Source organism: Cornus florida, unplaced genomic scaffold (assembly GCF_030987335.1).
Source record: "Cornus florida cultivar Cherokee Brave unplaced genomic scaffold, ASM3098733v1 CherokeeBrave_3.0.0_Hap2_Chr10, whole genome shotgun sequence".
Taxonomy (NCBI): domain Eukaryota; kingdom Viridiplantae; phylum Streptophyta; class Magnoliopsida; order Cornales; family Cornaceae; genus Cornus; species Cornus florida.
The window spans coordinates 101843705-101914164 of NW_026775580.1; the positions used below are offsets into that span (position 1 = coordinate 101843705).

The 70460-nt window shown below is 36.1% G+C and overlaps 8 protein-coding genes across 11 annotated transcripts; 5 read left to right on the forward strand and 3 right to left on the reverse strand.

The window, feature by feature from the left end:
• The first annotated feature begins 1542 nt into the window (after positions 1-1542).
• Positions 1543-10532, forward strand: LOC132276465 (uncharacterized). Of its 2 annotated transcripts, none has more exons than XM_059777896.1 (14): positions 1543-1758; positions 2467-2565; positions 2649-2830; positions 3535-3607; positions 4015-4089; positions 4179-4289; positions 4464-4506; positions 6766-6862; positions 7499-7601; positions 7679-7774; positions 7920-7952; positions 9128-9227; positions 9910-9994; positions 10094-10532. In XM_059777896.1, exons 1-14 carry the CDS (start codon positions 1756-1758, stop codon positions 10218-10220), a joined length of 1227 nt encoding a protein of 408 aa, XP_059633879.1. In that variant the 5' UTR covers positions 1543-1755; the 3' UTR covers positions 10221-10532. The 2 variants fall into 2 exon arrangements, with proteins under 2 accessions (XP_059633879.1, XP_059633880.1); XM_059777897.1 differs by lacking the exon at positions 1543-1758 and adding an exon at positions 1759-1841.
• A 1467-nt stretch (positions 10533-11999) lies between these two features.
• LOC132276464 (KH domain-containing protein At4g18375-like) lies at positions 12000-28266 on the reverse strand. The gene is made up of 9 exons (XM_059777895.1): positions 27896-28266; positions 25651-25752; positions 24406-24627; positions 22107-22165; positions 21907-21998; positions 21672-21784; positions 20278-20340; positions 19802-19878; positions 12000-12347 (listed from the first exon to the last, which is right to left on the reverse strand). Exons 1-9 carry the CDS (start codon positions 28160-28162, stop codon positions 12101-12103), a joined length of 1242 nt encoding a protein of 413 aa, XP_059633878.1. The 5' UTR covers positions 28163-28266; the 3' UTR covers positions 12000-12100.
• On the forward strand, positions 16447-18339 carry LOC132276463 (uncharacterized). Its single transcript, XM_059777894.1, has 3 exons — positions 16447-17315; positions 17434-17552; positions 17652-18339. The coding sequence occupies exons 1-3, from the start codon at positions 16511-16513 to the stop codon at positions 18105-18107; spliced, it is 1380 nt and encodes a 459-aa protein (XP_059633877.1). The 5' UTR covers positions 16447-16510; the 3' UTR covers positions 18108-18339.
• A 1531-nt stretch (positions 28267-29797) lies between the features above and the next one.
• Positions 29798-36048, forward strand: LOC132276466 (transcription termination factor MTEF18, mitochondrial). 3 transcript variants are annotated; one of them, XM_059777899.1, is made up of 5 exons: positions 29798-32196; positions 32366-32487; positions 34603-34857; positions 35107-35570; positions 35873-36048. In XM_059777899.1, exon 1 carries the CDS (start codon positions 30264-30266, stop codon positions 31962-31964), a length of 1701 nt encoding a protein of 566 aa, XP_059633882.1. In that variant the 5' UTR covers positions 29798-30263; the 3' UTR covers positions 31965-32196; positions 32366-32487; positions 34603-34857; positions 35107-35570; positions 35873-36048. The 3 variants fall into 3 exon arrangements, with proteins under 3 accessions (XP_059633882.1, XP_059633881.1, XP_059633883.1); XM_059777898.1 differs by lacking the exons at positions 35107-35570; positions 35873-36048 and having other exon boundaries at positions 34603-35099; XM_059777900.1 differs by lacking the exons at positions 35107-35570; positions 35873-36048 and having other exon boundaries at positions 32366-32469; positions 34603-35099.
• A 1719-nt stretch (positions 36049-37767) lies between these two features.
• Positions 37768-42728, forward strand: LOC132278269 (uncharacterized). Its single transcript, XM_059780071.1, has 5 exons — positions 37768-37927; positions 38165-38346; positions 40822-42091; positions 42171-42254; positions 42359-42728. Exons 1-3 carry the CDS (start codon positions 37768-37770, stop codon positions 41188-41190), a joined length of 711 nt encoding a protein of 236 aa, XP_059636054.1. The 3' UTR covers positions 41191-42091; positions 42171-42254; positions 42359-42728.
• Positions 42729-45397: 2669 nt separating this feature from the next.
• On the reverse strand, positions 45398-52046 carry LOC132276468 (probable mitochondrial import inner membrane translocase subunit TIM21). Its single transcript, XM_059777902.1, has 7 exons — positions 51660-52046; positions 50754-50772; positions 49604-49764; positions 48231-48409; positions 48066-48114; positions 45996-46115; positions 45398-45810 (listed from the first exon to the last, which is right to left on the reverse strand). Exons 1-7 carry the CDS (start codon positions 51840-51842, stop codon positions 45652-45654), a joined length of 870 nt encoding a protein of 289 aa, XP_059633885.1. The 5' UTR covers positions 51843-52046; the 3' UTR covers positions 45398-45651.
• A 238-nt stretch (positions 52047-52284) lies between these two features.
• Positions 52285-54565, forward strand: LOC132276469 (transcription factor DUO1). Its single transcript, XM_059777903.1, has 3 exons — positions 52285-52623; positions 53057-53294; positions 53903-54565. The coding sequence occupies exons 1-3, from the start codon at positions 52397-52399 to the stop codon at positions 54413-54415; spliced, it is 978 nt and encodes a 325-aa protein (XP_059633886.1). The 5' UTR covers positions 52285-52396; the 3' UTR covers positions 54416-54565.
• Positions 54566-54879: 314 nt separating this feature from the next.
• Positions 54880-56577, reverse strand: LOC132276467 (hydroquinone glucosyltransferase-like). The gene has a single exon (XM_059777901.1). The coding sequence runs from the start codon at positions 56486-56488 to the stop codon at positions 55073-55075; it is 1416 nt and encodes a 471-aa protein (XP_059633884.1). The 5' UTR covers positions 56489-56577; the 3' UTR covers positions 54880-55072.
• Positions 56578-70460: the final 13883 nt, after the last annotated feature.

Here is a 70460-nt window from a genome sequence, read left to right on the forward strand (position 1 = left end):
CTTTATAATAGTGTTATGTGAACGGACTCTTGGATAACAATTTTTAACCACTTGGATAACACGGTACTTGTGATTAATATTGATTAATGAAGACAATTTTTATCTACATAACGTGTGTGCGCGCGCGCGCGCAATGTGCACCATTATCCATATGATCTAGGGTTATAATTGAACAAAACTTTCAACAAACAACTCGAACTCGGCTCGATAAAAGCTCGACTCGTATTTGTTTGATTAGTAATCGAACCAATCTCAAATAGATTTTTTAAACTCATTTCGTAAATAAACTAATCTCAAACAACTATGAACTCGGCTCGAATATGTTCGCGAACAAGCTTCTTTAAAATGTGAATAATAATATTATAGTTAAGTTGGCTTTTTTATTTTGTGAATCAATTTAACATTACATGTAATACAAAAAAATATATTTCAGCCCAAGACAACCTAAACCCAAAAATATAAAATAAACCATTTAGAAAATAAAAGACCTAACCCAAACAAATTTAAAAGTCAAATCTAAAGCCCATATTTTTTAAGCCCACCTATATAAACACATTAACTATCAAACCACTCCTTTCCGCCAAATTGGCAAGCACCCAAGCACTTATCAGCAAAAGTATCCAGCTCTCCTTCACTGTTATCTCTCTCCCTCTCTCTCTCTCATATGGTCTGCACACCGAGGGATAGATAGGTTGTATGTATACACATAGATTCATATATGAAGATGGATAGATCGGTGGTATGTATACACACTTAGCGATATCAGATTCCTACTTCCCGAAGAGAGGTCAGGAGTTCAGGTCTCGTGAGTTCGATTCCCGCTATCCGCCCAGGATCAAGTAATTTATTTAATATGATAAATGATTCGGTATAGTTGGTGTGATAGTGACGTAGTTCTATCCCCCCTTCCTTCCCTCCCACCCCAAAATAAAAAGTGGTAATTAATTACTAGTTAACAGAGTCAAACCTCAATTTTTTTTGTAAAAAAATGTTGCGGAGACAGGATTTGAACGATAAGAAAAAATATATATATATGGTTTTTTTTTTTGAAAATGAATTGAATAATTTTGTTTTTGTATGTGTGTTTACAAATATTCATATATGCAGATTTACTATTAAGTTTTTATTTTTTGAAATAGTTGGTTGAATTTTATGAATTTATTTATTTTAATAACTAACGAGTACTCGAGCTCGGCCAAGCATTGCCGTGCAGAGCCGAGCTTGATGGGGCAGCCAAAGCTCGAGCATGCCTTTTTCTGTGATGAGCCGAATCCGAACACTCCAAAGCTCGGCTCGGCTTGGCTCAGCTCATTTACAGCCTATCCATTTCCATAGACAAGGTTTTTTAACCCCTTCTTGGGTCCATAATCCAAATCAGGCCCAACAATTACAGATGGTGTGGGCCAGGTGCAACATTTAGCCTACTCTCATATTCCGTGCATCAAATGTAGGGAGCCCAGCCCATATAGGACAAGTCCATCAATTAAATATCGGGCCGAGATTGGACCGCCTCAGCTTTTAAAAGTTGCAACCCAGTGTTCTGTGTCGCGTTGATGAACAAAAGCTAAACAAACCCTAGAGTAGACTGTAGAGTAATGAGTCTCTCTTCTCTCTCTATCTCGTGTTGCAGCCAAACAAACCCTAGTAGGGTCACTTCAGTAATATCACCCCAGTTGGCATTAAGCGTTCTCTAGTTCTACTGTTCTACATAATATGTTCGACATAGCAGAAGAGGAGAGACTTTCCTAGAAAATAATGGTAATTTTCATTCATTTTTTGTTTTTGGGTTTCATGCTAAATGTTTATTGATACTTTGTCTTGAAACACTTGCGTTTTACATGGTACTCTCTTTTTCCTAATTTTTTAGTCTCTTTTCACATATTTGGTTGAAATTTCTTTCGTTTTTGTTCAAAGCCTTTTTGATTGCTTCCCACTCGTCGTGGGTTTGAGCAACAGAGACTTGAATGTATCCAAGTATGGCCGTTCACACAGCCGTGGCCATCTCTCTTTAGTCTGTTTGTCTCTCTCTCCCTCTTTATGACCGTCGAATTTTGCCGAATGTGTTGATGAATTTTGTTTCTGCTTTAATTTCAGTAGTTCATGAATTTTGGTTCTTTATCTGATTTGTGGTGAAACATGCACTAATTTAGCTGCAAAAATTATGGGGGAGAGCTACGTCTTTATGTTTAAAAGCTTTTGCTTCTTCTTTGAATTTTAAGCAAATTATTGTGCATTCAATCCATTAGAACCCCAGAAATTGTGTTTCAGTGTCACAAGAATTTGAATAAATAATAATTGTACCATGGTTAATTAGAATGGGTGTTTGTAGTTATAGTAGGTTGTTGATGAGTTGCCACTTATATATTGAATAATTGATAAATTTTAGTGTTTTATTAGTAATTATCAATATGGGTTTCGCTGATTGCATACGTTGATGAAGAAATATGATTAATGCTTGGATTATAGGCATTCAAAATGGCGAAATCTTCAAAGTGGGCACGAGAAGTACAAGAAAGTGATACTGGTTCCGAAGGTGAAAGTGATATGGAAAACGAGATGCTAAATGTTAGTCAAAATTTGAGTTTTTCAATTTAGTCTCTGTTAGTGTTTCCTTGTGTGTTTCTTAGTTGTGGTTTTTTATGATTTAGGTGGCGAATGAGGAGGATGATGACGGGTATGATAATGTTGATGAGAGTGATGATTCTGACGAAGAGAGTGTGGAAGAAGATGAGGAGGAAGATGATGACGACGACGAGCAGAATGATGATCAAAAAGGTGCTGAGATGGAAGAACTCGAGAAAGAGTTAACAGATCTCCGTCACAAAGAGCTGTAAGACTCTTTTACAAATAATAGTACTCACTCCGGAGTAAATTTTACATGGACGTTGTTGCTAAGATGAATCTGAGGTTAATACCTAGGATTGACTTCATGTGAATGGTGCATGCTTGTAGTTTTTCCATTGTACTGTTTAAACGTGAATTTTTTACAAAAACAGTAAGCGCATGGCATGGCACAACGGTATTTTCATCCATACTAGCTTCAAGTAGCGACTATGAGAAGAATAGGAGAACAACCATCACAAACATGCTAGATAATCTTACCCTCGTCATATCTTTGTAGTGATATTGTAATTGGTGAAACTTACTTTTGTTATTATCTTATATAGTAATTCAAGATTGTTAAGGTGCTATTGTAGAACTTGGACGGCTAATTATTCTGACATCCCAGTGTGTCACCGACAACACATACATGCATTTTGTGAGCAACACTAATTATTAATGCACATAAAAAGAAAAAAGAGAAAAACAAAAAGTTCATGTGTAGGTTTCATATGTTAGTATGCTAGTAATTACACACATGACAATTTTTGTTGCATGTGCTATTTGTCGCCTGATGCTTGTTTTTTTTTTTTTGTTTTTTTTTTCCTGACATATATTTTGAAGAATATGAAGAAGGATCATAAGATTAAATCTTGTATGCATATGCATCCACTGTTGTATATATAGTTTGACCTTTTCCCCATTTTTGTTCAGAGATCTTTTAAGGAATTTAAATCGTCACAAGGATGAGGATCTTCTAAAAGGTCAAGCAGTCAAAAATCAGAAGGTATGATTTTTGTGATCTTGTACTTGATGGCTTCTCATGCAAAATCCTGTTCCAGTCTCCATCTGAATGGCAGAAATTTTAGTAGTGATAATGTTTCTTTTATTTAATTTCTTGGTTTCTCTGATAGAGGTTATAAATGTGTTTTTTATATTCACCAATCACCATCACTTGCTATTTGTTGGTTGTGTCATTTTTTGTCATGAACTTAATGTGAAAGTGCCTAGATGCTTGACCATTACCATCATTATCAATAAGAGTAACAGAATTTATTCTTTAATCGATACCAATTTATATCTTGATTGTTTCTTTTTGTTATTGTAGCTTTCTGATATCTTTTGCTAAAGCATTTTTGAAATCTTTTCTTTTATGTTTTAATTTTTTTTTTTTCTTTCTCTTTTCCCTTGAAGGCTCTCTGGGACAAGACTCTTGAGTTCAGATTCTTACTGCAAAAAGCATTCTCTAGTTCAAATAGACTTCCTCAGGTGTTTTGGTTATTAATTTTTACTACTATCTATTCTAGATTTATATAATTTTGCAACTTTGTAGTTGAAATATGATAAATATTCTACAGGAGCCATTTAGGTCTTTGTTTTGTGATTGCAATAATGGTGTCAAAGAAGCATATTCAGATTTGATCACCTCATCTAATAAGACTTTGGATTCACTACTGGAATTACAGGAGGTACGGTTGTAAGAAATCATATTCCCCGCCTCAATTTAGTTTTTTGTTTTCTTAAATGGATTCTAATAATGTAAGTTGTAACAGGCTGTTGATGCATTTATATGGCTGTTTAATAATATGTACCTGTTACTCTTTGTTTCCAACGTTTACATGATGTTATATTTGTTTTGACAGGCATTATTTGAGAAGAATCCATCTATTGCACAAGCTACAGATGGTATGGCATGTAGTTTTATATCATTCTCATTCTGAAATTTGAGTGGAGTTTTAGGTAGTTAGTTCTTTGCAAATCAAGCAATAAAATTTTGAAATCTTTGTTCTTTTCACTCACTCATTGTTTATGTTGAATGTCTTATTGGGAATTCTTCTTTTAAGTTTATCATGAAGCTTGGGAATTTATTTTATGTTTTTCCTATAAACCTTGGGAAAATATTTGTACGCCAGTTGTACTGATCTTTTTTCCTCTATTGGGGAAAAAAAGAAAAAAAGAAAAAGAAAAAAAAAAGAGAGGAATGGGAATAAGAAGAAGCTAGCATTGAAAATTTGAAGGAAACAAGTAACTAAACTACAATCTTTCGTTCATTTTTCATTCATTTTCGTTATTTGCTTTCTTTTTCGTTTGGATCAATTGATTTAGGGTTTCAAAATAGGGATTTACGTACACATTTTCTAGAAAAGTTATACCATTCAACATGCCCTATAACTTGCAGAGAACATAATTTCGTTGAAAATAATTTTTATGAAAGTAACCAAAACAAAAACTATTTTGTTTTGGCATTTTACTCTATTAACTAGAATGAAAATGATCACACTTTGATTCTGCTGGACTCAATCCGTGAAGCTGTGTATAATATTTATTTTCCATTTCTGACTACTAATATGGGTATGACCAAGGAATGAAAACGGGCATTACTTTGTCTTGACATCGGTTTAGATCTTGTTTGGTTTTATTACAACTGTGCGGTCAGATAGTCAGTCTTGACATTACTTTCATTGTTTGGTTTTATTACACTTGTGTGGTCAGATAGTCATTGTTTTAATGTCCCTAAATATGTGCCCCTTTTTTGTATAATAAGTAATAACTATATCAGTGCCCTCAACATCCATTTCTGGTTGTGAAATCTAATGCACAATCTTATATTTTTTGACTGCAAGAGCATTGAATTCTTTTGCGTGCTGACTTATAATTGATTATTAGGTATTATTGTTTTCAATTTTCAGGTCATGTTGACATTTTGTAATGCACCTTTTCTCGTGCACATTTCTTTTCCAGTAATTTAAGAACTCAAAATTTAATCATCGAAACACGTCTTCTATTCCTTTTTTAATGGCCAGTTGGTAACTTCACTGATGAAAAGATGTGCATATTGTTTATAGATATTGAGTATTTTTTTTAATTATCATTTGAATTAATTTGTGAAAGAACAACTGTTTAAAATGAAATTCTTTGAAACCAATAGAACATCTTTTAAAGCATAAAACATATGTAGAATCATTTTACACAATCAATTTTGGGTGGAAACTCCACATAGGGCAGCATTGTGTTTTTATAGAATTTTGATCGTATTTCCTTAAATTTCAAAATTTTTGCGATATGGGTCATAGTGGTAATTAGATGGTTAGAAATTCCATCCTTTGTAATTCAATCATATATGCTTTAATCTGTTACTGTTAAGTTTAGGATTAATTTAAGGAAAACTGAGACACAGAGGAGCCCTGTTTCCATTTATTTATACCACGAGCGTTGCTTTAGTGCGGCAATTAATTATTGTTAACAACCATCTAATCTAAAAGCTTAAGCTATTAGAGAGGGTGTAACTTTAATATTTAAAACCTTCAACACGCCCCTCCTCACGTGTTGGACCAAAAAGAAGGCCACACGTGGGGTCGAGTTGAAAGTTTTAAATATTAAAGTTACACCCTCTCTAATAGCTTAAGCTTTTAGGGTAGATGGTTGTTAACATGATTTTAGAGCAGGCAGGGGGGCACGTTGAAACCCTGATAATTAAAATTGAAACACGTGTTGGACCGAAAGAATTGAAACACGTGTTGGACCAAAAGAAGGCCACACGTGAGGGGGTGTGTTGAAGGATTTAAATATTAAAGTCACACCCTCTCCAACATCTTAAGCTTTTGGAGTAGATGGTTGTTAATACCTAATAACATGATTAGATTTTTTTCTCCTATTTTCAGCTGGCCTACAATCCTTTATCTCTAAAACCTCAAACAGTGTTGAATTTTTTTAAATAATGGTAGATCTATTTGAAGCATTAGTCCTATCCTGGCTTTTGTAATTCAGGGGTTTATAAAATTATGGAATTTTTGGTATTAAAGTGCTCAACTTTCAAACCAATTTATAGTATCATTTTTCTTTGTTTACTTAGATAATTATGACGACGAAGATGATTCTGTATTTTATACATATGTTTCAATGAATGTTGATTTAGCATATGCTTATTTGGACATTTTTCTCAAGGTAATTCTGGGAAATCTTCCAAGCATTCCGAAGCTTCTATGAATTCAAATGTGGAAGGTGATGAAGAATGGTCACAGATTTCCCAAATGCAGTTGAGGTATTTAAACGTTCCACTTGATACTGATTGCTTCTTTTTTTAATCACATTCTGCTTACAATCAATCATGGATGAAACCTTTTAGAATCATGGGAGCTACTAGTGGTAAAATGCCCATCGAACTTGACTTTTCCACGTAGAATTAGCGACATGTTGTTTTTTACATGCTTCCCATTATGCCAGTAAAAAAGACATTTGAAGGGACAGGCAATCAGCTTCAATTTTCACTCTGACCCCAGAAAAGAGAGAGGGGTGATAGGGTGGATGGTGTTCAGTTGACTTGTCATAGTGGGTTCTAGCCTCACCATCTAAGATCAATTGGTGATTATATTATGAGATTTGTCCTGTTCCTTTTTTCTTCTCATGCTGTATAATCCGGTTGAAGACTTCTCTTCACATATCTTTTAACTAAAATGGGGTGGCAGAAAATTATTGATTGTCTTGTTACATCTTATTTGAGATATTTACATTTAGAACATGCTACTGCTTCTCATGCTTTGACATATTAGATTGCATTTTGTTTTTTCTAAATTTTTATCAATTTTATGTGTGCATTGCTACATATTTTGTGCAATTTATGCTCTGTAATTCTGGTAGTTTTGAGTCAAATCAGACTGTTAACACTCCTATGTTATAGGATAGCTTCTTTTAGAGACAAATCGGTAGATAAATGGCAGAGAAAGACACAGGTGACAACTGGTGCTGCAGCTATTAAAGGCAAATTACAAGCTTTCAATCAGGTTTGCTTCTAGGATCAAATGACATGCTTTGCACTGTTACTGCAATGAGACTCACCTATTTGTATATTGTCCTACAGAATATTAGTGAACAAGTGGCTGCTTACATGAGGGATCCAAGCAGAATGATTAAAGGGATGCAACAGAGAAGATCAGCTGCTGCTGTATTTGGGACTGTAAGTTCACGAGTCTCCTAACTTTCCCTCTTTCCTTGATTTTGCAATAAAAGAAGTTCCTTGTAATCTGATTATTTTGCATTTTAAGCTTTGCTTTTTTCAAGTTTTATCTTTGTGTTGATTACAATCTATTGTTAATGGGCAGGTGCCGGACGCAGTTGGCAATGCTAAGGAAGAGGTTTTAATATATTCTGCTCTGTTGACTTTAATTAGTCAATCTCCTCCAAAAGAAGAATACATGCACTTATACACACACACACACACGTACGTACCAAAAATAAAAATAAATAAGATTCATTTTGTCCGGACTATTATATGAGAGGTTCATTTTGCTGGGCATCAAATTCATCAGAAAAGTTCTAACTGAGAATGTTCTGCAAATGGAATCCTTCTTTAGGGCATCTTTGGTCATCCCAAAAGATTGGCTTGTTTCGAATAAGAACTGAAAGCATATATTTAATTTTTAAGGAGGACTGATTACAGAAATCAGAACTCTCAGCATAGATGGTGGTAGAAAAAGATCATATTAAGGGTTTCCTGAAACTACATTTTGTCGACTTTTTACCTTAATTTGTGTTGTTAGCTCCATTTTCTGCAATGTCTATTCTAGTGGAATGATTCATACCTTTTTTGGCTGTATGAAACATGCAGTACAACAATTCAATTTCCTCGGGATGTGTGAAGATCTCCTACCAAAGAGTTGCTTTGGTTAAAATATGGATAGAAACACTAAAAACAAATACTGTTTCATGATCTATTTGGGGCATAGAGTAGCTTTCTTAGGTGAACAAATTAAGGTTAACTTTGTTGTGTACACTTGTTAAAATGGAGGCAGTCTGGAAAATTTATGATAATTGAGAGTTTATATAGGTTGACGGTGACTGTTTGGAATTGAGGAACCCTATGAAACCTTAAATTAATTGTATACAATAAATTTTGGTTATTGCTTTCCTTTCTTTTAATTCCCCTGGCGGGGCGGGCGTGATCTGGAATGTTTAGTTTCTTTGATGGCTCTAGTGAAGCAAATTGACTTCCATGGGTCGTCCAAACAGCCCAAGGCTCATGGTAGAATGTGTTAGTCATCATATGTCACTAAATTCAGAACAGGAGATATAATTTTCTTTCGTGGGAATAACTTTTTTAACTAAATATTATGTCAAGCTGATTCTCTCTTCCAACTCCTGTATGCTTTTGGTATTTATTTATCTCGAAAAAGAGAGAAAAGATTCTATTAGGTGACTAAATGTTTGTTTTCTTTGTGAAATATGATGGCTGTCATCAATTGTTGGATATGGTATCAGCATTGTTATTCTATGTACCAAAAGAGACATTAATTCCTTTAATTCTGATCAGGACTTGCAAGCAGATGGTGACCCTGAACTTCTGGATGACTCTGAATTTTATCAGCAATTACTGAAGGAATTTTTTGAGACATTTGACCCAACTTCATCTGGTAAACTTCTCCAGCATTTCACAATTCACACATTAGACACTACAATTTAGAGAAATAAAACACGTGGGACATGCAAAACGTGACATTTTTATTGGTTTTTTAATTGCAGTTCTTACACGGTTTGCATTACTTAACTCTCTATTTATTTTAAGATTTTTAACGTATCATTGTGTTATGCTGTCTGCCTCTGTTCGGCTGCATTATTACCGTAGCAAGTTGCATTTGTCTGACACAGAGTAGTGTTTTCCATTTGTACTCTAGACTCATGTTACACTAATCACTTGTAATACAAATTTTAATGTTCATTAGAAAGGAAAACAACTCACATTCTGCATGATCTTTCTTTTTTTGTTTGTTTGGGGGCAGGCACCTGTAAATACAAATACCCAGGCATAGTTATTTCATATAAACTGGCAGATTTTAGTGAGACTTTTTTTTTTAGCTTCTTATAGGCACAACTTATCCCAGAAGTTGTAGGAACGATAAGACTATAAAAGTACATTATGAGCATATCCTCCTAAAAATGGCCAAGTATCAATGCAAGCTCATTCCATTTCCTAATGCCCTATACCAGCGGTTCCAAGTATTGGTCCTTTGCAAGTTTAAGACTGTTCCTCAAGGGTCGATCTGGTTATCAAACTGGTAACACTGATTAGGTTTTTCATTGTTTGATCATCCACAGAGACTGCCTTTTATGCTCTGAAGAGATTGCAAACTAGGAAAAGAAAGATCGTTGACAGACGTGCCTCTAAGAGTCGCAAGATCAGGTAAAATGTCAATGGAGCTACCCCACTAAATTGTGTAATTTCAAGCTTTCGTATTTTTTAATTTAGTTTATTCACTTTTTCTTCTGGATGATTTTGTAGGTATAATGTTCACGAAAAGATTGTCAACTTTATGGCTCCTCAGCCCATGGACCTTCCTCCCATGGCTCCAAAATTATTTGAAAATTTGTTTGGCCTCAAAACCCAGCAAACTTTCACCGCTGTGTAGCAAATTTAGAGGCAATCAAACTATATGAAAGTCTTGTAAATCACAGGGGTTTGAAATTTTGTTATATTAGTTAGACATGGTTTCTCATGTTCGTTCTGTCCAGTGACTGAACTGTTGTAGAAGGAGAAAAACAATATAAAAGTACCCTGTCAATGGGTCAGGGTACAAATTCGCGTACAAATTGTATAACGAGATCTAGTTTCGAGTCCAATAGATTCAATTCTGTATTAGAAGAATCATTAACATACGGAGTCTCTGAAAAAGAGAAATTGATCTGTAGATTTATATGTATTGTGTGAAAATTTCAGATTATCTTGAAAAAGTATTTTTACATATTGTACTTGGATGGAAATCAGATTTCAGAATTTACATAAATTCAACCATAGAGACGACTTCAAACGTTCGATTTAAAGCAGTTTGCTTCAAACTTCCAAATGAATATCCAAGCCATTTCACGTTGATAACCAAAACAGGCCTTGTTGTCTTAAAAAAGAAGAAGAAAAAAAAAAAAAAAAAAGAAATTTTGTTTTTAGAGAAGTACACAACCAAATGGATTTTCAAAGTAATTTTGCCTTTTTAATTGTCAATGGTTAAAATTCATTCTCTTAATATATAAACACCTTTCCCAACAAAGATTTTGAATCAAAATTGTCAATATTCTTGATGACCTTTTAGAGAGTAGCATAACCTCCTTAGCTCCCTGGTCAAAATGGATTATTAGGGGCCAAATTGCACCAAAGCAAATAGCAAGGGGTTTTGTGCACCAAACAAAACAATAGGGAGTTTTTTTGCACCATTTGAATCGAAGGGGGTGTTTTTTGCACTTTGCTCTTCTATTATTAATATTATTTATCATTTTCAGTCTTCTTTATCCTTTCCAGCCTCCATTGTGCTTTTCCCGCAATCTACACCGAGTAATGTAGGTACTAGGTTAGCCCTTTTACCAGAGATGTAACTTACACACTTTGTCCTTACAGAGACTCGAACCCTTGAGATCTTTTATTTTAGAAGGTGGAGGAAATGTTACACTTAATTTAGTGGATTATGGTGGTAGGCTTTGAAAGGGAGTTTAACCTAAAAGTTTTGGTTCCTGAACCATCACCTCATACATGCTCATCTTCCTTTTCTTTACATGAAGGGGTATATCCCGAACGGTCGTCATTCCCCGATTCATATGCTTGACAATCAAGAGAAGAACAACACCAGGAATGCGTAGTTCTTTAGTCAAATCCTCTACCACCTCCTTATTGTCAGTCATTACCTTGTCCCCTTGCACCAAGTAGATATTAAAATTGGGCTCTTATCATGTCCTTTTACACCACCTTCCCACTCCTAAACTATATCAGTTGGGCACCACACCGACTGCAGACACCAAAAATGCATCACCACCCCCAATCCAACCTCACCACCACCACTTCGGAGTATTCAAAGAACACCTTGCAGAATTTTCAGTCCCATTCAATTTATTTAAAACACTCAAATTGAGTGGTTTGGAGTCTTAAAAACTGGAAACAAATAATATAGTTGTTTTCAATTTCAATCATTGGATGAAATCCAACGTCTGAAATAGATGTCGTGTATATTGCTCCTTGCACACCAAGGAGCAACTGAACGGGACTGTATATATATATATAAATCTCAAAGCCATAAAGTTCATTTTAGAACACTGCACCAAGTGTAATTCCTCTCCAAACATACCTTGGACTATTTTGATTGACACAAATATCCATTTGTCTTGAAAAGGAGGAACTCTTTCAAATATGCAACAAAGCCAAACACTACAAAAGAAAGTTACTGCACATACTTTCAAACAACATTATTCGCAATTTCTACAGTAGAGGTGTGATGAATGCCATAAAAAAATGGGGCCGTATTCAAACCTACATTGGTGGTGCATGGAAAGACAGGCCCTGACAAGCATGAACTTCTTGTGTTGGATAAGCTGGAAACTGTTGTGTGGGATAGGCAGGAAATTGTTGTGGGGGATAGACAGGAAATCGTTGTGATGGATAGGCAGGAACCTGTTCTCTGGGATAGGCAGGAACCTGTTGCCTTGGATAGGCAGGAACCTGTTGTGCAGCAGTAGATGTGAAGATAGGAGCAAGATCTGTTGTATCTTTACTATCACTGGAGAAAGAAAAAAAAAAAAAATCCTCATTAACTTATCCATCTTGAGTAAAGAACATAGGATATAAATTCAAAATAGATGAATACAGATTCACAATGTATACATATGCGCTACTATCTCAAACAATCAGCTTTTAAAAAGCGATCCTTGTAGCTGATTCACACTGCATGGCCAAGTAATTGTGAGGAGCACATGCTCCATCCAGTAAGCTAGTAAATATGAGGTATGTATAAGCAACATGGCTTTATCCTATTCAGATTCTGTGGATAAGCTGGTCAATTTTGTTTTCTCTAGCTAATACATGGCTTTATTAATTTTATTTTTATCGCTATCTTACAAGAAAAGGCTGGCTGTTGCGACGAGTTATAAAGAAATTCTTGCCCTCTGTAACCACACCCATAAAGCAACCAAGTATAACTTATCAAAAAATTAAAATAAAAATTGAAGCAACCAAGTATAATTAATTATAGAGTTAAGTGCATTACACCCCCCTCAACTATGACCAGATTGCACAAAACCCCCCTGAACTAAAAAATACCCCCTAAACTATAGGAGTGTTGCAATTTACCCCACACTGTCAAACAACCGTTAAATAAGAAATGAAATTACCATTCTGTCCATTAATTAAATTACTCGTTTCATTACTTTGAGTGTTGATGTGGCACTTGTAATCCCTATATCAAATCAAAATTTGAGTCATCCTATCTTAATCAATAATTTTGCTGACCCGACAAATAATAATTCCCTCCAATTAAAGGATGGCAACTCAATTACTAATTTAAATGTATTAAAAATACTTGTTTATATATATATATATTTTTGATAAGTAAAAATACTTGTTTATATATATATAAAACAAATTTTCTTCTTGTTTCTTCCCCATCCATGGACGCCATCACCGCCATCTCCCATGGCGACACTTAAATGAAATTTTTTTTTTTGATAAGTGACACTTAAATGAAAATTAAACACATTTATCAACAGATCCAACCCAATTGAAGAATACCCAGATCATTAACAACTTCAATCAACTCAAAAAATCAAGCTTTGTATTATTATAACATGATTGGAAAAGTAATTTAGGGAAGGGCATATTGAATACCAACCAAGATCAACCAAACTAGAGAGAGATCCCAGAAAGAGAGAGAGTAGAAAGAGAAAGTGGTTCAAATAAGCAATGACGAGGAACAAAGAAGACGAACAAAGAACGGAGATTTACAAGAAGAGTGAAGGTTTAAGAGAGGACTATATATGTATATTGTAGTAGCTCTCTGTGTACAATCATGTAAATTCAAATCAGAGACGATATTGCAAATTCACCGACTCCTCCACCTTCCTTGACACCATTGACGAATTGGTCGCCGTCATTCGTGACAGAACTCCCGTGGCCGCTGAGAAGCCCGTCGCCTGCTGCCTCGGCCGCGCCAATGATCTACTCTAACTAGCGATGTTTCAGCTTGAAGACGACTTTCAGATCATTGACTGATTTTTCACCTCTTCATCGTTCTTGTCATCGTCGGAGTTGGAGGTCAAAAAGTGAAATAAAAAAGAGGAGGTAGATTCGAGAGAGAGGGAGTGGCGGCAGCCATATATGGTGGAGCTGGAGGAGGTTCTGAGGGAAGAAGCATCTTTGTGGTGGTGTTGGCCATGGACAAATGATAAAGGTAGTTGGAGAGAGAGAGGACAGCGATATATATATATATATATATATATATATATATATATAAATAAATGGAAATGGAAGAGAGTAATGTATCATAGTTGTTAAAGGCGCCGAAGGCGCGCGCTTGAGGCGCCAGGCGCCTCCAGGCGCCACCTTGGCGCCTTGAAAGGCTTAGGGCGAGGACCTTGTAATAGGCGTGCGCTTTTGGGGCTTAGGCGCAGGGCTACAGGCGCGCCTGTTTGAAAAGTTTTTTTTTTTGATTTTTTTTTGATTATTTTGGTTGTAAGTCTTGTGAGTTGTGACTTGTGTGAGTGACAGACCCATGTGATATATTCAGATATGTTACAGTCACTTTTGTACTTTAAGCTTTTATCAGTTGTCAAAAAAAAAAAAAAAAGCCGGAAGCAAAAAGCAAAAGGAAAAGGGAAGAAGAGAGTAAGAGAGAGAGAAGTACAAGCCGGAAGCTCGTCGGATCTGCTGTCTGCGAAGCCCGGATCTGCAAAGCGCCGGTAAGTTCTTCTCCTTGCTTCTTCTTCTCTCCTTCTTGCTTCTTCTTCTCCTCTGTTTTTTTTTTTTTTTTCTTTTTTCTTTTTTTTTTTCTTCTTCTTCTTTTCTTCAGTTCTCTTCTCTAGGCTCTCCTCGACTCTAGAAGTCTAGAGTCTTGCTTTTTATTTTTTATTTTTTTATTTTATTTTTTTTCTTTGAGCCGAGTCTCGGCTCTTCTTTATTATTTTTTTTCTTCTCGGCTCTTTTTATTTATTTTTCCTTTCCTTTTCTTTTTTTTATTTTATTATTTTTATTTTTATTTTTTTCAGCTCTTTCATTCTTTTTTTTTTTTCTTTTTTTTTTAAAAATTTTTTTTTTTTCTATTCTTCTTCTTCTCGGCTCTCTCTGACCTTCTTTTTAAAATTTTTTTTTTCTTTCTATTCTTCTTCTCGGCTCTCTCTGCTTCTGCTCTTCAACCTCTTCTTTTATTTTTGTTTTTTATTTTTTTATAATCTGAGTTGCTGGAATAAATTGTAATTTACAACTTTCTGTGCTGGAATAAATTGTAGTTTACAACTTTTCAATTCTCTGCTGCTAGAATAAATTGTAGTTTACAACTTTACAATTCCGAGCTGGAATAAATTGTAGTTTACAACTTTACAATTCTGTGCTGCTGGAATAAATTGTAGTATACATATCAGTTGGTATATGCCTATATGGTATCATGCAGTCCATATATGCATATATATTACATCTCATATAGTTGATAAATCTCATATAGAATTTATCATGCAGTGTCCATATATGCCTTTGATTCTTTGAAGCTCTGTAATTTTTTTTTTTTTTTTTTTGTCAGAGTTGTTGTAGACACTGATTACATGATGCTAATCATGTTATTATTTTGTTATCTTGAATTTGATTGTAGTTTGTACTTTAAAAGATGCCTAGTGATGGTTCAAGAAAGGATCCGGCATGGAATTACTCACATTTGGAGAATCCGAAAGATACAAATTCCATCACTTGTAACTTTTGTGCAAAAGTTACAAAAGGAGGTATTTATCGGGCTAAGCAACACTTAGCTGGAGGGTATAGAAATGTGAGTGCATGCACAAGATGCCCATCTAATGTTAGAGAAGAAATCAAAGAGTACATGAGTAAGAAAAAGGAAGAAAAAGAGCAAATGAATTTATTACCTAGTGATGAAATTAATTTCCTTGATGGAGACGATGAGGATGATGTTATGGAAGCTAACAATCGGGGAAAAAGGGTAACTAGTGCAGGTAGTGGCAGTGCTAGTGTCAATTCCTCAAAGATGCAAAAGCAAAAAGGACCGATTGATTTATATTTCATTCCCAGACCGGAAATTGTGGTACAAAAAAGAAAGGAGGGAGGAAAACAGACAACCATTAATGATGCATGCAAGAAAGAGTTGAGAGGAAGAGCGTGTGCTGCTTTTGCAAGGTGGATGTATGATGCAGGAATTGCATTCAATGCTGTTAAGTATGATAGCTTTGCCGAGGTTGTTGAAGTAATTGGACAATATGGTCCTGGCATGAAACCACCTAGTTATCACGAGGTGAGAGTTCCTTTGCTTAGGAAGGAATTGGATAATACCAATGCTTTGATGAATGACCACAGAGAGGAGTGGTCAAAATTTGGATGCTCATTAATGGCAGATTTCCTAGTAAATAGTCCAAGGGGAACCATGTTTATTGAATCGATAGATACTTCTTCTTTTTCAAAGGATGGTGCAAAGATGTTTGACTTACTTAATAAATTTGTGAACCGCATTGGAGTAGCAAATGTCGTTTAAGTCGTCACAGATAGTGAATCAAGCAATAAGTCTGCCGGTAAGAATGTTCAATGTTTATAACTTCAAGAGTATGTAAATTCTTTACAAATATATAATTTTTTTTTTGATAAATATTTACAAATATATAATTTAAATCTTTTTTGATTAATATATAATTTATATCATTTTTTCTTTTTTCCGTTTGGTTTCAAATAGGGAGGATGTTAGAGAAAGAACACCCATATTTGTATTGGACACCATGTGCTGCTCATTGCTTAGACTTGATGTTAGAAGACATTGGGAAAATACCGTCCATCTCCAGAACAATGCAGAGGGCGGTGGAGTTGAATAGTTATATCTATATGCATCCAAAGTTGTTGAACATTATGAGGAACTTTACTCATAAAAAGGAGTTGCTTAGGCCCGCTAAGACTCGATTTGCTACATGTTTCATCACATTATCAAGTATTCACAAGCAAAAGAATAACTTGAGAAAGATGTTTACTTCAGAAGAATGGAATCGTAGTAAATGGACGAAAGAGGAAGCCGGTAAAAGAGTTGCTTCTTATGTTTTGATGCCTTCCTTTTGGAACAACATTGTCTTTAGCCTTAAGGTTTCCGGTCCTCTTATTCCGGTTTTGAGATTAGTTGATGGCGAGAAAAAGCCTCCCATGGGATACATTTATGCGGCTATGGATAGGGCTAAAGAAGCCATTGCAAAATCATTTGGGGAAGTAGAAGACAAATACAAGGATATCTTTGAAATAATTGATAAGAGGTGGAATGTTCAACTTCATTGCCCCTTGCATGCAGCAGGTTATTATTTGAACCCAGAATACTTTTATTCAAATCCGAAAATTGAAGAAGATGAAGAGATTGCAAAGGGTTTGTATGCATGCATTGCAAGGTTAATCCCAGATATCAAAGACCAAGACAAAATTACTGAGGAGCTGTCCTTATATTCTAAAGCTGAGGGCCTCTTTGGTAATCCCTTTGCTATTAGACAGAGAAATACACGAGGACCAGGTAAAGTGGTAAAGTATATTAAGTCAGTATAGCTAAGTGTTAAAATTATTTTGACAATAGAGTCGATAGAAAGATGAAGCTAAAGTTGCTAAACATCATTATTAATTTTTTTTAATAGCTAATTGGTGGGAAGCTTATGGCAAGTCAACAAAACTTCTCCAAAAGTTTGCTATAAAGGTTTTAAGCCTTACTTGCAGTTCTTCTGGTTGTGAACGAAATTGGAGCGTGTTTGAGCATGTAAGTATATACTATCTACTAACTAGCTTTGTAATTTAATTGTTGAAAGTTAAAATTTTAATTTTTTATACTTACTAGTTGAGGTTGAATTTATTGCAGCTTCATAACAAGAAAAGAAATAGGCTCGCTCAAACAACTTTGAATGATTTAGTGTTCATCAAATATAATAGAGCATTGAGGCGTCGATATAATATGCGTGACATTCTTGATCCCATTTTACTCAATGACATTGATGAGAGCAACGAGTGGTTAACGGGGAGGATGGATGATTCTGATGCAGAACATGATCTAGTCTATGAAGATGATTCCTTGACATGGGGTGATGTTGCTAATTTTGCTGGTATTGGAGAGGCTAGCAGGCCGCAACGGTCTACTAGATCAAAATCTAGTTCTAGTTCACGGTTACCAACAAAGGGAGCAGGAAGTTCTTCAGTTCGACTTGTGGATGAGGATGAGGATGATTCAGATGAGATAGAAGAGGATCCTGAGAATTATGAATCATTTAGTGACGATCAAAATGATGTTATGCTTATTGATGACGAGGATGATATTTAGATTCATTGGTGTTGTCTTCTTAGGAAGAAATGATGTTTATGTTTGTTTTAGTTTTATCTTATACTTCTCCTTAGTTGACTTTCGCATCTTTATGTTAATATGTTTGATTATTCACTGTTTTGAACTCAAGTACTTGATTTAATTGGTTTTGGCATCTTTATATTGAATATTTAACTTAAGTAATTCATTTAGTTGACTTTTACATCTTTGTATATACTATTGCATCTTTAATACTTTATTGGGTGAGTTTTGTTTTTTTTTTTTCCAACGTGCGCCTTGCTTCAGTCGGGCTCGCGCGCGCCTCGCCTTGCGCCTTGCGCCTCAGGCTCCAGGAGGCATTTGAGCTTTTGTGCGCCTTGAGCCTTTAACAACTATGTAATGTATATATACATTGTTTCTATATAATATTTATTTAATAGTCATAAGGTTATTTTTGCCATTCTAAAATTTTGCTTAATCACGTCTATCAGTCTATGTCACGTGCTTCCTAGGCGTTAAATTTTGGAAGGTAACTAATAGTTTGCAACTAATAGAATAGTTTGGGGGGTTAAGTGTCTTTTTGATAGTTCAGGGGGGTTTTCTGAGAGAGAAAAAAAAGTCTAGGAGGGTTTAATGCACTTAACCCTTAATTATATTGAAATTTCTGCATTCCAAGAATAAAGTACCCATAAACACAAAGACCAAGATCAGCGTATGAGTCCCATTTATAGGTCAATTGAGAGCAAAGTTGTGTCCATACCTCCACTCATCATCCTAGTAGATGATATCAAAATCCGTTTTATGGGAGGTTATTGATCTAATTTTAAGCATGTATGTGTCAAAGCAGTGTGCTCAATACTGATACTTCTCGGACACAAACATAGATATTTCACCTAGACTTGTGAATACAACAAACATACACATATTCATGTAAACACAGAACTAGAGTATGCTAATGCCCACCTTTGAGCTGAAAAAAATACCATCACCACCGGGCATTGATTATTATAAGCCACGTATCATGACTTTTCATCATCTTTTCTTTTCTCTAAATTGTATCTTGATACAACACACAATTCATCAAAAGGGGGCTCTCTTTCTCTCTCTCTCTCTCTCACACACACACACAAGCACACACAAAGGGGATAGCTCTTAAGCAAGGTACTAAAAACAACAAAAATTGCCTTTAATTTTCACCAAAGAAAATCAAAATTTTTGATCTGGACATTGTTTTGATGGCAAACTTGCACAAAGAACTAGAAGTTCGGGGGGGGGGGGGGGGGGGGGGGGGGGGGGATGAGGAAGAACGGTAGTATTCAAAATGTCAAGTAATTTAGAACGCCTGTTGATACAAACAAGTACATGGGAGGAAGAAAGGTAGTATTCAAAATGTCAAGTAATTTAGAACGCCTGTTGATACAAACAAGTACATGGGAAAAGTAATTTGGATATTCTTCTATTAGAATTTCTAATGCCACAAGTTTTTATTGTATTATTATGTAGAATGGTGAATCGATGTCTTGCAACATGGTAATTGACTAATGTTGGAATAAGAAATATGTATCCATTCTCACTTTTCATCCTAAAGCTTGGATTCAAATATTTCCATTAATTTTTTTAAACTTAGAAGGTTCCCTTTCCAAGAAAATATTACAAGCTAATAAACCTTCGCAACTACAAAAGGAAAATATGACATTCAAAGGCATAAAACTTACATCGACTGATGAGTACCAGCTTGTTGTACCAACTGGGAATGTATATATTCATCAATTCTCTGCTTTGCTAAAGAAACCTGTTAAGCATCCACAAATTTCAAAATATGTAGTCCTTAAGAAATAAAATCCAGATGTTCTTGCAAAACAAGTCAGCATCTAAATCTTTGAAGCAAAATCTTTAAGTGCTAGTAACCAGACTACTTTAAATTAACTTTCAGATCAATGATTAATTTCCTTTCAGCTGACGGATTTTACCATAAAGCTTAACTAACAACACTATAAAAACTTTTACTCTGAACTATTAGATTTCCAAATTTCAAGATTCTAACAAGTTTCTCATTTCCTTTTTTCACTTTCCTCAGGACCATTCCCCATAAGAACAGGGCAAGCTGTTATAATACCCAACCTACATCTCCACACTGTCCGTCGGGATGTCTTTGCCACCAGAACTAAGCAAATTACACTTGGTGGATTACCTGTTGAGCACTACCACCGAGATGGATTTGCCTTTCTTTTTGTTCACCCTTCCCACCATGAACCTGCACCCCAAAAATAAAAATATATAAAATAAAAAGGTGAACAAGTTTGAAGGACAACAGATTGTTTTTGTAGAGAAAAACATGTTGCAGACAAAAAGTGTGGAACTATACAGAAAATAACAGCACAATTAAGTATCAAGGCAAAATTTCAGCATAAGGAAAAATTTCAGAACCAGCCATATAACTTTTATGTTGAATCTTACATGATTCATTACACCAAGATCGCTGGTTAACTACTTCATGGAGTTGAATTGTCATCATGTGAGTCAAAACAACCTTCAGACTGCAATTTGCTTAAAAAGTTCCTTAAATCCCAATCTATTAACTTAAACAAGGTGATGTTTTGAAACTTCCACATCAAAACATTTGAAATCTAATATTTTAAAGTCTAAAATGAAATGACAAATAAGAACCAAAAGTTCGTAAGTGATTATTAAACCTCAATTGAATTGGAAACAATTGAAACTCGCTGAAACCCCCTTAAAGTTTACCAAAACTTTTGGAAAACTTGTTACTCACATTATATAATATCTTAGAACTATTGAGAAGAGATGAACTTCTATTGTACATCAATTTTTTCAATTTCATGCATACATCCAACAAACATGATCTTCATGATGACCACATTATAACCAACTAACCAAGTGTGAGAGAATACTATAAACAATCAACAATACAACATCAAATGCATTTGTGGCCATAAAATTAGTGAAAATTACAAAATTGTAAGCTTTTACTCTCCACAGCAACTTAAAATTTAATTTATAGGCCGTTATTCATGTCAAAACCTTAAATATTAAACAAAATCCATTAAACATTATGTAAAATATGTTTTTACTAGATTCAGGAATTAAAAACTTGTCTATCAGTTTGCTTAAACCAAGGTGTACGTAAAAAAAGATTGGCAACAAAACAGCAAATACTACTACACCCACGTCCATGACACCACAACTGCATCCGTGTAAGATGCCGCAAAACATTGAAATCTTAGATTTTGCGGAAGCAAAGTGTAAATACATAAAATTTGCACAATATTGTTGGCAGGAAAAGCAGTAGAATTCTAAATTTTATTATATTTCATACAGAAAAAGAAGTTATCCTTCTGCCAGCACAGTGCAATTTACAAATCCATGGCAGTCTAAACAATAGAGAGATGGTTGGGATGATCAATTCACACAATTCAATACTAGCCAACCCTCTGAGGTTTTACTTGCAGAATTGCAAGAAATATATAGCTATACAAGAACTACTTTTTTGTACGATAAGAATCCTTAATAAGAACAACTCTTAATTCGGCAAACTTGCAGCTTATAAATTAAAGCTCAGCATACCTTGATCGTAGCTCCAGACTCACTTCTGATCCTTGATATGTTGGAGCCACACCTCCCAATCAAGCCACCAACCAATGTTTCAGAAATCAACATCTCCAGAGTTACATAATCAGCTGCAAGATTGGTTGTCCTAAAGATGACGCCGTTATGAGAAAAAAAATATCAAAAATTTGCTACAACAGCAGATCGGCAATTTGAAAATTGAAACAATATGATCTGAAAAGCATTAAATAACCTGAATTCGGGTCTACATATTGTTGAGGGGGTCGATTGAAACCAAGATTATAAGTCGGGTTGATGGAAATTACTTGATTAGGTGGGTTATCTCTAGACAAATCGAATTGATAGTCAAATTAGTAAAGAAACTAAAATGGTAGATTAAAGAAAAAAGACATAAAAGTAGCAACTGGTGTCAATAAAAAAATTAACTTGGACCTTAGTTGATATCCAATCTCTGATAAAGCCTTCAGCACTGCAGGAACATCGCCTGATATCTGAGTTTAATACAAATTATAATCATTTCTCAGCATCAAAATAAGCAGACTACTAAAGTACAATAAAGAAAATAAAAAATACATTCAAAACAAATTCAAAAAATCAGTTATTAATCGAAATTTGACATTCAATTAATAATATACAGAGATTACCGGCAGAAACACCTCATCATTAATGCAATAATTAACTCACACCATTTTGCCACCCAGTATTCTCTAACTCCTAGACTATGCTACTCTTTATAATTCTACCTATTTTTTTCTGGTCATCTAAGGGGGTCCTTCAATAGTAGTTCATTCAAAGCTTCTAATTTAAGTTCAATCGCATCAACCGTTCAACATCCTTGTTCATCTAAACCTTCCTTAGACATCCTGCCACAAGCAATCAGCAAGCTCTTTTTCTCTTTTTGCAACTTAGTACCAATACATGAGGTATGATGCAACAGAAAGAGTCAAGGCTCAGGAAAGGCCTGACAACTCCACAAATTGCAACAAATAAAAAATTTCAAACGAGCATGGTTCTGGTTTGAATATTTCCATGGAACTACTAAAACTTTCAATTTTGCTGTAATTTTTATGATAAGGAATTTGTGGTAATTGAAAAGACAGTTTTATGTAATTTTGACTATATATTTCACCAGAACTCCTATCCTGTTATAACTCTTCAATACTCAGCGAGACCGATTGAAATATTTCAAAATCATCTGATTCAACTCTATAAGCATCTTCCCAACTATTTGGAATTGGCTACAAAAAATATGTATACTATTATTGTAAATTAAGAAGAAAAAAAAAAAGATGTACCGTGTTACTACAACATGAAATATTTAATAGTTTCACAACTTTCACTACTCATCTTACCTGTCTCTGACCATTTATTTTCTTTACACCATTCAAGCCAATTAATTATCTTTATAAAGTCATCAGCTTTCTTTATAAGGAGCGATGGATGAAATATTACTCTCTTTCCCCTCTTTTTTCTTCAAATGGGAAAAGCTGGTATAGAAGTTTCTTGGAGAAATAGAGGATCACAAGAGAAGGGGTTGACTAAATAAATAATAATAAAAATTCATACTCAACTGAACAAAGCCTTTTTTCAACTATCCAAGTTAAGCTACATGAATCCTTTTGCCATTCTACTCCATCTAGGGCCATAAAGTTAAACACATCGCGTGATATCATAACTTTCCTTGCTATCTCAACTTAGTTAATTTTGGAGTCTTTCCATTCTCTAGCACTTCACTCGACTAGATCAACAACAACTCAATGCACACCACATCATTCTTCCCCATTGGTTCAATTATTGGTTTTTGTTGCACATTGACAAACCATTTTAATTGATTTTCTCTGATTTTGTCTCCAATTGGAACTACTTCCATCATCCCACAAATGTGTTCATTTAATTCATCCCAACACTGGATTCAGCTACGCTCATCTGAACAACATTTGGTTTCTTAGTCGTCACATATTCTACCCCATAAACTATGGTTGGCAGCCTGGTATAATAGTCATTTCATACTAGTATACTTTACCTTTCAATTTTAGAGGTGCAAGTGAGTCACATAATATTCCAAAAGCATTCCTCCATTTAACCCATCCTACTTTAATTATATGATTAATGTCATCTCAAATTTCTCACTCATTGTGAATAATAGTCTAAATAACGAAAATATTCACTTTTCAGTATCTCTTAACTTTTGATCTTCACTGCATTTTTTATTTTTTTGATAAGTAAATCTTCACTACATTTATGGATTGTTTTGGGAGACAAGTTTTTTGTAAATAGTTTAGGGCTAAAGGTGAACTCCTCTATACACTCTGTGTTCTTAAGCTCTACGGACATCTATTACTTATCAAAAAGGAACAATTTCATCTGCAATTACAACTTTAAATTATGAATAATATCAGTCTACATAAACCATGTCAAAATATTAAACTTCATTGTGTAATTTAAGCCACAGTTCAAGCAACTTGCATGTGCAGGCCTGTCATTCCTTGTTCTAACTTATTTGTCCAGTGGCATTCATATCACTGCCTCATTTTCCATGAAACCTGGCACTAATTCCAGTGGTTTCTAATAAAAATCAGTATCTTTCATCGGTTCTTCAATTAAAACTCTATTGAATCATCCAGTCCCACGAAATTACGAAGGCAGAACAAGCATAAAAAAGAAAAGGATAAACATTAAAACTTGTAACTTCAAATTTTGTTTCAGTTTGTGAATAACAGCAAGCACACACCTGTACCACTCGATCAGATTCATGAGCAGATGCACAAAAAGGTAACTGATGTTGAGCGAGAACAGTGATGATGGCACCAGAGAAATTCCTCAGTTTCTCAATGTTTTGACCAGATATTCCAATCAAAGAACCTGCTTGGGAACCAGCAATCAAGAGCCTTATTGTATTCGCAGCCATGTGTCCTGCCCCAACATTTAGTGGCTCGATATTGCCAACGTCATCCTATATGCAAGCAGAGAAACAAAAGGTCATTTCATCGGTCGACCACTACAAAGTTCGATCCTCAAACAAGTATATAATGTCATAGAAAAAAAGTCCAAAAAAAAAAAAAAAAATTCCAAGTTTTGCCTTTTGCTAGAGCCTGAGGATTTCCCAAAGGGCCAGTGGAAAACTCATTGTTCTGGCGTGGATGGCAAGTAGGCCCATATTTCTTGAATTTGAATAGACATTTACAAACATTGAATCATTCCCTTCTCAACCATTGAACCATAGACCTGAAAGTACAGAACCTGTCCCTAATAGCAGTTCAAGGGTACTTTAAAAAAACATGAAATCCATCCATAACTATAGGCATTTTTTTTTGATAAGTCATCCCATAACTATAGGCATTTTAGAGGCTTCTGAAGCTCCTTGGGGGTTGTGTGGTGTGGTTCTAGCTGTAATTGTGGCATAAGGAGAACTAAGTGTGGTGCCTAGCTTCTTTCAACTTTTCCTACCTTTCTTCTTCTTCTTCTTAATTTTTGTGCAAGTTTCTAAGCCATTTAATACCCAAAATCATATCAGTTTTAACTGCCTTTTCACATATAAAGTCCTATTTGAAAAGCCATAATCATTCCCTTTTTTGACCATTCAACTATAGAACCCAAAAATTACAGAAGCAGCCTCTAATAGCAGTTCAAGGGTACTGTTCAAAACTTGAAACCGATCCCATCTCTGTTTAAATCATCCCTAACCAACCCTATATTTACACCTCATCAATCCTAACCCTTTCCCCAGTCTATAAGCCTTTCTATCTGACAAAAGGAGAAAATAATGGAAGGAGTTATTCAAACCTCATCAGTCATCACCCTTTTTTATCCTTAAAAAGTAAGAGAGAGAAAAAAAAAAAAAAAAAAAAAAACCTTACATGCATCAAGCTCATACTGCTAAAGAATGGTGGTTATGACATTGGAGGACAAAAAACCAGGACACATACGACATCCTTGTAATATTATAACCTGAGTTGAGTATTATTGAGCACATTACCTTTAAGACCAAACTGGCTATTTGATGGAGGGCATTCTCTGCATCAGAAGTCCTCTTGTCGCTGTCTTTAGAACTTATAATGATTACACGCTCTTCGTGCCGCTGTGAAACAGCAAAAGGCATTAGCAAATATCACTATTTTCAATTTGCAAAATTCTTACAGGGAAGATGATCAAAGAGAAAGGATACAGGAACAAAAACATGAATTCAGGGTTTTCTAGCCAAAGACTAGTTGCTTCCTAGGCCAACTGATAGAACTGCACCAAATTCAGAGTTATACCATTTAAAGACCTTTTTCTAGAGTTAAGTTTATATGCTTCTAGTCAAGAAAAAAATTCATAAATGCTTCTCATTACCCCATCTATGTCCCTCCTAAACAGGATGCTAAAAGGAGGAGAACAGTGGCAGACCTAACATTTGGCATTTTTGGCATCATTTTGCACTAAGTGGCAACTCTCCGACGCAAACTTCACGTCCTTGCACTTGTTAGTTTGAATTTTTACCATTACACCGAGCAATGGGATCTTAAATACTCTTGACAGAAAACAAAACAAAAATAGTTATGGAAATAAAATAAGGAGACAAGGGGAATTTCACCGCAAGAATGTAGAAAGAGGTTATAGGATGTCACATAAAACCCCAATTATAATCTCTACTAGCAAATATATGACATGTTTGTCTCCGTGCACATGTACAAGAGCATCCAGAAAAGAGCTAATAAAGATATGAAATTAAGATGACAGATGACCGAAAAGCTAGAGTTTCTCAGGGTAAACACCCCCCATTTTTAAAATCTATAAAAATTCAATATTCATCATTTTGCACCTCATAAACAAAGTTATAAATACCCAACTTCAATCCCACGTGTTAATCTCAATTTTCAAAATACTGTCTGAATGTCACAAACTCAGTTTCAATATAAAATAAAATCATACTTGTCAAAAAATAAATTATACATATGCTAGTGAATTCAACAGAAACCATGGTGATCAAATACCATCATACAAAAATCTATTAACCCATGCTCGATGATGGGGAAAAAACAACTGCACTAACCCAATTGATTGTGTGTCATGATAGTTCCTAAAAATGGACATTTTTGGTGTTTTCAGGCCTGGGTCCTGACTAAATTTGTTTTGCTGTGTTTCCAAGGAAACATAAGAAAATAAAATATAATTTAAATTCTACATTTTTTTATGCTGGAAACACATAATCAACTTCTGATAACTGACCCAAAGCAACTACTTAACTTTTTTTCTGATAAGTAAAATTGTATTAAGAAGCGTTCAAAAGGGGAACACATCCCTCAAAAGCTACACAAGGCCAAATAGGACCTTTAAACCCTCAAAAAGTCCAAAAAATCAACTATATCATCCATGGATTTACAATTTCTTCCTTTAACCCAACAAAAAAGAGTTTCAATAGTGGAAAACTTCAACGCAGCAATAGGGGTCTCCTTTACTTCAAAGGATCTCCTATTTCTTTCAAGCCATAAACACCACAAACACACCTTGGGCCCCCACTGTACAACCTCTCCAAGCCTCTGGAAGGCCTGGGCATAACCCACCAAACTCCGAACTAACCCAACATCAAAACCCAACAATCCCAAGCCACAGAGTAATGCAAAAGAAGATGATCAACTGTTTCCTCATTAGTTAACTTAGTTGAGTCATTCGTATTAGGGAAACATAAACAACTGAAATCATTAAATTCTAGATTTTTAATTCACTTCTTGTCCAACGTTTTCACATAAATCAGGCAAATAGTTCATATTCCAAATTTCAGTACCTTCTCTTTTTTTCATCATTCCATAACCAAAGAAGTTACATCTACTTATAAATGTGTGAGTTTTTTTAAACCTTATGCATGCAAGTTGACTGAGTAAAAACAAAGAAATACACTGAAAAATAAACAAGCGATATCTTATTCTTCTTTTCCAATTTTCTTTTTTATTTTCTCAACAACCAAAAGGGAGTTTAATATTCAAAGTTCTTATCTTTCAGACTCTTCTCTTCTATCACATTTTCTCGTCAACTACAAAAAAGTATGCACATTTTTAAATATAAAGCAACAGTTAACTTATTGTGTAGATTCTCTTTCATTCCTCCGAAAGAGAACTAACCATCCCTCCTCCTCTATTTTCGCACAACTTTCTTGTTAAAATGGAAGACATTAATACCTTCATTTTTTCTATATTTTCAAGTCAACCAAACAAAAGTAATTAATGGAAATGTTTGCCACTCACCGAAACGGCATCGGCGATTTTGATGGTGGCTTTGGTCTCTTCTCGAATTCTCTGGATTCGCGACCCTACTTTGCCGATAACCTTCCCGATCTGCCTTGAGGGGACCACAATTCTGAATAAGACATCCTGCGTCGACTTCGCCTGCCGCTTCGGCGACGGGGCGCCGATGCCAGTTCCTCCCGACGCAGCCGCCGCGTCTCCCTCGTCGCGTGGCCGCTTCGCCGCCGCGGTTCGGTAGGTATCCTCTCCCGTTGGTGGCTGAACCATTGATGTCGAGTGAGGGATTGAGGGAGCGTGGACTGAACAAGGAAGCGATACGTATATGGTCACTTTCCTTTAATTTGTTTGTAACCAACCACTCGGGTGCACCCAGCGCACCCCACCATTTTCGTCAAGTTACATTTTTTTGTTAATTTAAAAGAAACTAGAACCAGAGACACAAAACTTATTTACCAGCGTATAAGTGGATGTTCTCAAGCTCAACCTACAGAAAACTAATTTACCCTTGCACTTTTATTTAATTAATTAATAATAATTATTATTATTATAAAATGATTTTTTATAATTATTATTAAAATTATTTTATTATTATTAATTTAAACGCTTTAAAATAAGAAAAAATTTCATTATTAATCACTGATAAAGAAATTTTGTTGGACAATTTAATTGAAATGTAAAAAAAGTCGATAAAATTCATTATCTGTATTGGGTATCAGATAATTTTTCTATAGTTTTTTTTTTTTTTTTTTGCCAATTGTTGCACTTTAAACTCAATCCAATTTAACTTTATTTTGACATTTATAAACAACTATTTTTTTAATGTTGGCGATGAATTTGGATTAAATTGTTCAACTTAATTTCATTTTGTGTTTTGCTTAAATAGACTTCTCGAAACAATCCAACCCTAAAACTATATATATATATATTTTATTACTTATAATATAAAAATATTTAGCAGTTCGTGGATTGATTGTTATATAATTTGAGTTTTAACTTTTTGATGATTTGGGTGAATTATTAATAAATTAAATTTTAAACTATATTTGGTTGCATAAAATTAAAGTTTTAAAATTAAAATTAGTGAAATATAAAAAAATATTGGTTCAAAGTTACAAAAAAAATGAACTAAAATTTATCTAATTATATCAATTATAATTCTAAAACTCTAATTTTATGGTGCAGAAGATGACTAAAGGCCAATTCAATGTCTAAATATCTCAACTCATACTCGAGCCCAACCAAACCACTAATAATTTTAATTATCCAAACATTTATTTATTTATGTTTGAACTAAGACAATATACTTAATCTTGCTTCAGTTAATTTATTTAATTAAGTTCAAGTTACTCATGCCTTTACACAAAAACCTAACCCTTACTCAAAGCTAAAAAAAGAAAGAGAGAAGATTTCTTGTTCCAACTAAGGCTGGGACTTGGGTGGGTCTAATTTGAGCAACTCGATTCCAGTCCGAAAAATTTGTTGGAATGGGTAAGATACTTGAGGCCGAAGTAACACAATCATTCTCAACCTGTGTTGTTTTCACTCAAATTCTTACTATTTCTAACTTAATTTTGTCGCTTTCACGTTTGTTCTTTATGTAACTTACCTTAAGACTATGAGATGAAATTAAATTTAAACTTTAGAGTTCCAATTTAATTTGCACAGAATCTGAGATTAAGTTTTAGTTTTACAAACGAACCTAACATACAAGAAAATAGTATAATTTTACTTATTTATTTTTTAATGTTATACCCTACATAGATGATTTAATAGTTACAGTGGGTATTCAATTGCTTTATCATTTAACCAATCGCGCATTTACTTTTAAATTTATTAATTACTTATTTATGGACTCTAAAAATGTAATTTTTTTGAAATAAAATTACCTCTTTAAACCTTTCTTCTATCTTTTTTGATTTATGGGTGTTTATATATATATATATATGAATATGATATATATAGTAATAAAAAAATAAAAATAAAAAAAGAAAAGAAAAAACATAGAAGGAAAGAATTTGAGATGACTTGAAAAAAAAAAAAAAAAATTGCACGGCCAAGTGGAGATGTAATGAATTCATGAAAACTTGGACTTGGTACGGATTGAACAACGCAAGTTTGGTGTGGGCCACCCAACCCGGCCAAGTTTGGACTTGTTACTGTTAGCCACCCAACCCGGCCAAGTTCCAACATCGTGCGTGAATTCATTAAGAGCTCTGGATTGAGTTTGATTAAATTGTCCAACGCTTCACGGCTTCAGCCTTCAGTTTTGTAAAACCGGTCAATTCTCACACCAATCACAAACCGGTCAAACGTCCAAACCCCAATTACTGAAACCATACATTGAAACCCTAGAACCCAAAACCAGACAATGCACCTCCTTCGCGCCTCCGCCGCCGCCACCAGCAGCAGCAGTTGGTTCCTATACACCGTTGTTTCACGGCACTTCTCCTCTGCGTCCAAGATCTCACAACTGCCAAGCCTCTCCAAAATAAGAAACAGGAGACGCGAAGTCATCCAAGACGCTCAACAGGCCCTCACGGACTACCTCCACAACACCAGGTACTTACCCTACACATTCGCCGAGCACATTGGCAAGAACTCCACATTCTCCCTCGTCAACATCATTGCCAAAGTCTATTCATCGCGGGCCACGTTTCTTGGATCGTTCCAGAGGTTCCTCAGGTACCACCCCATTAACGAATTTGAATTTTTCTATGAAAGTATAGGCATTCATTATAAGGAAGTTAATGGTTTTTTGCCTGCGAACAAGTTCTTTTTATCGGAAGATTTGCGGACTTTGAATGCGGCATACGCTCTTTCCGGTTTTGGGTTTCCTTGGAACAGGTTGGGAGAGTTGTATAAGGAAGAGAAGTCGATTTTTGGTATGGATTCTACAGAGTTGAGTAGAAAGCTTAGAGGGTTAAAAGATTACGGGTTTAAAACTGAACTGATAATTGCTATTTGCTTGGTTTTCCCTCGGGTGTTAAGTGCTGAGTGTCAACTGGGCTGGAAATATGCCATGTTTCTTGATGATTTGAAAAGGGTTCTTATTGATTTTGATTTGATGAGTTATGTGGAGTGTAATCTGGATGCTTGGTATGACATATGTAGGAAAATTCGGGTGTTTTATGACTTAGATTGTGAGAAAGGGAAGATGGGGGAACTGATGGGTATTAACAAAAGCATTTTTATGGAATACTCGGAGGAAGATTTGATCAGAAAGGTGGATTTCTTTTGTAGGTTGTGTGTGGGGAAGGAGGAGGTTGCCTTGTTCCTTCTTGAGAGACCAGAAATTTTAGGTTTTGATTTGGAGAATCGGGTGATTTCAGTGTTGGGGTTCCTAAAACACTGTGGAATGAAAACAGAAGAGTTAAAATCTATTGCTCAAAAGTATCCACACGTTGTAGGAAGACACAAAATGGTTAATTTGCCTCATGTGATGAGAGCATTGGATCTAGAAGAATGGTTCTTCAATAAGATGAAAAATGGGAATCATCTTTTGTTAGGTAGCTATGATGGTTGTAAGTTTGACGAAGACTTGGATGGTGATTTTAAAGCTCGTTTGGATAAAATAGAATCTTCAAGAAACCGAAATCACTACCTAACCAAGTTGAATTTCTTGCACGGTGTCGGGTTTGGAGAGAATAAATTTATCATAAAAGTCCTAGATCGGGTAAACGGCAATGGTGGCGAACTGCAGGAACGCTTTGATTGCCTTCTGCGTAATGGGATTGAATTCTCAAAACTTTCTAAGATGTTAAGCCTGTCACCTAAGATTCTAAACCAAAAGGCAGAAATTCTTGAACAGAAATTGAACTTCCTTTGCCAGGATGTGGGATCATCTTTGCAGTTACTTGATGAATTTCCTGCCTTTCTGTGTTATGATTTAGAGAAAAGAATTAAGCCCAGATACTATTTCCATATGTGGCTTTTGGAAAAGGGTTTTTGTGCAAAAAATTACTCCCTTGCGAGCATAATTGCAACTAGTGAGAAAAATTTCGTACATCGCATATCAGTTATTCACCCATCTGCTCCAAAACAGTGGGCTGAGTTCTTCAAACAAAAATAATAGAAGTAATTGGCAAGAGAAGATAGAAGAGTTGTGCATGTTACTTGGCGGATTGCTTACTTGCAGTAAGGAACTCAACATGGCAGTTTTAGGGTCATCAGTAGGAGACATAATGTAAACATATTTTTTTTTTCCTAATTGGTACTCACACACATATGCCTCCACTGAGGCTCGAACCCCTGACCTCCCTTTGAGAAGTAGGAGCTTGTTACCGCTAGGCCACTGGCTGTTGGTATGTAAACATAACTGTTTATTTCCATTTTCTGGTTTCAGAATCATATTCTCGTTAAGATAATCATGAATATAATTTCTTAGATTGATTCATCATAAGCTGCTGAATACATTTACGATAGCCTCAATGATGATGTTAATGGCCATTCTCTTTGGGTCCTGCTTGACAGCCATGGTGCCACCATTGATTGTTCGAGCATAATCTTAATTGGTCTGTACTAGTGCAATCCCAGCAAATCATTGACAAATTGTATGCAGCTTTTGGGCATGACGAGTGAGTGCATCCTTAGAAGTAAGCTTCATTTACTGTCTCGAATCATTACTGCTCTCAACTCTTACTGTTGTTGCATGTAATGGATGTTGAACACAAGCATATAATATAAATGTGTATGTCCATGTGCATCTCTCTGCCCATCTCTCTCTTCTGATCTTTGCTTCATCATGGGAAATCTTGAACAAATATTGAAGGCTGCACAGACAGTTGCATAGCCAGTTGTTGAAGAATTTATGTTTCCATTTTGAGTTGGTGATGAACAGAGGGCCCATGTTTGTCCCATGCAAAATGGATTATTTATTTTATCAATCATAATTATTCTAATTTAGAAATATAAGTGATATATAGAATTTTTACAAAGAACTAGTTGATTCATTAATGAAAGTGTGAGAGAGAAATTAGGTGTAACACGCATGGGTGAGAAAATGAGAGAGGGTAGGCTTAGATGGTTTGGACGCATACATCGGATACTTGGAGACGTACCGGTCAAACAAGAGAGATTAGTTGTGATAGAAAGTAAGAGAAGAGAGGGCGACCAAAGATAACATCGGATGAGGTTATTAAAAATGACTTAAAAAACTTACATATAGTAGGTGAAATGACATGTAGTAGAAAAGATTGGAGGAAGAGAATTCATTTATCATTATGGAACAAACTCATTTTAAATGTTACGAAAAGAAGAAAATGAAGTCATTAAATGCTACATAAACAATTTGGATTCGTAATAAGTTGAAAATATAGAACCAAATTTTGAACTCCAAACAACCCCCTTGGATTATTTATCTGTCTCTCTTGGATCATAATGTGCCGGGAAGGAAAGCCCAAATTACTCTCTTACAATTCCTATAGAACCAAGAGCACTAAAGTTGTTATTACAGTAGTTTATAACGAATGCTAGATTTATAATTTGACTTGTATTTGAGCACTTGAGTTTGTTACAGTTCTAAGAAATGTTTATATTTTTTACTTAGTTATCAAAAAGGGAAGAAGGGAAAGGTTTAGATTTTTAAACTTTGATTTAACCAACAGGCCAGTGGCCTAGCGGTACCAAGCTCCTAGTTCTCAAAGAGAGGTCAGGGGTTCGAGCTTCAGTGGAGGTATATGTGTGTGAGTACCAACTAGGGAAAAAAAAAAAAACTTTGATTTATGCTTTATAAAAGTTGCCATGTAGTCAAGTGGTGTTGCAGACAATAATAAGAGCAGGCTTAGTCCATTCGCCATGGTACTTTCCAAATATTTAATGATCCAATTGTAGATTTGGGTAAAATAAAATCACCATTTTATGTGGCATGAAATTTTTTATTTTTTATTTGTGCAAGTCATATGACATGGATTTTTTGTGTTTGTAGGAAGAGCTGTGATTTTTTTACATAATGTATTGAAATTGTAGGAGGGTGAAAATACAAAATATCTAAAGATGAAAAAAAAAAATAATAAATCATCCAGTACGGAATCAAAAAAGAAATTGGGGAACCTAAAACACAACTATGGTAAAGGCATGTCAAATAGGTTTTCTTGAAATGATTCTACTCCTACTCACTTACCATTGTATGTAATAAGCTACAATCTGTAATGCTTGAGATATAATTTTCATTTTTCATTTTCCCTTTTTCTGTTTCCTTGTTTTGATTGGTGATGGTGTTTTCATTTTGATTGAAAGTTCGATGATGTGTTTGCCATGGGGGAATGGAATGCTGACATTCATAATAGGAGTTGAAAAATACATTCAGGAAGTTTGTATTTTTTATTTAGAAACAAATTCTTAAAGCAAGTATTTATTATAAGTATAATGTACTTCTCTAACATACAGTGTGTGGTAGAGCTGAAATTCTTTTGAACCAGATATTTGATGAGGCTTCTATGTAATATATGTCTTCCATTGTCCACCAAGCATTTTGATTAATCTTGTAATGGATTCACAAGTTTGTTTTCTGCCTAATCAACTTGATTAATGTTTTATGTAACTTACAGTTCCCATTGACGGTACTGAGCCACTGTATGGATTACTTTCATATCCTTGAGAATTTGAAGCTAATCTCTCTCCTCTAGTCCTCTGCATCTACAATACAAGCACACACATGGATACACTAACTAATGCTTTTTGTTCGTAACCCTATGAATTTAATTTTGTAGTTTGGATTGCCTTTTCTTTCGGGCACAGTTTGATGCGGTGAAGTGAAGCCTTGAAATCTGGTGGGAAGAGGATAATTGTTTACAAGCTTCTTTCTTGAAGGCGTGTGATCAAGCATCTGATGGAGCCATTTTAATGCGGCTTATCAAGAAAATTAGTAGTTTTCCCATTTAAACAAGGACTTGTGTGTGTTCTTTGTTTTGCATGTAATTTGCATGCATTCGTTCTTCAACAATGGAGCTCACCGTGACATGAATGTACGCTCTCCCCTTTTTTGAATTCATGAAATTTCTAGTCTTCTAGCACAACATTGCAGTTCATTGCGACTAGATGACGACTTGAATGTATTCTCTCCTTTTGTTCAAATTAAGTCTCGTGGATTGATGTATGTGTACTCAATTAATCTTTTGTTAGGATCAAAATGTAAACTCGTACAGACTGAGTTTTCAAGCATTTGCTTAAAAAATGGTTAGTTCTTCACTAATAATCATTTGTGGGTCGTGTAGGATACATTTTGGTTACAGATGAGTGAGTTGAAGTACAGAGCAATGTTCAAAGGATTGTTTAATCTTGTTTGGTTTACTTAACGCTTGTGGCAGAAAGAAGCATTGGAAACCAACAGGTTGCTTGCGCATATAATACAGAAGGGATCAAGGAGGTAATTTGCTATTTTGCCAGGGATGTCAAACTCATTGAGCTTGCTGTTCTACTAATGGTAGATCGGAAAATGGTTGAGGAGGATCCAATTACATTTTATCAAACTGGATGGATGACATTGGACCAATGCATCCGCCTTGAACTTGGGACACTCATAAATTACTGTACGTACAAAAAGGAACACACAGAGATTTGGCTCGAATCTGTAAAAAGTTTAAGGAGGCAATGATACATACATGTGCTACAGTTACTTGAAATATTTGAGAGGGCTGGTGATGCTATTGAGGCTTATCTTCAGTTAGAGCGAACTAATGTAAGTTGTAATAATGCTTGCTTCTCATACTATTGTGTTGGTTTATTTTCGCCATATGGGGGAAGTTCTACAATTTATTTGATGATGCCTACGAGTCCTTATATTGCTTTGATTCCTTGGTCATTTACAAGTACATAGGACATTTTTTTGTTTTGTTTTGTTTTGTTTTGGTCCTTCCATTTTTGTTTGACATCGGTTTCTTAGCCAGAAAAGTTGAGCGATTATGTAAATTCTTCTTTTTTTTATGATTATGGGTTTTATTTGATAGAATTTTAATATAGTGCTTCTTTGTGTCCTTATAGGCAGAACAGGTTGCCCAGGATACTTTCAGAGGCGGGCTTCAAATTGACATTCAGAGTCTCTGATTTAAGCAATACAGTGGAGCGGTTTCTTTACTTTTTGATCACTTGCAAATGGAAAAAATGAACTCTCAATAGTTAAGCAATGCTAATGAATATTACTTTGTCGTGACAGGTACTGTTGTACACACCATGTGATTGCAAAAGCTCCCCGACCAAGCCGGTCTTGGAACACTTTGTGAGTTATGCGGTGCGAAAGTAATTAATTAAATCCCTAAATGACCTATATGATTAATTAAATATTCACAATCACATATATAAATATTGAAAAGTAAAGCAAGTAAAGTTAGAAAGATGACAGTAGGATTTTAGCGAGGAAATCAATTGAAAAACATCGAGGGTTTTTGCACTGTTCAGAGCGCAAATGATCTACTATGTATGAAGCAAAATACACTGAATTTTGACTCAGGCTCACATCCCGTGGCCCTACCAAGATTCAATCTGTTGAATGTCTCTGACTTTGTGACTTTCCGTTCAACAGTTTTGACTTCAGATTTATGGTGCAAACTATATACAAGGATTGCTGGTAAATCAACAATACTTCACAAGCACCTCAATCTCTCCAAAGTGTGATATGAAATTATTTTTATTTGAATCTGAATTTAATGTAGAAGAATTAGATCTGTTTTTTGAAATTTCTGAATCTTCAATTATGCTCAAATTCTAATGAGATAGAGAACAACACTATTATATCAGTCTTGTATATATGTGTGCACTCTCAAAACAAAAATAGAAAATCAGATTTGAAATATCTCAAAAAAAAGGCTGTCTTAAAATAATGAATTTATGTTCTAAAAAGTCGTATACATCAAAAAGAGAGATTATATAAAAATTTGAAAGACTTAAAAATACTTAAAAATCAAGTCAGTTTCAAATGAGTCATCTCAAAATCAAAGTGAACCAGACCTGAGCTCACAATTAAATGAGCCGAGACCCTGCCAAGCATGCAAAGCGGTAACAGAGCCTAGAGGTCTTCTTTAACGGGCGCAAATCCTCTGCTGTGAGATTCCTATGCAGTTCTTGTTGTGAGTTTTAAGTGGCCTACATTTTGCCACATCATTCTTCATTTAATAGCTCTTAAGGCAGCGTTTGAGTGGAATTGAGACAGCGTTTGGATCCTTATTTACCACCATTTATAAGTATCATCACACACAAAATAAGTTATGCACATAATACAGACTAAGTAATGTCACATACAAACTTAACTCAATTCAACATATTGTGTTTGGCAATTACACCACCATTTTCTAAGTAACATTTCACTGCCATTTATAAGTATCTTCACCCTTAAATTAAGGTATACACATAAATGGTGATGTTACTTTTATATTCATGTGATGTTACTTTTTAGATTCTGTAATATTACTTATAAATGGTAATGTAATTGCCAAATACGGTCTCAATTATCAAATGGCGGTGAATGATGTGGCCAAAGGTATGCACATAAATAGTAATGTTACTTTTTATGTTTCTTATAAATGGTGGTGAAATGTTACTTATAAATGGTGGTGTGATTATCAAACACGGTCTCAATTGTCAAATAGTGATGAATGACGTGACCAAACATAAATCACATAAGAACTTACAACAGGCACAGTGCGCCCCTTCTTTAACTATATGACCTTACTTTAAACCGACTCCAGCTCGGGCGAAACTTGGATTGTTTGGGCGTAGGTTTTACTTTAATCCGACTTATATTGATCCTAGTTGAATTTTGATTTCTTGTCCAGTGATTGCCCCTATAAATACTTCCTTCCATCATTCGCTCTCCCGCTTCCTAGAAACAAACTCGAGAGTCGAAAGCAGTTCTTCAAAATCCTAATTTAAGAGTGACCAAAATGTCACCACCATCAAAGATATCTAAAACCAAGGACTCCCTAAAGAAGTTGCGTAAACAATCGAAAAGATGGTTCAAACCATGTTGCAAAAGAACCGAGTTGCCATCAGAAGCTTTGCCCCCAAAATTTGAAGACGACGATGTCCCCTCCTTCCCTAGAGGTTTGCACCAATTAATTGTTCGCACACATATATATATAAAGTGAGATTCGAGAGGGAAGGGTGAGAGTCGCATAATTAAGTTATAAATAGTAAGAATTTATGCCGGCAGAGCTAAGAGTTAAAGTACGTTCAGAACGTGAGAACTTGAGAAAGGTTGTGTGGCTTAGATTTTCACTAATTATTTGCAAAAAAATATATATAAATAGATAGTTTTTATTTATTGCTATGTATTTGAAGGTGGGGGATATTCGCGTAGTCGAAACGAAGTTAGTACCAAAGTTGATGCGGAGTTTGAAGCGGAGGAGAGGGAGTCGAAGAAGAAGAAGAAGAATAGAGTGAAGAACGTAAGTCATTCCACGAAGGATGATTTTGAATCCCTTTGCAGCGGTGGAATCACTGCTAAAAAGATCACTTTGAAGGTACGGAGTTGTTAAATGTTCGTATAAGTTTGTAATTATGTTACCATTATAATTGTTTTAAATTCTATTAATACTTGCTAACGTCTGACATAGATTTAAAATCCTAAAAGAAATAAAATTATACAATGGAAGGAGAAAAGGTAAAATTTAAAATTGATCGGTTAATGATTTGAAAAACTAATAAATTTGTTAGACTTGCATACAATTTTATTATACTGTATATTTTTTATGAGAGCTGAACAAGGTGCAAGGAACTGAAACAAAAATTAAAATTGTGAATGCCATAGTTTCAAACTTAAGGTGGTGTTGGTTTACTAATTTATTTTACTCTATCTGGAATTGGTTAGTCTAGTTTGGGACATATAAACCTGCATTTGTTTTGTTTTCTTATTTTTGTTTCTGTTTATGTTTTTTCCCCTCTCTAGGAAAGATGAGTTAGGGAAATGATTCAGAAACAGGTGTTATTGAAATCTTGTTCCTTTTGTGATTTTTCGATATTGTTAGCTCAATGGGGGTCATTTCTAACATGAACACGACACGTGTATATGAAGACGGTTTGCTTTAGAAACGGGTTGATGGGTAAAACACGAACATATGTTTAATTATCATGCCAATTTGGGTTGACACGATTACGACCTGAACACGATTAAGTCCAATCTAAACGCAATTATCCCCTGTCATGTCAAGTATTGCCAGCACTAGTGGAGCCCGGCCCTTCATTGGTTATGCTACCTATAGTATCATAGTTGTCAAAGGCGCACTTGAGGCAAGAGGAGCCTCAAGGTCGTGCCTAGGTAGGCAAAAGGCGAGTTGAAGAAGGTGCGAGCTTTTTGCTACTGGTAGCTACGCGCATTTCACACCTAATTATTGTGGAATTAAATGAATGCAATTCTTTCAACAAATGAGCTCTCCCAATTGTGGTCGAACTAAATAATATATTACTTTAATGAATATTATTCTGTCAACAAATCTCTTCGCCTAGTTGTGGTGGAACTAAATAATATATTAGCTTAGTGAATACCATTCTTTCAATAAATCAGCGACGGAACTAAATGAACACAATTCCTTCAACAAATGAGCTCATCTAATTGTGGTTGAACTGTATAATATATTTACCTTAAGATCAACTAGCCTAATTGTGGTCGAACTTAATAATATATTACAATGAATATGATTCTTTCAACAAATGAGCTAGTTTAATTTTGGTCCAACTGAATAATACACACCTTAATGAAAACTATTCTTTCAACAAATGAGCTAGTCTAATTTTTCTCCAACTAAATAATATATTACCTTAATGAATACCTTTCCTTCAACAAATCAACTAGCCTAATTGTGGTCGAACTAAATAATATATTACAGTAATGAATGCCAATTTTCAACACATCATCTGATAGAAGATAGGAAGTGAAAGTGTTTTTTTAACTGTGCACAAATGTTTATGTATATCATCAGCCTCTTGTAGTGTTCTCTACACTTGAATTATTTTTCTTGTTCTCTTCTCTACACTTGTATTAACTTTCTTGTCTCTTAAAATTAATGCAAATTAGAAGACCATCTTCTATGGTTTTACCCTTAGTATACCAACGGACCACTAAGAATTAAATAAAGAAATGTTTGGAAGCCATGCCCAGTCTCTCATCAAGGTCGCTTTTCTAACTTGTATTAACTTTCTTGTCTTTTAAAATTAATGCAAATTAGAAGACCGACCTTGATGAGAGACTGGGCATGGCTTCCAAACAAGCTTCTTTATTTAATTCTTAGTGGTCCGTTGGTATACTAAGGGTAAAACCATAGAAGAGAAATTCTTACTAATTTGTGGTAATCAATCAAATACAAGGATTGCCCCGGTGGCCATTCCATCCATGAATGAATGAAGTACATGGTTCTTTATTTGGACAGGGACAATCAATGAACTGTATCAGACATTTTACCACGAAACTCAACAATCTTGAATGGAATTGCTGATTCTCAAAACTCGGTATCACCAGGCAGAAAAATGTTTCTCAGTATATTCATTATAGACTTCTGTGTTTACCGTTGCATTCTTTCTTTGCCTAGGTTGGGTTTTGACATGTTTCTGAGCTTTCTGAGACAACAATGTTAAATACAGAGCAGGGGAGAATTAAAAGATTGATAACCTGATTATCTTACTTATCAAAAAAAAAAAAAAAAAAAAAAAAAATTACAGAGCAGGGGAGAATGTTAGAGCAAAGATTTTGAAGGTAAACACATTATATTTGGAGCTTTTCTAAAGTATCGTTTACCATTGTTGTGTTTTATTGCTGATGACTAGACTGGTTGTAAGTCATGGATAATTGTAATTGGTAACCTGTTTGATAACAAGGGTTACATGATCAAAAGGGCAACTTCAATGATAGAATTTGAAGTTATGGCAGTATGAAAAACTTAGCCTTTTACTTTAGCAATGGAAGACCGTAGTATTGATTCTTCTGTTTCTCGATTGTTCATCAGGTAGATGTGGATCGTTCATATTTCAGTGATGACACTGGTATTTATGCAGCTTCATCACAAGGGTCTGATGATGCCATTGAAAAAAATAGTTTCACGATGGCCACTGAGTTCCTGATGAATTTGGGTTTTGAAAGTGAAAATAGGGAGCATCTAATTCCTACTGAAGTGGAAGCAAGGGCTTCCGTTCTTCCACTTGCAGTACCTCTTGATGATACAGAGAACTCTGAATTGGAAAATGTAGACCGTCGGGATATAGAGAATGTTGATGATGCAGACACAATGGATGAGAAGAACAAGAGATGCGCAAAAGAGAAGGCCAGGAAGAGAAGTAATATTGTTATTTACTTCGGTTCATTATCAGTAAATTGAGATCTAGTTATCTTCGATTTTACTATAAGATTGAAAATGTTTTACTCATTTATGGAAAAAAAAAATTTTTGTTACTCGGGGAACGTAAAATTAGAGCTGCTGAAGAAAGACTATTGGAGGATAGTATCCCAAGCTCTGCTGATGAATTTGAGTTAGAAGGTTCCCAAATAGATGCTTTGTCTGGATAGATTACATAAAATTTATGCTCTCTTTGGCAGATGCTGAAAAGGCCCGCTCAATTGCTGAAAGGTATTCTTTTAATTCTGATATTAATTTCTTATTTATGGTAGGTGCATAATCCCAAGGGGATGAAGCTGTTTGTCAGGGCCCAAGCATGAGAAGGGTTTCATCTTGGCTCCAAAACTCCCCCTTTAAGCCAGTTTTAGAATTTAATTTACTTGGAAATATTTTACGTTGAAACATACGGAACCTTACTTGGTAAAAATAACAAAAATGTAAATAAACACGAGACCTTAAATTGTTTTAAGTAAGAACATGATTTAGTTGGGGCACGGCAACCGGCATATTTTAAGATTTGTCCTACTATTATTACTACTTTTTTAAGTGGTGAAGGAAAATGGTGATAAGCTGATGAATCATGGTATTTGTTACCATTGATTTTTTTTTTTTGGTTCATGGGTATTAAGCAATACGTTCTTTAAAATTATAGGTATGGTTGAGGCTATATCAGTGTGTCCTGGAGCATAACCCAGACCGAGTTGAGGTTGTTAGAAATCGTGCTTTTCTAAGCCTTCCCCGCCGTAACCATGTTAAGTTCATTTCGCATTCAGCTATCATCGAGTTCAAGAAGAGGGTTCCTGATAGAGGCCGATCCCTGCTCGAGGGAATTCTTCGGACATACCCAAAAAGAAGAGATTTGTGGAATATTTATATTGATCAAGTAAAATTCCTTTTTGCTGTTTAACTTTTAACGTGCTGTTTAACTACATATTTATCTCACAAATTATCTTAAATAACAGGAAATTCTACTTGGTGATGTGGATCTGATTCGTGCGTTATTTGAGAGGGGCATCAGTTTGAGCCTTCGTCCTACAAAGACGAAGGTGTGTACGCTTCATTGATCTTTCCCTCTTCCTTTCTGTCTAACCATATTGTCTATTTCCTTGCTGTTGGGCCTTTACATGTGTTTTGTTTTCGTAATCTGTAGTGGTTCTTTGAAAAGTATCTCGATTATGAGAAATCTCTTGGTGATAAAGAACAGATTGATTATGTCAAGAGGAACGCAATGGAATATGTTGAGAGCACACTTTATTAATACTTGCACTGGTAATGAATTTCTGTTCCTGCTTTGCTGACAAACTGGATTTGTACATTTGCTATGTCTTTAGCTCTATCAACAGAATCTGTATGTGTTAAAAGATATCTATGATTGAACTGAGTGAAGAGTCTTTAAAATGCCTACAGTCCTGTAAACATAAGAGTTTTGAATTTCCTTATCCTAATTCTGTGTAAACATTCATGTAGGATGATCATTTTCGTGCTCTGAAATCAGAAAATAAATTAAAAAAACCTCTTTATATATGGTTTCAATATGGCACTTGCGTATATTCCAGTTTACTAAATCCTGTTGTTATCATACTAATATTATATTCGCTGATGATTATTATTAGTGTTCAATTATTGAGTTCGACATTGATCGGGAGGATATGCTAATTCAAATACCTAGTTAGGATACAGATAGGGGTGGCAAAAAGGTTCATGACTCCCCGTCAACCTGCTCCTGGGGAGGAAAAGAGGCATCACAAAAAGACCACGCATTTAAAAAGATTCAAAGGGATACGCTTCTCCTTTCTATTAAAAGGAGGCGGCTTACTCGAGCTGGTAGTGGGAGGTCTGTAATAAGAGAATCAGCGCTTAAGGGCATCCTGTGTTTTCAGATACCGCTATATAATTACAACCCATCTTGCTCCATGGATACAAAACACCCATGCTTTAGCACCTGGTTCAACTGTGCAACAGCAAGCCCAAGATTAACTTGGGGGTGGTGATTCAGTTGCACTGTATAATGGATTTGGGGGAACCATTTTGAAATACGGATCAAAAATGAGTTGACCTAATAACCAGTACATTTAACGTACCCCATATTCCTGTGCGTATAAACAATTCCTCAATACTGCACGCGTTCTTGATTGATAGCATCCTCTCCGAAGTCACAAGATGGATTGCTAGAGCACTCTCATTTGCTGGAAGACTTCAATTGATCCAAGCAACACTTTCAGTATGCACATGTATTGGTCAAACTTGCGTATTTTACCAACAAAAGTGTGATAAAATGCACATATGATAAAATGAACCAGATTGTGGACATGCAATGCTGTGACTAAATTCAGTACTAAGGTGGAATGGGAGCAGGTCTACAGCAGCAAACAAGCGGGAGGTTTAGGCATCTATGATAAACAACAATGGAACGAGCTCGTTTGTTCGAATGAGACTTCCAAGTATATGGAAGGAATGGACTCTCAAGCTTTTGATCAAGTAGAAAAATTTATGGGATATTCCTATCCCAAATGGCTGTTCATTGTTCTGGAGAAAACTACTACAGAACTGACACTTCACAATGGCACGTCTACCATGGTCTTCTTTTATAACTAGGTTCCTTGTGGTCCCCTTTACCAGGTACTTTTTAATCTATTCTTAATGGATAAATTGCAGTGACACTCCCGATACCTTATTTTACAAATAAGGAGCCAAACACAGCCTTAAGTAACATGAAATGTCTAAGATGCCCTCTGATATATTTTCATCCTCACTTAAAATGACCAAACTACCCTCTCATCTCATCTCTGTTTCAATCAACATTGGCCACACAAAGCCAAATATGTACTTTCGTCATGTTTGTGGTGTCTTTGTTCAGTTTACCAAAATTGAGGGGTGTCATTATCCAAAAAATGCCCAAGTTGTATCCACCTGTCTTTTAAGCAAACTGAGGGGTGTCATTGCAATTTACCCAAAATTAATAAGTAAAATATACCCTTTTTTCCATACAACATGTTGATGAAAAATTAATAAATTACTTAAATAAAATATAGCTTCTTTTTCATACAATATATTCATAAAAAAATTACTTATCAAAAAAAAAAAAAAAAATATTCATAAAAAAATTAAGAAATTAATTAAATTATTTTAAACAAATTTACTTAAGATTTTCATTTAAACAATTAATTTCAAAAAGTAAAGGTAAATTTATGCAAATTTAACGGAGAATATGTTATCAAAGTAGTATGAATATTTTTCAATAAGAAAAATAAATTAAGTATAATTAAAAAAGAAAGGACATTGTGGTCATTTAATGAAATATAGTGTATACATTGAAAAATTTTATTATAAAATATAATAGTTCGGAGATATTATGCACAAAATATATTTTAAGAGGATTATTTACAAATTATAACATAATTCAAGGGGGTTATTTGCACTCTACCTCTACGTCCCATGTGAAACTTAAAACATAACCAAACGACCTTTAATTAAGGATTAAAAATGTAAATGTATTTTTTTTTTGGTTAACAGCCTTTGACTTTTTATCCTTGATTGCACTTTTTTATAATTTAGGGAACAATTTTTAATATAAGGAAATTTTGTACAATTGCTAATAGATCATGTGAATTTTTTTCAATTTACCCTAGATTTTTTTTTTGGTAATTTCTCTACCCATTGTGAGTCTGTGACCCCCTGGCGTCCTTCTTTAATAGGGGAACAACAACCAAAAACGACCGCATGCATACCATGTTATAATATCTATAATATTTATATCATCAAACATAAAAATGGCTTTATATGTTACATCCCCTTGTTGGAGGAGAAGTTGAGGGTATCTATCTGTGAAAATACGTTTTAAAAACTGAGAGCTTGGAAGGGTGATCAAAGCCACCATCATGCTGCGAAAATGGGATATTTATGCTGATGAGAACATTAAATCAGTGGTTAGACTGACATTGAAAAGAGCGGAAGATTGAATAACAGTGGGAAGACAATAATAAGGAAAAATGTGTTTATTTAGCATCATATTCCTGCAGATAAGAGTAGAATGAACCCAACATTGATCCTCGAATGTCATTATGAACTCAGTGTTCCATGATCAATGTATTACTTGGATGAACACGAAATACTATTTGATCGAGCCCATTCCATATCTACATTCGAGAGCAATTCAAGATTTAGTGGCTTGTAACAGGTGACAACTTGATCAATAAGCAAAACAAAAATACACGAGCCTTCTCCAAATCAATCACATGAATTCATAACATGTTCTCTTTTTGTAGCATAACTGTAGAGTCAGTAATAATTAACTCCAAATGTTCAACAACCAAAAAATTTAGACTCGAGAAATCATTTTCAACCCCTTTTTGATGAATGAAATAAGGAACCATTAATAACAAAACCGAGTCATAGCTTGTAAAACAGATTAGATGCACCTAGAGGCCGATTCGCGTATATGTTTCAAGCTGGGACATATGATTCCAGCATCAGTTGCGCTGGGGAAGGTGATTTGATCTCAACAATGAGATATGTGAACTTCCACTGATTGTCAACCTTGTCTTTGAACATCTCAGCGTAAACTTTGCCCGCTCCATGGGGCCCGCGAATATAAAAATTAACCTACATTCAATTGATCATACATCAGTGCTCCAAGGAAATTTCTAAAAGATTCTGTATTTGAAAATCAAGAATGTGACTACATCACCAGAACATCACAGGAATTTCTGCAAATATTAGCAGTTGCACAATTGACCAAATTCAAGAGTTTGAATTCAGTTATAAACTTTACAACACTAGTACATTACCTCAACATGTTCAACGCCATCTTCATCAGTCCATACCCTATTTGGAATCCGTTGGCGAGCAGCACGATTCCTACTTTCCTGGCCATAACCCTTGACAGGGGATCCAATTCTTACCCTAACCTGATGCAAGGCATATCTAAACCATTTGAACCATAAAAGCAATTACAATTATTCATTATTAAAGACCACCAATTAACCAGAATGATCCCTAAATGGCAAAGCAGTTGAATGAGAAAATACAAACAGGAAATGACGAATGTTGACAGCATTGATACTCCTTAATCGCATACATATATAAGGCTAAAACTGCAGGCTCTAAAATTACAAGAAATTTTCAACTCTATGATTGCCCCAAGACGAGGCTCAAAGGCTATTTAATAATGTCATTAGCACCAACAGTAGGGCCGTATGATTATGACTGGAGATGTAGATTATGCATGCATAGAATATATATTTTTTATTTTTATCTTTTCATCTCTCAAAATTTCAAGACCAACATATTCTTAAAGAAAAAGGGGCAAAAGCCCATATGCCAAATAAACTATGTTACATGGACTTGGGTAAGTGTGTTGGATATGGGTATGTATCCGTGTGTCGGACGTGTCAAATCTCTAAAGAGAAGGACACATGAACACTATTCATTTTATTTAATTATTCTATTTTATTTTTTAGAGTACAGTAATTTGTTTGTTTGTTTGTTTTTTTTTTTTTTTTTTTTTTTTTTTTTTTTAAGCGAGTAAATTAATGTTTTTATCTAATATAGGGTTCAATATAGGCATTTAACTCATTTTAAAGTAATAATATAATATAATTGAATGATGAGATACACTTTTAAAGTACGTGTCCAACCAAAAGTGTCAGACAAATATCCCATACCCATGTCCAACCAATAAGTGTCTCACACGGGTATTTCACCACTTTTGAAGAATCCATGTAACATAGCATATAAAGCAACATACTATAAAACTTTAACCCAAATGAAAAGAAAAAATCAACAAAAGATAAATGACCCAATTTACAATGATTCAGCTTTCTAACATGTTAGTGTTGATTTTGCATACATTGAACTCATCTAAATGTCTTAAAGATTTAATTTTTCATTGAGAACTTATTTATTACGCGCTAAAGTATTTTGAAGCTACCGATCCACATTGTAGTTTTTCACCAATTCATCGCAGCTATTGATTGAATCAGAAGTTCATTGTAGCATTTTCCAACTCTGTTTCATAGACTCTTCTAAACATGTAAAGCAGTAGTGCTGAAGGCATGACACCGAGGCATGCTACGGTAGATAATGTCAGACTTAACTGATTCAACATGCTCCGAGCAAACATACGATTACACAAAAAATTCTTTTATCATACTTTTTTTGGTAACATTATTCCTTTAAAATGAATGGAGTGCCCATGCTAAACAGTTTTTTTACATAAAAATCATTTTATCTCATGGAGAAAGTAAAAATATTAAAATATGAATATTATCCATGTCTCCATGTCATTGGATTTTGGGGGTTTGATAATATCGACACTTAAGACATACCTAAACCCTATGAACATAGCCAAATTCAAGTAACTTAGCTTACCACCTCTCTAACTCTTAAGATGTTGACCAATGGCATGTATGAATATCCTACTTCTTGTCCTCTCTTGTGTGTGTGTGTGGGAGCGCGAGCGCGAGCGCGATCGCATACGTGTGTGTGTTTAGAAGATATTTAATCTATGGCCCCACAGAACAATACATGGGGATATACATTTGTTGTTCAAGGCTCGGTATTCACATTTGAACGATTTTTTATACTTTTTCATCTGTATGTTTTTTCCTCAGTAAAAGGAGAGGAATTCTGATGCTTATTATGCTTCGAAGCGAACCACACTAGGCAATCCAAACCAACTTTGACCTAGTAAAATGCCAACAACCCAATTCCTCAAACTCCATCCAAACTGGTTAAGTGTTATAGAGTTGGAAAAACAACTTAAAAATCTTAGCATCAAAACGGGAAAAAGTAAATAAAAAAATAATAATAATAAAAAAAAAAAAGAAAAAAAAAAGAAGAAGATGATTTGAACAAACCTGACTGTCATTTTGAACCCTATCCAGAGCCTTCCCAAAAATCTTGTACCTATAATAATAGATCACAGCTTTTAAATCTAGAAAAGTATAAAATTAAATGCAAGTCCTCAGATCACAGCATTCTAATCATATAACACAATTTTAACTGAAAATGTGCACCCTTACTCTTTCGGCTGAAATATAAGTTCCTTGAAAACAGCATATCCTGCAGCAGCAGCAACTCCAAGCCCTGCAAGAATGACAATACTGTAGGAAGCTCCCTCTGCAAACGTCACCGGCTTCTCAGGGATATTGTATGTTGGAGAATCAAAGGGATCCTCAACAGTAGATACGTCTTTTCTAGTCTGTTAAAAGGAATGTGAAAGAAAAAAGGCACTTAAAGTAGAAAACTTGTCAAATGTCAAGAAAGCCGCCAACCCCCCCCCCCCCCCCCCCCCCCCCAACACATACACACACAAAATAAAAAATTGAATCTAAAGCAATAGTAGCATTGTCTAGAAATACAAAATAAAAGTGTTTTGGTGGCCTTCCATCTGGAAAATCATTAATTGAACTTTTGCATTGGCAGTAGGGTCTGAAAGTAGAAGCTTCTTCCTTTTACTAATTCAGGATTTGTGTGATCCTCATGATAGAAGTTTCAACCTCCACTTAATAGGACAGTACTTGCTTCCTCACCTATCAGGAGGGACTCCTTCCTGATAGGTGATGTGGTGCAATATTATATAGACACGTGTACCATAAATTATAAAATTTATAAAAGAAAAGAAAGTGAATGAACGAGACCTATCAGGAGGGAGTTCCCCTTTATAGGTGAGAAGGCAAGTATTGTCCATAGAAGAAAACAAAATCTTTCCAAACTACAACTTAATAAATTAATAGGTTAGAAATCTAATCCCATCCAAGATTTTAATGACACAGATGACACTTTCTGATGCAATCTAAAGAGATCAAGTCAAATAAAATATGGGATAGTGGCTTTAGTTTAATGCAGGACCGTTTGGAACCTTGCATAGTCAAGTTCTAGTTCAAGTCTCTCTCTTCTTTCCCTCTAAAAAATTGAAGTTAATAAGTACAAGGTTCAGATTTATATATTTTCTTATGCTTCAGAACTTGACAGTGTCTTGGTAGTTTCAGAATTTTGTAGTCATATGCAGATTGCAGTAGTGGTGGTTCACGGGTTTCCGGGTCACATTATGTTCTTGGGTTGTTAGGTGCAGTCTTTAGTTGTTCTATGAGTAGCAGAACTTTCCAAAATCTTTAGTTTCGAAAGTTTGAGTTAAGTAGTATTATTTTTTTTGATAAGTAGTTTACTAGTTTGAGTAAAGTATTATTAGAAGTGTATATATAGCTATGGAACCTATCTTTTTTATTTATTTAAGAATTTTGAAATTATTAACAGATTGATGTTCTTTTATTTTGATTCTTTTGAAGTAATAAGAGAAATAATCCACAGTATTTTTGAGGAAATTTTTGTAAAGAATGGCATTACTTTTAAAAACAAGCTCAGAAACTCTTACTCAAACTCAAACGAGTCAAACCTCAGAAGTGTTCCGTTGTGATGACTCCGAAGCTTTTGAGGCAAAAGATCTAGCAAGGCAAGGACCATTGACAGCTGCCCTATTTTCACTTAGTTGAAACAGTGACTGACGGCTCATCAAAGATTCTCCACTCCACCGCCTTCTAAACAAAACAGGGATTCCTGCCAAAAAATAATACCAGTTAATTAAGAGCAACTAAAGGAAATACAAAACATATACCTACAAACTACAAGATTCTACTCTACTATTCCCTTAGCTCTTGGCCATTCATATGCATTTATCAATCACGTGGCACAACCTAGAGTGTATGCTACTTATCAATAAGATTCTGATGGTGACGGATAAACTCAGGATAACACTAAAGAGCAAGTCGGATCTACTTACCAGTGCCTCAATTTTGCATCCAACAATTTATTTAAATACATATAGGGATTCTTTCCTTAGAATTGTGCAAAGAGTTTTGGCCTACGCAATTTTGAGCATTCGGTTCTTTTAAATGACGTTACACAAGGTTGCAACACCTAATGAACAGAATTTTGTTGCACAAAACAATTTGCCTGCATCATTGCATCTGATAACAGCTATTGAAAACACTGCATAATTTGTTTTGCAATGATTGATGGGTCCAATTGCGCAAAACAATTAAAAGGGGATCAATAAATAGAAGGGAAAAGGAGAAGTTTACCAACATAACCTCAAAGAATTGTCCATTATGCATTAAGATAAAGGAGAAGATGAAAATAAGTTAATGAAGTAATACATTCCCTTTGAAGAAGCCCCATCTGAATTAATTAAATACTCTTTAGCAAGTCATTTTGTCCTATAAATTTTCTGAAAATCTTCTTTAGAATGCAAGAGAACCTAATAGATTGATGGTACCTTTTTCTTTTAGGAGCAAAAAATAAGACCATTTAGTATTTAATACTGCATTGAACCGTGTTCCCTAGAACAGAGATTACATTGCGCCTAGAAATCATAAACAAACTTTCCTATGAGAACATAGGTAATTTGGTATTTAAAGAACATGTCCACAAGACAATTCCAGGGAATGAACGAAAAAGAAATATTGCATGTGGACTTACCCAAGGATGAGAACAGTAATAATTAGTGATTAACTAAGAAATAATAAATAATAAAATGACATACTCACCCCTAGCTCCAAGTACATCCTGCAGAAGACATAAAAGGAAAAATGATCAGCAGAAGTAATGTATGAGCTTAATAAAGATAGGAAGAACAAAAACGGGTCTGGTCACAATAGGCATATGAATATTATCAATACATTGCTCCACAGAACCTGCCTTCAACTTCTGCAACCATATAATCATTGAAAAAAAAAAAAAAAAAAAACTCAAATTTCATATACCTACCACCTTGAAAATCACTTTCCGAAAAAAGAAAAAAAAAAAAGAAAGAAAAAGGTGCACTCGAATAACTAGGCACCATGCAAAACTAGAGGCAGAAATGTAACATGAAGTCATTTCTAACTGTCCCGCCCATTCTTTTATCAAAGCAACTTAAGATTGATGATTTACCAATATGACATTATCAGGTGAATGAATCACAATGGTGACGGAATATTCTAAATCTGATGATCAAGGCGTTCAGGTTTAAGGGAAAAAGAGAATATAACTACAATACAAAATTCATAACTACAATAACTTCCGAAAAAAGAAGAAATCATAACTACAAAATGAAAGTCATGACCTATGACTATTGAATTACTGAGTTACTTGTTTCCACTAGTTTCCAGTAATAAACATAAGGATAACTTCTTATATAAATTTTTAATTTTTCTTATATTATTATCAATGCATTCTCATAAAAAACCATCAGAAGTCCAAAGAGGCCTGATTGGATTGCTTGCTAGACATAATTATACACAATGCTAACCATTTTCGGAAAAGTAAAAAAGTTCTATAGAAAACAAACAAAATCATAAAAGGGGTACCAATGATAACATACAAGAAAATCACCCAACAATAATAAAATAACCTAAAATCGTTTAGCAATTAAGAATATCCCTAAACGATAGACGAAAAACATAAATTTGTACCCTTTTCGCGAAATCGTTGATTGCAGCTCTCTCCGTGGCCGTAGACGAAAAGCGAGCAAGACCCACATCAGATACACACTTCATGGGCTTATACTCCATGAAAGAGCACATCCCATTGTAGGGTTTCAGTATATTAGAGCATCTATTCTTGATTGAAAAACCAGTTCGCCTAATATGGTTCATCGTTACAGGGTTGTATTGATGTTCGAAACAACAGTTATTGTGACTTAAAAATCATAATAAGCTTTGAATAAATAAACGATTAAATAAACCCGAGTAGCGAAAAATGGAAACCCAGAGAGAATAAATATATCGAACACTAACTTGCACCAAAAACCTAAACCCAGAGAGAGAGAAGAGAGAGGTAGACTTGGGGACTGACCAAAAAACCCAATACCCGAACTGGGGTTTTTGTTGCAGGCACGTGCCAAGAGAAGATGCACGTGATATGCCCACAGGGGCCTGCTCAGGCCTGGCCCGTTCGTCAATGGGTTCGGCTGGCCTAAAAATTTTAAAAACCCCGTCAATGGGTTGGGCTGGCCTAAAAATTTTAAAAACCCAAGCCCATGCCCCCTTTTTCAGGATTAGTGGGTGCGTAGTGGCAGTAACCGTCTCAACCGTCACTATGAAAAAACACACATAAACAGAGAATTGCAGACAAAATCAAGAAGTAAAATATATTTGTTGAGAGATTAGGGTTTTGAAACAAAAAAATTGAAAATTGGGTGGGTAAATAAATGATGAATGGGAAGAGATATCATCATTATCATCATCATGTGTATGATGAAATGGGTGAGATAAAGAAAGGGCCATGGAAGGCTGAAGAAGATGAAGTTCTGATAAACCATGTGAAGAAGTATGGTCCCAGAGATTGGAGCTCCATTCGATCCAAAGGCCTTTTGCAACGCACTGGCAAGTCTTGTCGCCTTCGTTGGGTTAATAAACTCAGACCCAACTTGAAGAAGTATGAATTTCTTCACTAATTTCACATCTCTGTGTGCATATATACATGTATATGTCTATTGGCCTATGTATATTTGGGGTCTTAATATTATTTGCGTTTTTATGATATTTAAGGAGTATATTGGTAATGGGTTTTCGTTTCAATTGATGTCGTTTACTCTCAACTGAAGAATTATGCACGTACGGCAACATAATACTTGTTCTTTTTCCTGTGTGTATGACTGTGTGTGTATATTTGTGTTGATTTTCATATGTATGTTTAGAGATTTTTTGCGTTCATATGATTTACAAGGAAGATGTTGATAATGGGTCTCTCTCTTATCTACTACATTACTATATGATGGGGTGGGACCGGAAAATATCTGTATTTATATGTATGTATCTGTTTGATGAAAATGTATATGATGATTCTCTCTCTCTCTGTTTTTTAAAAGTGGAGTAAAGTTTTCAGCAGAGGAGGAGAGGATAGTGATAGAACTTCAGGCAGAATTTGGGAACAAGTGGGCAAGAATAGCTACGTATTTGCCGGGAAGGACGGACAATGATGTGAAGAATTTCTGGAGCAGTAGGCAGAAGAGATTGGCCAGGATTCTGCAGACACCCACAACATCATCCAAATTAGAGAAGAACAGAAGTGCAGTTGCTGTTCTTCATCATGCACCATCTCTGGAGGTAATAAATTTAAACCACGGTATATCTGTGTGTGTAATATGTATGTATCCATATGTATATGTGTGTCCATGTTGCTGGTGATACTTTATTTGATCTCTTGTTAGATTCAATGACTTATTGGTTATGAATTTAATACAAATGTGGAATCTTAAGTCATTTTTATGGTTATATATAATGGAACAATATTTAGTGGGTCTATTCACATTGGACTTGTAGATCTTGCTTGTTTGTATAGCATTTGAAGGTACAAAATGAAAGATTGATCTGTCTATCAGTTCAAATACTATGTCATAAGACAATTTGATGATTGTGGTGCATTAACATCCAAAACTGCCTTTAGTGTTTGATCTTTGTTAGACCATTTAAGACAAATTGACGACTGATGAAACATAAGTATGTTATATTACAATTTTGCAGGGTTTCAAATGTCTTAAAATTTTATGTAGTCTGCAATCTGTCATCATCAATAAATGTAGAATTTGATATCAAATCTCTTCAAGGAGTTTCTGTACTGTTACACAATACTATTGTTTATTCTTATTGTTATTAAAGCAGAATCCGCTGACTACGTGCCTGCGTGCGTGTCTATGTGTTCTTGATATATCTAGGCACCCAAGTTCAGTTCTTCAACAGAAGAAGAATCGTCCTCTAAGTCCCAGTTTTGCTCATCGTCGCACTTTGATAACTCTGAAATGATCAAAATGGTGCCTTTACCTGACCTAATGAACCCCAACTTGCTTAATTTTGATCCTAACCTTCTTCAATTACAGTTCACCCCTTCTGAGGAGAATATATGCAATGAGTCACAACCACAGTTCCCATTCAGTGTGCTTCCGCCACCACTCCAATCCGTCCTACCACTATCGTTTGAAAGCCAAGAACTTGTTACTAGGCTCGAGGATCCTAACTTCTTGGATGCGTTTGGGCATGCCGATGCTTCTGAACTTGGAAGTGTAGCACACATTCAACTAGTGCAGCCATATTGTGGACAGGAAGGAGATTGTCAAAATGGCGGTAGGGGGGAAAATGACAACCCCATGACACCAGACAGCTTCTTCGATGACTTCCCAGCAGACATGTTTGATCATATTGAGCCACTTCCAAGCCCATCAGATTGGTGATTTGTTGATTTACTCTTTTTAGTTACAAATTTGATGAAGTGTTGTATGAAAACGTTACGTTACTGCTATTCTTTGTACTTCCTGCTGATCTAGAATTGATAATTTCACTCTTATTTTTCATGGATCGACTCATTTGACATATAAATTTGTGCTCTCAAAAATTAAACAATTCTGTAACATATGATTATTTTAACTCTCGCTTTTCTAGTACTGAGAAATTGCTGCACAGATTGGCAATTATAATTTATATGACGTTTAGTTGATCAATTTGTTTGACTTTGTAACACATATGCTGGACTCTGAGCGCAAATGCAGAGTCATGTTTGTGCAAAACTAATGCCAAAGATTAGGACCATCTCTATTATTTCTAAATTCACTTTGAACAAAAAATGATATGTCTTTCTTGTGCTGTATCAAATTAGATTTTCCACATTTAAGAGGATCTTGGTCATTTTTCAGAAAAACAAGTTCGTGAACAAAATATGAGGTTCTTTCTTCGGAGAGTTATACAATAACTAACTAAATATTTTTGACAAAACATATTAGTTCTTATTAAAAAGCTATGGACAAAGTCCAAGTACAAGCCAACAACAACAAATTTCAAACTACAATATTTGAGCCTTCCTGAATTTATAAATCCCAACACACAAAAGGATATTAAACGTGTTTATGATTCCTCCACTTACTCACCAACTTGGATAGCGACTTTGTTGAGGATCCATCTTCATTTAAGCCATTTCTAGCAGCGCTCTGCAAGGATTTCATTCTGTTGCGAATCAGACTCCCTTCTTCTGCTTCCATTAGACTGTTTGCTATTTTTGCAATTTCCTCTCGAACCACCAGACCATGTTCATTAGCTTGTGGACGCAAAGCCACTTTTAGTCCCTCATTTAGCATTAAAGAATTCATCTTTTGCTCTGCATAAAGTGGCCAAGCAATTAGTGGCACCCCATTGACCACACTTTCTAGTGTCGAGTTCCAACCACAGTGGGTTATGAACCCACCGGTTGAACCATGGCTCAGGACCTCCACCTGTGGTGCCCAAGAGTGCACCACCAGGCCTCGACCTTTGGTCCTGTCCAAAAACCCATTCGGTAAAAAACCATAAGGGTCATCTTGGCTTTGGACACTAAAGAATGCAGCATTGGCAGCTTTATCATTTGGGCTTCTTACAACCCACAAAAATCTTTGGCCGCTCATCTCCAATCCGAATGCCAATTCATTGAGCTGCTCACTAGAGAGGGTCCCACCACTCCCGAAAGCGACGAACAGGACCGAGCCACTTGGCTGATTATCCAGCCATTGCAAACACTCATGCCGATCCGGTCCGACATTTGAACCGGTCTGGATAAGAGGTCCAATGGGATAAATCGGCGGCTTACCCGATTCTTCTACTTGCAAAGCTTTTATGGCCCCCTCTTCCATATCCATGAAACAGTTCACTAAAATTCCTTCACATGAAGTGAACCGCTTTACCTGTTGAAGAAACCCCTTGTATGCTGGGTTGGAGCGGTCCTGAACCGGAGCTAGGAAATCTTTTCCCTGAACCGGGACGCAACCCGGAAGTTGAACCGGTTCAGCTAAGTCTCTATATTCACATGAAACTGTCTGATCAAGAATTGGCAAATGAAGGCAAAACAACAGAGTCATTGCCGACGATGGAAATAACAAGTATGGCGAGACGTGAAGCTCATTAGCGACGTTGAAGGCTTCGGTGCCGAATGGATCTACGACGAGAGCGACCAAATGGGTGGTCGCAATTAACGACTTCAACGTGTCGCGGAGGGAGGAAAGAGAGCCAGACATAGTGAGGAAGATTTTGGTCTCGGCGTTGATGTCCCGACTATGAGTGGAGTCGTGGAAGCTGACCGGTGGAAGAAAGATGTGATTTACGCCGACAGGGAGGGATTGGAGGACATCCTTTTGGGCTTTGGGTGGTGGTCCGGTGGTGGGGACGATGATGGTGACGGAGAAGTTGTGGTGAAGAACGAGTCGCTTGGCGAACTCGGCGAGTGGGATGAGGTGACCCATTCCTGGACTGGGTAGGATGGCTATATGGGGAGTTTGATCCATGGTTGCTATTTGTGTGTGAGTCGAATTTAATGTGGTGGTCTGGTTTGTGGGTTCAGTTTCAGTTTATAGGTCTCCTTCCTTTTCATTTGTGAGTAAAGTAATGATAGACAATCCGTAAGGAATGACGTCACACAGTATTAAATTTATTCACTCGTGTATTCGTGTTCATATACATACAAGAAGGTGCCATGAAATGTATAACCTATTTTGGAATGTTGAAACATGACACATAATGGAATATCAAAACTTTTTCCAGTGCTCAGCAACTATTCATCTTGGAAGCTTAGCTAGCTTAGCTACTATTCTAAAAATAAAAAAAAAAAAATGAATTTGTGTTTGATGATATCTGTGTTTAATTTTTTAGTAAAGAAATAATAAAAATGATGAACTATTAAATTTAATAATATAATTATTTATTTTTATTTTTATTATTTATATTTAAAATAAGGTTTCATAATATTATTTTAAGTAGAATTAATTATTAATAAAGAATCACAACTTACGAAGACTCCCCCTCTGCCACCACGAAAGGGACGACAGAAGGAGAAACAAACGACAATCACAGATCTGACACAATCTCAGCTCGCAAAAAAGCGGCCAAAGTATGAGCCACTCGATTACCCTGACACCACACATGAATCAACCGAACAGATAAAAACCATCGCAAGTCCCGAGCAATATCAAAACAAAGAAAAGCAATTTCGGAAGGGCAAGACTGCTGACACAGCACCCCATCCACCACAACTTTAGAAACTTTAGAAAAACAAATTGATTATATGCTACTGTTGCCAAAGGGAAGAAGTCACCAAACAAGTTACCTATTTGAAACCAATAGAAAATATTATTTGGATAAAATAAGAATGTCAAATATGGTAGTAGTTGTTTTGCACCACTAGATAATTATATAGAAATGGTAAATTATATAGTAATTGTTTGGGTAATGCTATTGTGAGAGCGTATTCACAACCGCAGCGGTATGCTCTTGAATATGAATCGTTGGATTGTAAAGTCTTGAGATTGGTACCGACAAAAATTAAACATATGTATTAAACATATGTTTTTATTTTCATTTTTTGGGTCTTCTTCTCTCTTCTATCTCTTCTCACTCCTCTCAAACTTTCAGGTCTCTTTCGTTCTCTTCTTACCTTTTCCGCTCAGTTGATTATCCTCAAGTAACAGAGTTGCGAGTTGAGGAAGGCTGGTTAACTCCACCGGATTTTTACAGAACCCAAACACTCATTTTTTTTTTTTTTTGTCTATTTAAATCTAAGTCATTACACATACACAAAACACATTCATATACACACCTATATTTTCTGGGTTTGTGATTTTTTGGGAGAGATCTGTTGAAGAAATCAGAGACAGACGATTTTGATGATGGATTTTCTTCCCAGTCACTTGGCCATCGTCAGAGAATAAAAATCAGAGGCAATCAGAAAGGCAACTTCATCTGCGGGCATGGAGAACTTACCGGCGGGCATTGGACGGCGGCAACTTTCTCCTCTCTCTTCTTCGTCGACATTAATGAAGAAGAAAAAAAATTGAAGGGAAAAAGAAAAGAATGGAGAGAAAGAGAAAGCAGAGGAGATAGGAGGCTGATAGTTTGAGGAGAGAGAAACGAAAAGTTTGAGGAGAGAGAAGGGAGACAAAAAATAAAATAAAATAAAATATTTTTTTATTCCTAATCTCATGCATCTCCTGGATGCAACAGCTTTTCGCTCTCGTTACTCTCAATTATTTTGCATTATTAAATTTTTTAGATTTAATTTTACCTACATTTCCTGAACTTTGTCAATATTTCACACACACTCCCTCTGAATTTTATAATTATACCTACACCCCTGTCAGTAATCGCCGTTTAATTTACTAACAGAAGTATGTGATTTTATTATTTTACCCTTGAATTATATATTAAAATTTATAACTTAAATAAAAAAGACTTTTACACCCTCCCTTCTAACACTATTAAATTTCTCTCTCTACTCTCACACACACATATATTATACACTATATATATATATATATATATATATATATATATATATATATATATATTCTCCTTTGTGTTTCACTATTGCCGGCAACGAAGGAACTGGGTGAAGCGACCTCGACCTACCATCACCACGGCCAACCACCAATAACCATGTACATATACGCATACACATATACACACAGATACATAAATACGCAGACACATATACATTACACAAAGGCCTCAAGTTGTTAATCCACCTCAATCTGCAGTGATCTTCCCACACCTTTGCAAACTTGTAAATATAATTAAGTACCAAACATCATCAAATTAAACACAATTAATTAATTAATTGTCGCAGTAGTGGACTCACTAAAGAATTATTCGATGAATCAACGGAAGAGAAATATATATATATATACACACACACACTAGCCTGTTTGGGACAAAACTCCAGCAGTCATGACCATACTTGGTGATGTAACTCAAGAGCTTCTCATCTTCCTCTCGAGACCACAAACCTTTCCTTAGCTTTTTGTAACAGCACGAGTGTCTTCCCATTTTGGAAGGAAGACCCACCACTGCCCTACTCTGCTAATTCAAGCAGATATTATTCCCACCTCACTTAGCAAATTACAACTTTTTATTATTATTATTTTTTTAATTTGGTTGCAATCTGACAGTAATGGGAAAGAAAGAGTCTGAATTGTTTTTTGCTTTCTTGTAGGAGCGTTATGCTTGAAAAAATATAGGCACAGAGAGAGATTTTGATAAAGAAGGCTGGGAAAATGAAGTAGCAGCTGAGAGATTGAGGAAGCTGAATTATAATACAAGAGAAAAAGTCACTATAACTTCGCAGGAGCGTTTTGGTTAAGGTGGGAAAACAGCTAAGGCGAGACCACCAACGTGCAGTGAACAAAACACGATGCTTCGCCGGACTGAACTGAGCTTCATCAGACTTGGGATCGCCGGACTGAACTGGGTCGAGGTTGCTGTGAACTTTGCCTCCGTCGTCTTTGAACTGTCTTACCTCGTTCTTGTCTAGCGTTATGATCCAGCGTTTGGACTGAACTAAGGGTTCCTCCTATTTCAGTCCGGCGAGCAGCGATTCCTCAACGCACCTCGGTGAAACCCAATTCAAAACAGCCATAGACATGCCAGAGCTCTGTAGATGTATTCGGCCTAGCTCTGTGACTTAGTCACCATTGTCAAAACTGTAAGTTTCACCGGCCTTGTCACAGTCCACCTCATGTTGGTCATTTCATTCCATCAAACAGTCTCGTCCGCGTCCGCGTCCTCTATTGAAGCATGCCCGCCGTCCTCTTCACCGTAGTTTAGTAGCTTCATCGCCTGTCAGTTCACTCTCACCATTTCTCGCCGGCAAAAACAGCTTTGTCGTCGGTCCTTGCTGGTAAATTTTGTAGCTGCAATTCCCGTTTTGCATCGCCTAGTCATCCTTGCACACCTTTCAGACTTGTTTGGTCACCATCTTTTGGTGCGTGGATTAATATTGTGGGTTCAATTCCGGCGACTTACAAAGTTGAAGCCTGGGTTCTGTGATATGAGAACACAGTTATCTTTTTGCATTTATAAGTTAAGGGTAATTTTGTAAATTTGTATTGGTCAATGATATTAAAAATGTCATTTCAAAATATTGAAAAGGCAAAATTGGCTTTGTACTAATTTGTTCGTGCTAACACCGTCAGTTGCTTAACGGCAAGGGGTAATGTGCTATATAAACCAAAACCTCAAGGGACATTTTTACCCTCATTTTTATTGTCAATTGTGGAATGTATGAATTGGTTGATAGTTATATTTTTATTTATTCAATTAACTGCCGGATGGATTGGATTGTATGCACCGGTATGGGACGGTGACATACTAGGTTTGGATTGGCTCAAAATTGTTATATCCTACCTATACGGAATAAGGTAATGGATTAAAAATAAATCCTACTTATATTTAGGCTAAGTCAAAGAAGCTGCACAAGCTGAATGACTAGCTGGATTACTGGTTATCTATGTTAAGTCTGTGCAGTTGAATAAGTTGAACGACTTACTAGATTTATTATGGATTGTTATGAACGGATTTTAAATATATTATTATGGTATCGTGACATGAGCTTGAGTCTCAGAGTCGACGGTTAGGGAGCGTATATGCAGTAGGATGCGTAGCTGGCTATGCTGGTTGTGGTGTACCCTGTTAGGCTTAGGTAGTCATGCCCACTCAGGTGCGTTTTGCATGTTGCCTTCTACTCAGGTTGAGACCCATATCATAGTCCAGCGAGAGTCCATAGTATGGATATATATATATATATATATATACACGACTTATATAGTTATTGTTGAGTTGGTTAGAGTGTATATGCGTATCGAGTCTCTGTTTGGATTGTAGTAGGTTAGAACTTGTTCGTGGACCTGACCCACTCCTATTTTCCAGGTGTACGTCAGTTCCAGGCTTGAGCTTGTTCGTGCTGGGCAGAGAAGATTTTCCATTCTACCGACGATGTAGGACTTCTTTCCAGATATTTGATTTGGATTTTATCTTCAGTTTACTTTCATTTCAGTTTAGTTTTTAGGGGTCCACTGGAGATGGATTCCCGAGTTGTTAACTTATGGAGGTTTTGGATTATTGAGATTTAAGTATATTTAATATTAAAGGTTTTTTTTATATTTAGTTTTCTTTCAGCTTAAACTTTATTTATCAAATTCATTTTGTCATCTGTGTTCGTATAAAATACTTTAATTGTTTGATATTCTCTCGGGTTTGGGCCTAGGCCTGATCAACCCGTGTTTCGGATCCGAGGGGTATTACAGTTGGTATCAGAGCACTCCGGGTTCAAGTGTCTCTAAGACGTTTTGTATTAAGACTTCCGCGTAGCATTTTTTTATATAGAGCTCATGTTTAGGATTCGTTGAATTCTTTTACGGTTCGTTTAAACTCGTACTGATGTCTGTCTTTCTATGTTAACAGCATGGTTAACACTGGAAGAGGACAGAACATGAACAGTCGACAGAGGAGAGCGGCATGTAGACAGCGGGAACGTCTACAACATCGGCAAATGGAAGAAGAGCAGCAAACGCCAGGGTTTCAGGAGGAAGTTCAACAAGCTCAGGGTCGGGTCAGAGATCCAGAGATTCCTCCACACCTCAATGACCTTGTTGTTCGGGCTATAGAGGCTGGGGTAACAGCTGCACTCCGGAACCAACCACAGGTTCAGCAGGCACCTGTACCAGCACCAGTGGTTCAGACGAATTCTTGGGGAAAGGCTAAGAACTCTTTCACAAAGGGGAGTCCACCTGTGTTCTCAGGCTCCACCGATGCGAGAGCAGCTCACCAGTGGAAACAGGACATTGAGCGTCATCTTCGTTTGGTTCAGTGCACGGAGGTTCAGAAGCAGATGCGTGCTACTTTCAAGCTAATAGGGGATGCACTACAGCGGTGGGAGTCAGTTACCACCCCAGAGGAGAGGATGACATTGTCTTATGATGAGTTCAGTACTCGCTTTGACGAGAAATATTTTCCCTATGCAGTCAGGGCAGCTATGAAGATCGAGTTTCTAAATCTGCAGCAGGGAAACATGACAGTGGCAGAGTATAAGCAGCAGTTCACACACTTGTCTCCCTTTGCACCGGAAGAGGTGGATACAGATGAGAAGAAGCGTAACAGTTTCGTCAAGGGACTAATGTGGTCTATCAAGAGAGTTATTACAGGTAGTCCAGCCTATACTACCTATGCTCAGGTGGTAGACGCCGCTCTACAACAGTATCAGTTGACTGTGGACATCAGACAGGCTCGTGGTGAGAAGCGGGGAGATAAAGACTCTACTAATCAGTCAGCTGAAAAGGGGAATGGCAATGGTCACCGGCAGAATGACAAAGGCAAGTTCCAAGGACAACAGCCTTGGAAGAAGCACAAGGGTGGTTCAGATGCTCACCGGAATGGGGCACCTATTCAGAGGCAACAGAATGGGGGACCACAGGCAGGACAGGGTCAGCCACAGGCTAACCGACAGAGGAGGCCATTTGGTACTTTCCAGGGTAGTTGTTACACTTGTGGGGAGTATGGTCATACCACCAGGCAGTGTCCTAAAGCAGGACAGGGACATGGACAGTATGTGCAGCAGGGACAGAGGGCACCAGTGCCTCTACCAGCTCCACAGGTTCCACGGATTCAGGGACAGACGCATCTGGCTTTACCAGCACTGCCGCAGACTCAGGGACATGCACCACAGCAGTTGCACTATGGCAGGGTGTATAACCCCATGCCACAGGATGTTCAGGTACCTCAGACTATTGAGGGTAAGTTTCCTATTCATGGTTTGCATGGACGTGTTTTATTTGATACAGGTGCTACACACTCATTTGTAGCTAGGACTTTTGTTGCTTTATCTGGGATGAGGACGAGGGTATGCACTAGACCTCAAGGTATTTCTACACCATTGGGTGATACAGCTATTATACATGAGAGTGATGGGCCTGTGACACTAGATATTGGCAGACTCAGATTTCTAGCCAATCTATTGGTCCTGGACATGCACATTTATGATGTGATACTTGGGATGGATTGGTTGTCTCACTACCATGCCCAAGTTGATTGTTTTGATAGATCTATTATTTTTACCATACTTGGTCAGGATATGTATGTAGTAGCTATGCCACGTTCTAAAGGGAACGGTAGCACCTATTTGTTCCATATGGAGGGGGAAAATGAGGAGGGGATTACTGTGCCATTGGATAACATACCGATTGTACATGATTTTTCGGATGTATTTCAGGAGATTCCAGGGTTGCCACCTAGTCGAGAGATTGATTTTGTGATAGACTTAGCTCCAGGCACTGCGCCTATTGCTAGGGCACCCTATAGGATGGCACCGGTGGAGATGAGAGAGCTGAGGGATCAGATTCAGCAGTTACTTAGTCAGGGTTTTATTCGTAGGAGTACATCACCTTGGGGAGCACCGGTTCTGTTTGTGAAGAAGAAGGATGATTCGCTTCGTTTGTGTATAGATTATAGGGAGTTGAACAAGGTTACGATTCGTAACAAGTATCTTTTGCCCAGGATTGATGACTTGTTTGATCAGTTAAGGGGAGCCACATACTTCTCCAAGATTGATCTGCGTTCTAGGTATCATCAGCTGAGGGTTAGGGAGCAGGATGTTCCTAAGACAGCATTACTCACGAGATATGGTTCTTATGAGTTTCGTGTTATGCCGTTTGGGACAACTAATGCACCTGCAATATTCATGGACTTAATGAATAGAGTCTTCCGGGCTTATTTGGATCAGTTTGTTATTGTCTTTATTGATGACATCTTGATCTATTCTCGGTAGGAGGACGATCATACTAGACATCTTCGCGTAGTCTTGCAGACGCTTCGTGAGCACCAGTTATATGCCAAGTTCGAGAAGTGTGAATTTTGGCGGCGAGAGGTGAAATTTCTGGGTCACGTGGTGTCAGAAAAGGGGATAGCAGTGGATCCGGCCAAGGTTTCAACGGTGGTTGAATGGGGACAGCCTACATCACCTACTGAGATTCGGAGTTTTCTCGGTCTGGCAGGATATTACAGGAGATTCATCCAGGGGTTCTCCAAGATAACAGGACCACTCACTCATCTTACCAAGAAGAGAGTACAGTTCGGGTGGGATGAACACTGTCAGCGAGCTTTTGATGAGCTAAAAAGGAAGCTGACTTCTGCACCGGTTCTGGCTACTCCGCAGAGCGGGATAGAGTATCTTGTTTACACGGATGCTTCGTTGCAGGGTCTTGGATGTGTATTGATGCAGGAGGAGCGACCGATTTCTTATGGATCTCGGAAACTTAAGACTCATGAGCTTAATTATCCAACACATGATTTGGAGTTGGCAGCAGTGGTCTTTGCCTTGGGTGAGTCCTTCAGATTATTCAGTGATCACAAGAGTCTGCAGTACTTGTTCACTCAGCAGGAGCTGAATATGAGACAGCGCAGATGGTTGGAGTTTGTAAAAGACTATCATTTTTCTATACAGTACCATCCAGGGAAAGCGAATGTGGTGGCGGATGCACTCAGTTGCTGACCTGTTGGTAGTCTTTCTGCTCTATTCACTACTGAGTGGAATGCTTTGAAGAATGTAGATGAGTTGTCAGATGCTTTTATGGCTTGCATGATGGTTACACCTTCCATCATTCGTAAGGTTTTACAAGCACAACTCACGGATCAACAGTGCATTGACAAGGTGGCAGAGATAGCTTCTGGAGAGGTTCCATTTTACTATGTTGGGGCTGATGGAGGTTTGAGGTACAAGGGGCGTATAGTAGTACCTTCTGCTGATGGTTTGAGGAAGGATGTGATGACTGAGACTCACCACTCTGAGTTCTCTGTTCATCCAGGAGGCGATAAGATGTATCAAGATATGAAGCGGCAGTTTTGGTGGGCAGGTATGAAGAGGGACATTGCTCTTATTGTTTCTCAGTGTAGTACTTGTCAGATGGTTAAGATTGATCATCAGAGGCCACCAGGAGCTCTACAGCCACTACCAATTCCGGAGTGAAAATGGGAGAGCATATCTATGGATTTTGTGAAAGGGTTGCCAAATTCTTTTAAGGGGCATAATTCCATATGGGTCATTGTGGATAGGTTGACCAAGTCAGCTCATTTCTTGCCTATTTGCACTGACTACACTTCGGAGCAGTTGGCGAGGCTTTACATTTCAGAGATTGTGAAGCTACATGGCATTCCATTGTCTATTATATCGGACAGGGATTCGAGTTTTGTATCTGGATTTTGGAAGAGTTTTCAGCAGGCTTTAGGTACGGAGTTACACCTTAGTACTGCTTATCATCCTCAGACTGACGGACAGACTGAGAGGGTGAATCAGATTATGGAAGATATGCTTCGATCGTGTGTTCTGGATTTCAAGGGCCACTGGGAGGAATATTTGCCACTTGTGGAGTTTGCTTATAACAATAGTTTCCAGAAGACTATTGGGATGGCACCTTTTGAGGCATTATACGGTCGACCGTGTCGATCACCTGTTTGTTGGATGGAGGTTGGAGAGAATCGATTCTTAGGTCCTGAGTTCATCAAGGAAACCTCTGAAAAGATTGCTCTTATACGAGATCGCATGCGTACTGCCCAAAGTAGGCAGAAGAGCTATGCTGATCGTCGCACTAGTGCTTTAGAGTTTCGGGTTGGGGATCAGGTTCTTCTCAAAGTATCTCCTATGAAGGGTGTTATGCACTTTGGGAAGAAAGGGAAGTTGTCTCTGTGGTTTGTTGGTCCATTCATGATTACGGATCGAGTTGGAGCTGTTGTTTATCGGTTGGCACTACAGGATAATTTGGACTGCGTACACAACGTATTCCATGTGTCCATGTTAAGGAAATTTTTGCGAGATGAGGATCGATATCAGCATATCAATGTTGGGGAGATTGAGTTGCAGCCGGATGCAACTTATTTGGAGCCACCATGTCGTATTGTTGACCGTCGGGATCAAATCCTTCGCAATAAGGTTATCCCTTTGGTTCGTGTGCAGTGGATTCATCACAATGAGGCTGAGTCCACTTGGGAACGGGAGGATGTCATTCGCTCGCAGTTTCCTGAAATATTGGATGAAGGTAAGAACGAATTCCTAGGACTGAATTCCTTTTGTTAGGGGGGAAGAATGTAATACCCCTAATTTTAAAAGGCTATTCCTGGAATTTAATTTATGGCTTATTTGCATTTTATTTGCTTATTTGCGTAATAGTTTTAAGGTTTATTTGTTTAATTAGTCATGTTACTTAATTAATTGCGTAATGGTTTATTTGTTTAATCAGTCATGTTACTTAATATGTTTTTGGTAACTGTTTATATAATTTTATTTATTTATTTAATTGTGTTTTTATTTATTTAGTTGTGAATTTGTTGATTAAGTGTGACTTTATTTGTTTTTATTTATTTAGTGGTGGTTTGTGAATTAATTAATTAGTTATTAAATTGTATTTTATTTTTCTATTTTTTCGTTAATTGAATTAATTATTAAATGGTATTTTATTTTTCTATTTTTCGTTAGTTGAACTTAGGGTTTTGTTTTATTTTTTTTCTTTAGCCGACTTAGTTTCCTGTCTAGTATTAGGACTAGAATTAGGGTAACCTTAATCCTATAAATATATACATTAAGGTTTTACCTAGGGTTTTAGAACTTAAACAGGTCGGTGGAGGCAGAGAGAGAGAACAGAGGAAGGCTTACAGTAGTCGGAGTTCGCCGGAGAATTTAGGAAGCAACGGTTCAAGGTTTCAAACTGAGGCCTAAAGGCAAGTTCTAAACCTATCTCTTTCCCTTAGGTTCGTGTTCTTTGCACGACTGATACAATTCCAGGATTTAATAAGAATTAAAAACTGAACTGGATTGCATGTTTTAAATGCTTAAAACTGGATGTGTGTTCAAGTTGTTTAATGTTTGTATTAAATTCTTTGTTGCGTTATTTTTGTTTTAAATCATATAAGTTGATGAGTAATGTTTTTAATTAGTTTTATACCATGTTGGGAACCACTAGAATTAATTTAGTTTGCAAGTTTGGTGTGTTAAAACAATTGGGGTTCGGGAAAGCATAAACTGCTCGTATTAAACTCTTGATGCAAAATTCATGCTTTAGTTGATTTTAGTAACTGAACAATGAATTTAGTGGATTTTGGAATAAGTTGGAACCTGATTTAAACACTTAGGAACCCTAGGTATGAAGGTCAGTTCATCAGAAACTCATCGGAATTGAAAACGATGAAGAACAGAGAGAGAGACGGCTCACTGTTTTAAAGAGCAGGCTCTTCCGGACGAAGAGCAAACTCTACTTTTAAGTAGAGCCGGCTCTAGGGGTCTTGGAGCAGGCTCTTCTTCTAGTAGAGCCGGCTCCAAGATGGGAAGAGCAGGCTCTTCTTTTGGTGGAGCAAGCTCTTCCCTCGGGAGTGCGTTTTTTAATTTTTCTGCGACTGTGTGGGCTACAGAACTTGGATTTTGGGATTTTCAGTTTCTGTTGGAAGCTATACTGAGGTGTTTAGAGGTGGTCTAAGCTTGATTAAAATCCTTGAGAGAAGATTTATGCAAAATAAAACAACTTTGTTTTAGTGCGACAGTGGACAATGCTTAATTAATCGGTTTACTGTGTTTTTGTTATGAAAGGATGCAGAATTGCTTAACACTTAGAATAGCAATTATTAGCAATAAAATTCTCAATTAAACCTATCCCAATGTTATAAAATAAACGTGTGGATTTAAATGGTTTAGTATGCTTATTTGGCCTTAAGTTGGTTTACAGTTTGGATGGGAGGAACTGCAAGATGTTTAAGCTTTGGTTTTAAAATTCTTAGTGATGATTTGCAGTTAGTCATGTTCCAGAATTACTAAAAATAAACCTGTGAACATTTATATTCTGTTATGGTTGATTAGAATTAATTGGTTTACATGTATAACCTGTAATATCAATTAATGGACATTTCAGAGTAGTATGGATTAAGCTTGTTAATTGACAATTATTTTATCATGCTTGATATGGAACAATTGATATTTGTACTTAATGTTTTATTGTCAATTATGGAATGTATGGATTGGTTGATAGTTATATTTTTATTTATTCTATTAACTGCAGGATGGATTGGATTGTATGCACCGGTATGGGACGGTGACATACTAGGTTTGGATTGGCTCAAAATTGCTATATCCTACCTATACAGAATAAGGGAATGGATTAAAAATAAATCCTACTTATATTTAGGCTAAGTCAAAGAAGCTGCACAAGCTAAATGACTAGCTGGATTACTGGTTATCTATGTTAAGTCTGTGCAGTTGAATAAGCTGAACGACTTACTAGATTTATTATGGATTGTTATGAACGGATTTTAAATATATTATTATGGTACCGTGACATGAGCTTGAGTCTCAGAGTCGACGGTTAGGGAACGTATATGCAGTAGGATGCGTAGCTGGCTATGCTGGTTGTGGTGTACCCTGTTAGGCTTAGGTAGTCATGCCCACTCAGGTGCGTTTTGCACGTTGTCTTCTATTCGGGTTGAGACCCATATCATAGTCCAGCGAGAGTCCATAGTATGGATATATATATATATATATATATATATATATATATATATATATATATATATATATACACGACTTATATAGTTATTGTTGAGTTAGTTAGAGTGTATATGCGTATCGAGTCTCTACTTGGATTGTAGTAGGTTAGAACTTGTACGTGGGCCTGACCCACTCCTATTTTCCAGGTGTACGTCAGTTCCAGGCTTGAGCTTGTTCGTGCTGGGCAGAGAAGATCTTCCATTCTACCGACGATGTAGGACTTCTTTCCAGATATTTTATTTATCAAATTCATTTTGTCATCTGTGTTCGTATAAAATACTTTAATTGTTTGATATACCCTCGGGTTTGGGCCTGGGCCTGATCAACCCGTGTTTCGGATCCGAGGGGTATCACACAATCATACCTTGAGAACCCATCAATGAAGACAATGAAATACCTTTGTCGCTACAATAAAAATGGACCACAAATGTCGGTATAAATATAGTCCAAAAAACCAAATGACCGACTAGCCTCAAAATTGCGTTTCTTAGCATCTATCCTTTGACACAACCAACGCATAAAATTTGTGGCAGCCTAATAATCGCATCCTTGACCAAGCGTTCAAGTCTCTTTGGAGAGACATTCCCCAATATCCTATGCATAGCATAGATGAATCCCCTCTAAGCAAATCACGATTTTATTCGGAAGGTATCGAGTCTATAGAAAAACAAGAAACAAGTAGGATCACACCCGAATCCATCCACCATGTCTATACCTATACTTTTACCAGGTTAGGCTTAACTATTAACATGGGAATTTTCTTTTCCTACTTTGGTTTTCTTTTCCACCACAATAATATTTTCTTTTGATGTCCTTTTATTTCTACAGAACTAACATTTATCATTCTATGATCAATGTCTTTTCATGTATTGTTCTGCCTTTCTTTATTAGCCTTACACACTTTCTTGCCGCCTAGTTTCTTTTTGAAACTATTCTTACTATCACCGCAAGATAAGCTGATTCAGTTTTAACACTCTTGAGTCGTTTCCATTCAATAACACAAAATGCTAATAGCTGGTTAATGCCACATTTAACTTCTTGTGAATTATAATTCATCTTGAAAAGCTGGAAAAACCTAAGCAGAGAATAAATCACCATGTGGACTAATTAACTTATTAGCAAATATGATTCTCTACTACCTCAGATCATTAACCAGCTTGCACATCTTATAGATGTACTCCCTCACTGAACCATTACCATCATATCTCACTAACATAATCCATGTCAGATAATAGTATTGTAGTTACTTCTTAATACCCATTAACTCTTTCTTTATCAAATCAAGAAGCTTCTTAGCAGTATCAAAACTAGAATACCACCCTGAATAGTATCACCAATAGAAGTATAAATCAATCTAATGGTATGGTAGTATCTGTAGTTCACTTAAAAAATGCAACAACTTTTCTACCTAAGAAGACAATGCACTGGGCATATGGGTTTCTTTCTAAAACAACAGACACGTAGTCCAAGAAATCCAATATAATATCAAAACCTGTCTTCTAGGCAGTATAATTTTAACCATTCAATGGTTTAATCCCTATAAGATATCTTTAAATTGCGGAAGCGTCTGTAACCTGAATAAGTGTTATATTGAATAACATCACATAAACAACATATAGTAATATATCTCAGCTTTAGGGATTATAACTTTAACTCGTGCTTGGGGTTTTAAGTCGAATTTATCAGGGTGTTTTACTATGTGCAAAACCATCCACCCCGCGGGAACAAATAAAATGCCATCTAAAAATCACTTTTTGGCAAAATTTTAGATTTTATTTTACCCCCAAACCTGCGATCAAATCGCACATAGACCTATTTGATTATACTTGAATTATTACTAAACACTTCCACTACCTTTTGGCAAGAGGGTTATTTAGTTATAATCCAAGCACTCTCAAATATTCTACTCACTT

Bases quoted from the DNA above. Each gene is read 5' to 3' on its own strand.
- LOC132276465 (XM_059777896.1), top strand. The intron at 2,831-3,534 runs GTAAGACTCTTT...ATTTTTGTTCAG, and splicing joins GATCTCCGTCACAAAGAGCT to AGATCTTTTAAGGAATTTAA. The intron at 7,602-7,678 runs GTTTGCTTCTAG...ATTGTCCTACAG, and splicing joins AATTACAAGCTTTCAATCAG to AATATTAGTGAACAAGTGGC.
- LOC132276463 (XM_059777894.1), top strand. From the start codon at position 16,511: ATGTTAGAGAAAGAACACCCATATTTGTATTGGACACCATGTGCTGCT. The intron at 17,316-17,433 runs GTAAAGTGGTAA...TTTTTTTAATAG, and splicing joins GAGAAATACACGAGGACCAG to CTAATTGGTGGGAAGCTTAT. The intron at 17,553-17,651 runs GTAAGTATATAC...AATTTATTGCAG, and splicing joins ATTGGAGCGTGTTTGAGCAT to CTTCATAACAAGAAAAGAAA.
- LOC132276464 (XM_059777895.1), bottom strand. From the start codon at position 28,162: ATGGTTCAGCCACCAACGGGAGAGGATACCTACCGAACCGCGGCGGCG. The intron at 21,785-21,906 runs GTTATTTAATGC...CCAATCTTGCAG, and splicing joins ATATGTAGACCCGAATTCAG to CTGATTATGTAACTCTGGAG. The intron at 20,341-21,671 runs GTATGCTGAGCT...TTTGGGGTGCAG, and splicing joins AGTCTGGAGCTACGATCAAG to GTTCATGGTGGGAAGGGTGA.
- LOC132276466 (XM_059777899.1), top strand. From the start codon at position 30,264: ATGCACCTCCTTCGCGCCTCCGCCGCCGCCACCAGCAGCAGCAGTTGG.
- LOC132278269 (XM_059780071.1), top strand. From the start codon at position 37,768: ATGTCACCACCATCAAAGATATCTAAAACCAAGGACTCCCTAAAGAAG. The intron at 37,928-38,164 runs GTTTGCACCAAT...ATGTATTTGAAG, and splicing joins TGTCCCCTCCTTCCCTAGAG to GTGGGGGATATTCGCGTAGT. The intron at 38,347-40,821 runs GTACGGAGTTGT...ATTGTTCATCAG, and splicing joins CTAAAAAGATCACTTTGAAG to GTAGATGTGGATCGTTCATA.
- LOC132276468 (XM_059777902.1), bottom strand. From the start codon at position 51,842: ATGAACCATATTAGGCGAACTGGTTTTTCAATCAAGAATAGATGCTCT. The intron at 48,410-49,603 runs GTTTGACTCGTT...TCCTTTTAACAG, and splicing joins CACAACGGAACACTTCTGAG to ACTAGAAAAGACGTATCTAC. The intron at 45,811-45,995 runs GTAATGTACTAG...AATTGAATGTAG, and splicing joins ATGGCGTTGAACATGTTGAG to GTTAATTTTTATATTCGCGG.
- LOC132276469 (XM_059777903.1), top strand. From the start codon at position 52,397: ATGATGAATGGGAAGAGATATCATCATTATCATCATCATGTGTATGAT. The intron at 52,624-53,056 runs GTATGAATTTCT...GTTTTTTAAAAG, and splicing joins CTCAGACCCAACTTGAAGAA to TGGAGTAAAGTTTTCAGCAG. The intron at 53,295-53,902 runs GTAATAAATTTA...TGATATATCTAG, and splicing joins ATCATGCACCATCTCTGGAG to GCACCCAAGTTCAGTTCTTC.
- LOC132276467 (XM_059777901.1), bottom strand. From the start codon at position 56,488: ATGGATCAAACTCCCCATATAGCCATCCTACCCAGTCCAGGAATGGGT.